The 72,089-nt window shown below is 38.5% G+C and overlaps 1 protein-coding gene and 1 pseudogene across 1 annotated transcript; both read left to right on the top strand.

The window, feature by feature from the left end:
* The first annotated feature begins 27,973 nt into the window (after positions 1-27,973).
* On the top strand, positions 27,974-35,211 carry LOC150018890 (rho GTPase-activating protein 20-like). Its single transcript, XM_090267882.1, has 4 exons — positions 27,974-28,065; positions 30,341-30,530; positions 31,797-31,911; positions 32,968-35,211. The coding sequence occupies exons 1-4, from the start codon at positions 28,022-28,024 to the stop codon at positions 34,836-34,838; spliced, it is 2,220 nt and encodes a 739-aa protein (XP_090124008.1). The 5' UTR covers positions 27,974-28,021; the 3' UTR covers positions 34,839-35,211.
* Positions 35,212-66,237: 31,026 nt separating this feature from the next.
* Positions 66,238-66,959, top strand: LOC150018889 (peptidyl-prolyl cis-trans isomerase A pseudogene; annotated as a pseudogene).
* Positions 66,960-72,089: the final 5,130 nt, after the last annotated feature.

Here is a 72,089-nt window from a genome sequence, read left to right as displayed (position 1 = left end):
TTTGTGTGTGGAAAAAATGTAATACGAACAGTTGTGTTTGGGCCAAATGCAGAAGTTATGCAAATGTTCTAACATGAGTGCCAGATGCTACTTCTTGAGGGAAATACTCATATTTTTGTGGTATAAAGACTACAGAGATCTCCTGTAGCAAAGTAGAAAAAAAAAAAAAAAACACCACTCTTTTTCTGCTGGCTTTGATTCAGTTGTTGTGGCAGTTGGTTAAATTCAGGATTTTCATAGAAAACCCCATGAACTTTTTAAAACACTTTTAGTGCATGGAAATTGCATACTTGAGAAAGGATTGGTCTTCCACTCTCATTTTGGAACAGAAGACAGGTGATATGGTTTGGTGCTGTGTTTTTATCACTAGTACCCTAGTTAAATCAACAATAATATGACAGTCTCCTTTGCTGTCTGAAGTTGCTTCATGGCAAGAGTCTCCTTTCAGGGTGCCCTGCTTCCAGAAAGAGTGATCCCCACCAAATAGGAGTGTATGTATGGGAAGCATTCTTTATCCTTAGCCTTTAGTTATATAACCTGTCAGTGAATTTTACTAATATAGAAAAAATTAGCCACATTTTCAGTTTTGTCTGTTTTATTTGTTTACTAGCCAAAGGGCACTGTCTGATGAAATTTATTTGTTTTGTTTACCAAAGAGGCATACATGGAAAAATACACATCCTATAATTACTGTTTTGAACATATGTGCCTAATATTAAGAAAAATTATTTTAGAAACCAGGAACTTTGGGAGTGATTATTAAGTATTACAGGATAGATTCCTCACTTCATGAGAGAATTTCTTTAAATAAAATGGATTTAGGAAATTTTTTATAAAGAATCAGAAGGCTTTCATGAAATTATATCTCAGGTTAAAGCCAAACATATACATAAAACATCTTTGCCACTCTGGTAAAAGACAAACACTGGTTTGGGTGCTCTAAACCCTCCCTGCTGGGTTCTGAAATACTTTTACATAAATCTTGGAGCTACATGCAGCACAATTTGAAATCAATAAACAAAGCAATCTTTAGAGGCAATTTGTTATGCCAAGTGGTTCAAAGAGGGAAAAAATACTGTAAGTAATGAATTATCAGTGGATTTCATTTAGTTTTATTTGTATATCATTTTTGATTTTATACCAATTTGTTTTCATTGATGTTACCTATTTGTGCCATTTAAGCCCTTTTAGAGAAACAGTCTTAATTCCTGATTTATCTGATAATTATAATAAATAAATTACATGTGCATAGTAAATACTTCTTTTTTGATAGCAGAGCACTGTCTTAAACAATGTCTTGGAAATTGATAGCTAGAGCTGTCTCAGAATCTTGTTATTCCATTGTTTGTTTCAAACTGTCTTTCTATTTTTTAGTAGTATTTTCTCAATGTAGTTTAGCATAGAGCTATTATAGATAACCCTATTCAAGGGTCAAGTTGGTAACAGAATTGAGCTTTCTAAAACTTTCAGTCCTCTTTGCTTAGACTCATTGATTTCAAGGCCTCTAAGATTTCAACAATGAAAATCTCCATAGCCCACCTCAGTGCCTTACATAGAGGAAGTAAGTGCTCAATAAATAGTGATTTTTTTTAATTCTAAGCTTTAAATGTTTTTAATAACCAGTTGTTATTCTGATTTTACCTAAACTGACTTTTTACCATGCAAAGAAATAAGAACCCACCCTGTGAAAACAGTATTCAGGAGAAAAGAGAAAGTGATCCAGCTCTCTCCCCCTTTCATTACACTTTGCATTATGGAAATACAATTATGAAAGTGATTCAGAGGGCTAACCTCACTGGCTTCTTTTAGAGTGTGAGGTTGGTCAATGTATTTTCTCTCAAATATAGTTACTCTGTCTCTTTCTTGCATACAATCTTAGATTTGTGAGCCACGTATTCTTTATTTTAAGAGAAATAGGTATTTTATTAAATAGTATAATACATAATGGAATGCAAGTAACATATCAAGGGTTTGTATTCTAAGTCATATGCTTTACTCTGTCAACATTTGAAATCAAGATTTTCCAATAGATAATGATTTGACAATAATTATTTGTTTACCTGTTTTAAAATCCTGTATTTATAGCTGTATTTCTTATTTCTTTTTTTCTGCAGTCTAAAACTATAACAATAACAAATTCAGATACAGTGAATGAAGTTATCAACATGTCTCTACCAATGCTAGGGATAACTGTAAGTTACTCTGCTAGATATTCTTAATTAACAAACTTTGGTACTTTTAATTCATGTAAATATTATCCCTTCCATCATAAGATGGCTGATTATTACAGATGCAAAAGTCATATTTTGTCCCCCAAAATATAGGAAACAAGGATAGTAAAGCCTTAATATTAGCTTAATATTGGGTGCTATTCTTCTACTGTCATTTCAAAACCTGTGCAAACTGAAAAGCATAAGATCAGACTCTAAATTTAGAGTGCTATAATAAAATAAAATGTGTCTATTGCATATGCTGTATACATATACAGTTGGGGAGTTTTTTTGGTATAAGATTCTTAATAAGGAAGTTTTAACCTCCTTCTCCTTTCCCACTCATCACTATATGACTGTTCTTTCCCCATACCCACTCCTGGTTCTTCTCCCTTGCCTAATTATTTTTATTATCCCAAGATGTTTTTTAAGTATATTTCATTGATTATATTGTTACAATAGTTTGAATTTTTTCCCCTTTGCTCCCCTCTGCCCAGACGCCCCTCCCCCAGAATCCCACCTCCCCCTCTACCCCCCAGTTCAAGTCCAGGGTCGTGCATACAAGCTCTCCGGCTTCACTCTTTCCCATATTATTCTTTTTTAAAAATTAATTAATTAATTAATTTTTATAACAATAAAAAATAACAATATCCCCCTCTCAGACTTAAGACCCTTTATAATCTTATAAAGGACTATGGGCAAAGGCCTCATGCTCCTCTAGCTGCTTCAAACTATGCATGGTCATTGTCCTACCTACCCTTGGGTCCATAAATCCCTAGTAAGAGTGGGGGTGTGGGAGGGAGGGTGGCCTTCCCACATAGGGAAGGATCTTGCAGACACCAGGTCAGTTGGCTGTCCCCAGACAACGGCATGCTTGGTTTAACAGGCTGGCATCCTTGTTGTATTCCAGCCACTTAATTCAGCCACACCATTGAGTCTCAGGAGGCAGCAGTGCACACAGGATTGGGTGAGGCCTGTATGTACAGACAATCACTCAAAAACAGTAAACACATGTTAATTTACGCAACATAACCCACAAACCAGTCTCTAAATCTGTAAGACTGTCTTATTGGAAAGACATCCAGTTGCAAGGCATTTGACACTCTTCTTGCCTGTAAATTAAGTATCTTTGATGATGCCATAGACCTAGTTTAATTTCAAATGAAAACAAACTTTAAATGAAGAGAAACTTTAAAGACAGTTAACTGCACTACTTTATAGTCTACCACTGAGCATTGTGACTTTCCTTGAATCACAATTTTTCTCCTTAAGATTACCCTCCTTGTCATTAAAGTGACGGGATTAAGTCTATTTTTAATTTATCCTGTTCATTTGCATAAAACTACAAGAGCAGCAAATGATCATATACGATCTTTAAGTATGTTTTGCTGGGACTTACAGAAGGAACCTTTCAGGTGACTTTCAGTTGGCCATTCAGGGAACAGGAGCTGAGCCACATACCTGCCATTCAGCCTTGCCTGTAAACACCTATCTTTTCCAAGTCCTTCTGGTTTTCCATTGTGCCTTAAGGTCCCTTCTAACTATCTTTCAGGAAAGCAACCTTTGTTCCTTCTCTAGAAACATTGCCATGGACCATACAACCAACCAATATACCAGGCCTTTTATCTCATGGGCTTTTATTACCTTTGAAAGTCAATCCCAGTTCCTCAGGGCTTTTTGGTAACAACCAGAGCCCAAGCGTGTCTCCTTTAGGCATGACATTCCAGTCAAAGTCATGGTGAACAAAACCTCTATTAACAACTGGTATTATTAGTTTTATGCAAAGAAACTTATGTCATTGCTTACTTCTTTAGAATGCCAAATTCTGGAGGGATCAGGTAGGGAGAAAAATATACAGTGTGAAGGAAAATCCTTGTCCTTCGAATATTCACTAAAATTACATTTCCATTCTTTATATTTTCTTTTTTTCTTCCACTAAAAATTTTTGTTTGCTTGTTTTTCTATTACAGTTGTCCCACTTTTCTCCCTATTGCTTCCCCACACCCGGCCCACCCCTTTTCCCACAGTCAGTCCCCACCCAGTTTTCCAAGTCCATGGGTCATTTATACATGTTCTTTGATTAGACCCTTCCCCTTCTTACCCCCTTCTCTCCCACCTTGTCACTGTTAGTCTACTCCTTGTTTACATACCTCTGGTTCAATTTTGCTCATTTGTTTGTGTTGTTCATTAGTCTCCTATAATAGTTGATAGCATAAGGTATTTTTCTTCCATTGCCTGGCTTATTTCACTAAGCATAATTCTCGCTAGTTCCATCCATGTTGTTGCAAATGGTAGAAGTTCCTTCTTTCTTTCTGCTACGTAGTACTCCATTATGTAAATGTACCACAGTTTTTTGATCCACTCATCTACAGATGGGCACCTAGGCTGTTTCCGGCACCTGACTATTGTAAACAGCGCTGCTAGAAACATAGGGGTGCATAGGTTCTTTTGAATTGGGGTTTCAGAATTCTTTGAGTATAGTCCTAGCAGTGGAATTGCTGGTTCAAAGGGCAGTTCCATTTTTAGTTTTTTGAGGTAATTCCTTACTGTTTTCCATAGTGGCTGCACCAGTCTTCATTCCCACCAGCAGTGCACCAGGGTTCCCTTTTCTCTGCATCCTCACCAACACATGTTGTTTGTTGATTTGTTGATGATTGCCACTCTGACTGGTGTAAAATGATATCTCATTGTGGTTTTTATTTGCATCCCTCTGATGGCTAATGATGTTGAACATTCTTTCATATGTCTATGGACCCTCTGTATGTCCTCTTTGTAGAAGTGTTTGTTCGGGTTCTTTGCCAATTTTTAATTTGGTTGTCTGTCTTCTTGGTGTTGAGTCCTATAAGTTCTTTACATATTTTGGAGATCAATCCCTTGTCTGAGATATCATTAGCAAATATATTTTCCCATATGGTTGGTTCCCTTTTCAGCTTGCTGATGCTTTCTTTTGCTGAGGAGAAACTCTTTAGTTTGATGTCCCATTTATTTATTCTTTTCTTTATTTCCCTTGCCTTAGGAGATATATCAGAGAAAATGTTGCTACGTGGGATACCTGAAATTCTCCTGCCTATGTTTTCCTCTAGAACTTTTATGGTGTCACGGCTTACATTTAAGTCTTTGATCCATCTTGAGTTTATTCTAGTGTATGGTGAAAGTTGGTGGTCTAGTTTTATTTTTTTGCATGTCCCTGTCCAGTTCTCCCAACACCATTTGTTGAAGAGGCTCTTTTCACTCCATTTTCTTTTTCTTCCCCCTTTGTCAAATATTAGTTGACCATGTAGACCTGGGTTTATTTCTGGGCTCTCTATTCTGTTCCATTCATCTATATGTCTGTTCTTATGCCAGTACCAGACTGTTTTGATCACCATGGCCTTGTAGTATAGTTTGATATCAGGTATTGTGATTCCTTATACTCTGTTCTTCTTCCTCAAGATTGCTGTGGGTATTCGGGCTCTTTTTTGGTTCCATATAAATTGTTGAAATATTTGTTCTAGGTCTGTGAAATATGTCATTGGTATTTTAATAGGGATTGTGTTGAGTCTATAAATTGCTTTGGGTAGTATTATTTTTTTATCAGTATGGACATTTTAATAATGTTGATTCTTCCCATCCATGAACATGGTATATGCTTCCACATATTTACATCTTCCTTAATTTTTTTCTTCAGTGTTATGTAGTTTTCTGAGAACAGATCTTTTACCTCCTTGGTTAAGTTTATTCCTAGGTACTTTATTTTTATTGTTGCTATAGTAAATGGGATTTTTTTTCTAGATTAAGTCTCTGATATTTTATTGTTGTTGTACAGAAATGCCTTAAATTTCTGTATATTTATTTTGGACCCTGCTATTTTGCCAAATTCACTTATTTCATTAAGTAGTTTTTTTTGTGGAGTCTATAGGGTTTTCTATGTACACTATCATGTCATCTGCAAATAATGACAATTTTACTTCCTCTTTTTCAATTTGGATGCCTTTTATTTCTCTTTCTTGTCTGATTGCTGTGGCTAGAACTTCCAAGACTATGTTGAAGAGGAGTGGAGAGAGTGGACATCCTTGTCTTGTTCCTGATCTCAGGGGGAATGCTCTCAGTTTTTGCCCATTGAGTATGATGTTGGCTTCAGGTTTCTCATATATGGCATTTATTATGTTGAGGTATACTCCCTCTCTTCCCATTTTGCTGAGAGTTTTCATCGTTAAATGGGTGTTGTACTTTATCAAATGCTTTTTCTGCATCTATTGATATGATCAAGTGATTTTTGTCTTTCATTTTGTTTATGTGATGTATTATGTTTATTGATTTGTTAATATTAAACCATCCTTGCACCCCTGGGATGAATCCCACTTGATCGTGGTGTATGATTTTTTCTAATGTGTTGCTGGATCCAGTTTGCCAATATTTTGTTGAGGATTTTAGCATCTATGTTCATCAGCGATATTGGCCTGTAGTTTTCTTTTTTTGTTGTGTCTTGACCTGTTTTTGGAATTAGGGTTATAGCAGCTTCATAGAAAGCGTTTGTGAGTCTTCTCTCTTCTTGGATTTTTTGGAATAATCTGAGAAGGATAGGAGTTAGTTCTTTCCTAAATGTTTTGTAAAATTCACCTGTGAAGCCATCCAATCCAGGGCTTTTGTGTGCTGGGAGTTTTTTGATTACTGCTTCAATTTCACTAGTTGTTATTGGTCTGTTCAGGCTTTCTGCTTCCTCTTGATTCAGTTTTGGAAGACTATATGTTTCTAGAAATTTGTCCATTTCATCTAGGTTGTCAAGTTTCTTGCCATATAGTTGTTTGTCGTAATTTCTTACAATCCTTGTATTTCTGTGATATCTGTTGTGATTTCTCCTTTTTCATTTCTGATTTTATTTATTTGGGTCCTCTCTCTTTTTTTCTTGATGAGCCTAGTTAAAGGCTTGTCGATTTTGTTTACCTTTTCAAGGAACCAGCTCCTAATTTTGTCGATCTTTTGAATTGTTTGTATATTCTCTATGTCATTTAATTCTGCTCTGATCTTGATGATTTCCTTCCTTCTGCTTGCTCTGGGCTTTGTTGTTTTTCCTCTAGTTCTTGTAGCTGTAGGGTTAGATTTTTTTATTAAAGATTCTTCTATCCTTTTTACATAGGCCTGTATTTCTATGAGTTTTCCTCTCAGGACTGCTTTCGCTGTATCCCATAGATTTGAGGTTGTTGTGTGTTCATTATCATTTGTTTCCAGAAACTTTTTGATTTCTTCCTTGATGTCATTGTTAACCCATTTGTTATTTACTAGCATGTTATTCATTCTCTATAAGTTTGGGTGTTTTTGAGTTTTTTCCTTGAGGTTTATTTCCAGTTTCAAGCCGTTGTCATCTGAGAAGATGCTTGATATAATTTCAATTTTCTTGAATTTATTGAGGTTTGTTTTGTGTCCTACCATGTGGTCTATCTTTGAAAATGTTCCACGTCCACTTGAAAAGGATGTATATATTGCTTCTTTGGGTTGAAAAGTTCTATATATATAAACTAAGTCCATTTTATCTAGAGTGTTGTTCAACGCCTTAATATCTTTGGTGTTTCTTTGCTTCAAAGATCTACCCATTGTTGACAATGCAGTGTTAAAGTCCCCTACTATGTGTGTATTGATGTGTATATTCTTCCTGAAGTCTTTCAAAATTTTCCTTACATATTTGGGTGCACCTAAGTTGGGTGCATATATGTTTACAAGGGCTATATCTTCTTCTTTTTTTTTTTATTTTGGTTTTTTCAATTACAGTTGTCCCCTTTTCCCCCAATTTCTCTCCCCCACCCAACCCACCCCCTCTCCCACAATCATATCCCTCCCCGTTGTCCATGTCCATGAGTCTTTCATACAGGCTCTTTAATTAAACCCTTCCCTTACTTATCAAGGCTATATCTTCTTGATGGATTTTTCTTTTAAGTATTATGAAACGTACTTCTTTTTCTCTTTTTATGGCCTTTGCTGTGAAATCTGTTTTGTCTGACAAAAGTATTGCTACTCCAGCTTTTTTTCATGTCCATTTGCTTGAAATACTTTTTTCCATTCATTCACTTTCAGTCTGTGCAGATCATTTTTTCTAAGGTGGGTCTCCTGTAGACAGCACATATGTGGGTGTTGCTTTCTAATTCATTCAGCTACCCTATGTCTTTTGATTGGTGCATTTAATCCATTTACATTTAAGGTTATTATCGATAGGTACTTATTTATTCTCATTTTCCCCATTTTGTACTTGTGTTCATCTCTGTTTCTGTTTCTTCATGTTTTTAAAGCAGACCCTTTAGCATCTCTTGCAATGCTGGTTTGGTGTAGATGTATTCTTTTAGCCTTCGTTTGCCTTGGGAACTCCTTATTTCACCTTCCATTTTGAATGAGAGCCTTGCTGGGTAGAGTATTCTTGGCTGTAGGCCTTTGTTTTTCATTGCTTGGAATATTTTTTGCCATTCCCTTCTGGCTTGTAGTGTTTCTGCTGAGAAATCAGATGATAGCCTCACTGGAGCTCCCTTGTATGTTATTAGCTGTTTCTCTCTTGCTGCTTTTAGGATTCTCTCTTTGTCTTTGAATGTTGCCATTTTAATTATGATGTGTCTTGAAGTTAGCCTATTGTGGTTCATCTTCATTGGGATCCTCTGGGCTTCCTGGACTTGCATGACTCTTTCATCAGGTTAGGGAAGTTTTCTGTCATTAGTTTTTCAAACAGGTTTCCTATCCCTTGCTCTTCTTCTCCTTCTGGAATTCCTATAATACAGATATTATTATGTTTCATGTTGTTCTGCAGCTGTCTTAGAACCTCTTCAGCCTTGTTCAGTCTTTTTTAATTTTGTTGCACTGTCTGGGAGGTTTTGTCTACATTGTCCTCCAGCTCACTGATCTGATCTTCTGCTCCCTCTAGCCTGCTTTTAATCCCTTCTATTGTGTTCTTCAATTCAGAAGTCATATTCTTCATTTCCGTCTGGCTCTTCTTGATAGCTTCTATGTCCTTTTTCATGCTGGCATAATTCTCAGTTAATTCCTTGTAGTTTCCCTGGAGTTCTTTGTAGTTTTATTTGAGCTCACTTAGCTCACTGAGCTTCCCTATAATCCATCTTTTGAATTCCATGTCTGATAGTTTGCTTTTCTCTATTTCATTTAGCATTATTTCTGGAGATTCTTCCTTTCCTTTCGATGGGGGGTTGTTTCTCTGTCTCCCCATTTTTGTGACTCTTCTTGTTTGTTATTGCTTCTTAGATTGTTCTTCACTTTCTGGATCTGCCTCTGATGGCATCAGATCATGTACGAGTCTTGGCCTAAGCAGCCTTTTGGAGACTACCAGAGATCTACTGCCTTTGTCTCCTTTAGTTGTTAATCTATTCAATCTGTTATCAGCCATCAGGTTTAAGGACCAAGGGCAGGGCCACTTAATTCCTGGAGGCAGTGCTTTTGCTTCCCCTCAGGCTGATGCCACTTAGAGGGAAATGGTCTGCCGGTCACGTTGTGATGAAGTGGCCTTTTATATCTCTCCATGGTTATAGGACTTCTCTCCAGCTAGTGTTCAGCTAGTTATTCTATATGATTTCTCCACAATTAAGTTGTAAGTACAGGCTGGTCCCACCCAGTGAAGGCAGCCCAGGATTCGAGGCTCAGCGCCCACTCCACCGCCAGCAGTCGACCCGGTGGTGCCGGGAACCGACAGACGCGTGTCCCAGATGGGACAGAGCAGTATGGGGATGAGCAGCTGGGTGAGAGAGTCAGCAAGTGGAAGACTCCTGAGCGAACACTCATGAGAAGGAGAGCACAGATAGTCTTTCTTATAGGACTGTCTCTAGATTTAATAAGTCTTAGAATGAAGAATGATAAAGAATTTTCTCTACAGTAGAATTATTACATAAAGAACACATAGCTAGAAACCATATTCACTGGCTGAAGATCCAGAAAATGGGATGGCTGGTACCCCTAATGCATTAGTAAATTAAAAAACAAGCTGTAAATTAGGTTATGGATTTAAAGAACTTTGTATGCACATTACATTTCTCCCTATTTTGCTTTCAGCTTCTTTCTGTTTTATTGCGCAAAAATAAGCTTTGAAATTTTATTAATAAAGAAGATTGGAATATTGGAGTATGAGGCAGGGGAAAGAGAATTGGAAAGTCCTCCTCATCTCCTCCCTGCCAGTATATAAACACCAAAGAGTGGGTACTTGTATTAAAGGGAGTGACTTTCAGAAGGATGAAAACTAAAGGAGGCACTTGACCAACACCATTTCTTGAGTGATATTCTCTATGAAAACACAATGTTACTACAAGGTGACATATGACATATTGTTAATATGTGCCAGAGTCTTATTAGTTGTATTTAGATTTGCTTTTACATAATGCCATTGTAAACCTTTAAAAATTCAAGGCAACCAAAACTTAGGGTTTTCTATTAATTACATTTAATAACATATTTAAAATGTAATTAAGTTTATATGCATTGAGTAAAGAAGGCACCTCTGCATTGATTTCTAAGCTTATATAATTATGTCTTGAAAGAGAGTGAGTACTTTTAAGGGGAAGGAAGGGAGATTAAGTAAGACATGATTCATTTTCTTATTTATGCTTTTCCTTTGGATAAAATGATCCATCTCCTCAGAAAAAAAAAATGTTTCCATTCAGTATAATATTTTTACTGTTCTAAGAAATTATTATAATGTTTTCAGACACTATTAGAAAAAGAAAGGACTTTTATTAGATTGCTCTTCCTATTTGTAATACAGTTTCTTGATTAGGGATAAGGAAAAAATGACTAATAGACTGGGGGAGGGGTGGGGAATGGTATTCTCCATAGCCACCATCCTTCATTATAAGGTCAGGGCTATGATTTTTAATCAGAAGATAGTCAAGAATATTTATATTGCCAATCTGTTTTGGCTTCATTTAAAACATTTTTGCTTTTTTCTCTCCTTGAGGATACAGTAGTTTGTAGAATTTAGTGTTATTTCCTTGAATAGGATTTTGAGTATTTCTGGGTATTACGTTCTGGAACCGCCCCCCCCCCCCGCCCCCCGCGATAGGTGAAAATCCGTGAAGTAGAAACCTTTCATTTATATTAGTATTTATATATATTTTAAGGCTTTATAAACCCTTCCCACACACTTATAAACCTTTCCCACTCCCTTATTAACCTTTTCCACACTTTTATAAACACTAATTATGTTCTCAAACATATTCTACACTCTTAAACCTATGTGACTTTAACAACATACGTATACAGTACCACAAAATCCCACAATATAGCAAAAAATCTGCGATAATTAAATATAATATTTTTTTAAATCCCGCGATACAGTGAGGCTGCAATAAGTGAACCACGATATAGAGATACTACTGTAACTCTGCTAGTAAACAGTTCCATTGATTTCCATCACTGGGCTTATTCTCTAGATAGAATTCTTGTCCTTTCTGCCCCTAGGACTGAACTTGCCCAAAATAGAGCCAATGTAGATGGTGCCAGCTACCTATGTCCTCAAAGTCTCTTGGTTATTCTGCTCAGAAGCAGCTGAGCAAATAGTCAGCCTTTGAGATTTTTAGTTTTTCATCACAGACACAACAGTATTTGTGGCTTCCTGGATAACAAGGTTGTCTTTGCAGGGGCACGTTGGAAGTAAAGTTCAGTATTCTCTGAGAAGCCTGCAGACATATTAGAAGTCACGACTTCACAGAAGACATTAGCCTTTTAGAAACCCAGAAAGTTTCTCTTCCTTTGTGATCGCACATTCTGTGGGCTAATAGTGAGGTTCTGATTCCGCTGCAGTACTGGGACTCCAGCCATAACTAGAAGAGGGCAGGATCCCTGAGTACTCTGTTAGGGGTTGGAGAGAGAGGAGAAGGGTTGTAGGAATCAACACTCTTATCTTTACAAACTATAAACACTCTTTTTAATCTCAAGGTATTTATATTGTTCCCATTTTATCTTTCTTGGCAAGACATAAAAGTGCCAAAAATATGTATTCATTTAATTAGTAAACATGAAAGAATTATTATTAATTCTTTTATTTCCTAGGGCTCTGAGAGAGATTACCAGTTATGGGTCAATTCTGGCAAAGAAGAGGCACCGTATCCACTTATTGGTAAGTTTCTGTGAAGATCTAAGATAGGTTTGATTGTGTTTTAATTATAATTCTAAATATCTCAGAGAACTGGTCATATTAAATCTCATGTAAGTTCATTTATTCACTCAATAAATACCTGCCAGGCATTTTCTATGTGCTAGACAAATAATACCTCTTCTCTCAAGCAGCTAATGGTACAGTTGGGAAGAGAAATGTAAATTTTCCTCTCTTCTCTCACACTTCACAGAGAGAGCACTGTCTTGCCAAATCCTGTTAAATGTGTTTCTGTAAGAAAGCAATATGTATTTGGTATACCTTTTCTCCTATACTTTTATTTGTCATATTGGGTTCTTTGATTTCCTGCTCCCTTTCCTACCTATTAAGTTGCCTCTTAATCTAGAATTCAGTCATGCCTCTTAATCCTGCAGAACTTTACTAGACGTCATAAAGAAAGTGAGATTAACCTATTTAGATTCCAAAGAATCTTCACTGACTTATCAACTAGCTAATACCTTTTACATTGCCATTTCTCTAGTCAAATTTTTCAGCATTTGTTTTGAGGAATTACTGGTAATTAGGTTAATCTCCCCTTATTTAAATCATTTAGATAAAAAATATTTTTGATCACTTAAGGTCATTCAGCGTGGTTAAAAAATTGAGCAATTAAAATGAGGGACAGTGTCTGTAGCAGATCTTAAGATGATTACAATGATGATGATGATGATGATGGATGATTTCTGTTAATTTTTATATGTTTACTTTCTACCAGACATTATTCAAAACATACCATTTGCATTATTTCATCTAGTCCTTTCATTTACCTGTGAGGTCAATATTGTGTAATTCAGAATGTTTCAAGTGATCTGAATACACTAAAACCAAACTTCTCTACTAAACCAAACTTTTTATAAATGTCTTGTTTTAGATTATTCTCAGACCCAAAGCAAGCCACCATGCACACAGCTGAAGACAAAACTCACTACATTTCTTGCTTCTTTAATTGTATCATTTTTGTAAAAGTCAGTAAGAAACCATTAAAGTTGTGCTTAAAAATTAAATAAACACTTAAAATAAATTTTAATAAATTAAATGAATTAAATCTATGTAGATGGTAACTTTCATATTTAAAACAGCTTCAAGATTTATCACTGTCACTACAAAACCATGGAACTTAGGACATGATTGTTACTTAACAAGAGTTCTTCATTGTATATTTTATTCTTCCTTGCAAACTTCTATTATGATTAACTACTTGCTCTTTTGATAAACTGAGTTTGTTTTATTGATGTTAAAGTAGTCCCTGTTTTTGTTTTCTTCTTTTTTTTAACCTTAATCCCTGGATTATGTGATATTAAAGGAATATTGATATTGTATGCCAATGCCAGATAATAAGGAAAAGGAAGAATTCACTAAATTACATTCAGTGATAAATCAGAAATAGAGGAACACTTACTCTCTATATTTAAAAAAAAAACAGTAAATCTGTAACACAATGGTACTCAAGAATTAAATTAAGAAAATGCAATTACTGAGAGTACTAAAGAGCAAAAAATCATATTTCAGTCAGATGTCCAGGGTTTAGTTTTTCTAGTTTACAGACTTCTTATTGCATCTTGTTTCTGTTTCTAATACTCTGCAATCTTTCTTCTGATTGTTGCCTATAACACCTATCCCAGAGAGCAGCAGTGGGAAGGTAGCATATATTGAACAAACCAGTCCTGATGCTCTTGTGTAACTCTGATTATATAATTAATAAAAAGTAACGAAATGTCTTTTTCACACAGATATCATGTGTTGAATAATAGTAATTGGTGATGCTTGAAATATATAGTATTTTGTCCTTATTAGTGAAGTTACATTAACCACTAACTTTTACTTATTTGATTCTTCTAATACTGTGTGATGGGTAAGACAAATATTTTAAGTCATGGATTTGAGGCAGAGAGACGTCAAGGATTTGCTAAAAATTTACTGATACAGTTACTATCAACAGAAAAACTGGAATGCCTTTAAATATTCTTAGATGAGAGCATAGGAAACATCAACATTGTGCAAACCAATTTGTGCATTCCAAATAAGATATTCTTAATAGATTGGCTTATTTCCCCTCTCCCCTACCCCCTCAAAACTACTCTGCTAGGGCCACCTGCATTATGCAGTGGTTTCCAGCTGTAAGAGTGTGCGTGGTGATCGTTCAGTCAACAAAAGGATTCTTTATACCAAAAGTCCCAGGAGCAAACTGCAGTACATTCTAGTACGTAGCACACATGCTCACAGTACCAGTCAGCCTAAAGTCTACATTTATATCTTTCTTTGTGTAGGACATGAATATCCCTATGGAATTAAAATGAGCCATCTTCGAGACACTGCACTCCTGACACAGGAATCAAAGGACTCCACCAGCCCTTCCAACCTCCAGGAGCCCTTCCTCATGGAACAGCTGCCCCGGGAGATGCAATGCCAGTTCACCCTGAAGCCCAGCCACCTGGCTGCAGCCCGACAGCTGAGTGGTGAGTTACTTCTCTTTCTAAATAGAGCCTTTTTTTTCTAGCGGAATCTTTTATTTCTGAAAAGAAAATTTGTACAGAGTCAAAGACTCAGCCTTCCACTCAGATTGAGGTTATTTTTTCATTTGAATTTGAGAAGTGTTTTGAAAGGAAAATTTTAGAAGATAGTTTTATAAATCAGCAGTAGGTGTGATAACTTATAATCAATAGTACAGTCTGTTCCTTCTTTCTTCACTATTCTTTCCCCTTTAACCTTATGCCCACTACAGAGTCAGAGGCACCAGGCAATGCTGCAGGTGCCTCAATGCCTTCTTTGTACTATAATACATTGCACTGTGTGTTCCCCCTAAATAGTCATATTATAAAAAGGAGGCTTTCAGTGATGGCTGTCAGGAGGCTGTGATGCCCTACGTGGATCCTGGTACAGATAAGTGTGTGAGACTAACATGATTTCCACAGAAATTTCTCCTTAGTCTACTAATCTAATCTGAATTCCCCATCACATAGCACTCTCTAACCCACCCCATAATAAAGAACAATAAAGTGATATTTAGCATAGAAGGATCATCATTAACCCTAACCCAAATCTGAGCTTTAAGCGCTCAATCTGAAAGTAAGATTATGTGAGAAATAGAAGGAAAGGAATATCAACAAATAGCAGAAAATCTATACTTAATTTCTATAGCTGCCTTTTGTACCAACTGGAGGACCCAGTAAATAGTGGCAACTAAATTTTATACACCTCCCCACACATGAACATCCCACTTTACCTTCCATTGAATTTTTGAGTCATCTTGCCACATCAGCTATAAAAACTTACCCTGTATTTGAACTAATCATCTTCTCTTCCATAATGGTAAATTGAGTTCTTGAAACCTAAGGTTTTATATTCACAATTCCGGACCATTTTGAAGGGGTATTATAGAGATGTTGTAGTTTTTTATCCACCACAATTCATGAAGGGACAGATTTTGGTCTGCTTTTTTCACTGCTGTATTCTCAGCACCCAGAACAGTGCCTGACATATGTAAATAAAAATTCAAATATTTTTGAATGAATGAATGTATTAATAAGTCTGTTGTTACTGCTGATTAAAGATACAAAGGGAACATTCCCTTTATAACTAAGCTGATAAGAATAATATTTTACTCTTTACCTTTATACTCATGTTTTTCAAACTATTTCTCTGAGTCTTTTATCAATTTTATTTTAATTAATTTTACCAATATGGTAAGAATCCAAAGAGCCACAACTAGAATGAAGGCATAACTTTAAATCTCCATTTTTGAGGAAAGCTTTCTCTAGTTAGCCTAAGGAAAATATCTCAGTTATCCAAAATAACCATACGTGAACATAGTCATCCCTAATCTGTTTTTCAAATTTCTGCCTCAGTGTGGGAGAAAAAAATCTACAAATACTGTAATATACTGAAAACAGAGTAACAACAGATCTCTCAGAAGGCTACCCCTGTGAGTCAGATTGCTATAACTCAGCCTTTGGGTGGCTGGTCCCCAGTGAAACAGCTCTGGTGTTAATTTGGGTTTCAGGATATAAATATTAAAGATCTGACTTCAAGACCAAACTCAAATATCACTTCCAGGAGATCTTTATTCCTTCAGACAGGTAGTTGCCCCCTTCTCTGTGTCTCTAGAACAGTTCTTACATCTCTAATGTAACACATAAAAAATTACGATAGTTTGTTTACATGTCTCATTTAGACTGTGAGCTTGCTTAAGGCCTGGGAACTCATAGCAGGGCTTATTCCAATAGATAGAACAGAAAAGTTAAATGGAAGATTAAGTTGCTTAGTCACACCTATTATGGGAAAACTTGAGTGGAGCAGAATTCTGGGGTTGAAATGGGAGCTTTCCAGGAATGATCTGAAGTAGCTTCTGAAGTTCTAGCCCAAAATGAACTACCAGTTCTGCACCCACTGCAGGCTCACCTTTCACATTTGTCTCAACTCAGGGCTAATGGAGTCGACTTTTTATGGTAGATGGTAAATATTGGATGCAACTTTTTTTTTTCTACCTGTTGGCTGTATCATTCTAGTAGTCTCTGATACATATTTCCTACTCTGGTGGAGTAGGGGCAAGAGGGGGTATTTTTAATTATTTGGCTAGAATTGAATTTTTGATTAAGGCTTTGGTGGTGTTGTTATTCTATGAGCACAAACTTTTAAGAATTATAATTTTTAATATTCAGTTCCTTAATCATGAAGAAATACTATCTGAATCTTGCCAGGATTCTTTAGGAAAGTTAGATTTACATGAATTTAGTTTGCGCTACATTTATCTCACCCTTATGTTTTTAATAGCAATAGCATGATTTTCATCAAGCTTTGGACATTTAGAAAGTAAGAGCTAGCATTGAAAGCTCTTCAAGAAAGTAAACTTTAATGAAATTTTTTCCCTCTCAGTCCCAGAGGCAATATGAACTCTAAAATTGAATATTGTACATAACAAAAGGCATGGCTGCAGCTGAAACTATTTATAATACAGCACAGAACTCAATTTCTACTTTATGTTCTATATCTATACTCACAGGATAGTTGGGTATATAAATTTATGATAAAGCATTCTTCCTAAGTGTCTCAAAGCAAAAAAGTCAAATAAATCTGATGGTTTTAGAAATAAGAAAGCAAGGTTAAATGTGAGGAAACTAGACCAAGTACAACTACTCAACATATATAGACATACAAATTAAATAAATACTTGCACAAATTAACATTGCCAGGCATCCTGGAACTCCCTCCCGAATTTAAGAATGGGTTTAGTTTCCTTTTCTGGTTTTTCAAAGTGGGATAGTTTGGGAGTGTCAAATCAAGAAGAAAGCACTCTAGTTAAGAAGAGTCTGGTATTTCTTCCTGTCTGCATACTTCCAAAGGCTGTTACCCCAAATGGAAATGGATGTGGGGAGGAGCTCCTCTTTGTAGGAAGGAGATTGTTATCTTAGCAACTTTAATTTTAATCAAGATCACTGTGACCCATGCCCTGGGCGAAGTAGTACTTTTCATGCATTATCCTACTTAATTCTTCCAGTAAGCCTCTGACACGTAGGTTATATCATTCTTATTTTACAGTCGAGTGAAGAGGTTAAGTAAGTTACCCATGCAAGTGTCAGAGCCAAGAGTATAACCTGGGCTCCTGACTCTATAACCAAAGACTTTTACACCTGGGTGTGTGCACACTGATGATGCACTTATGCATCCTGAGGAAGCCAAGGGTAGATGGTGGTCTGAAGGACATTTGGTAAAATGTTACTTATTTATCCTCCCACAACGTGGCTTTTTAAAGTATTCGAAATGAGCATTTGACACTGCTGACCATGTCCTCCCTAAAAAGTATATATCCTTCAGCATTCCATTGTCAGGGAATGTTGAGTAGTTCAACATGACCACTGGTGGTTTAATTAGCTATCTGCCACGCAGCCACCATTTATTGGCCAACCGCCATACTCTCTCACTGGAGAAAATGGAGTCAAACCCTATGTGGGTGCCACTGAGGATGATGGCCCTCAAATCTCAGCTCGTTAGCCTTAACTACAAGCTGTTTTGAATCTGCCTTACTCATGGGTGCTTCAGGGTCTGCAGAGATTTGGGCAAATTATACGCAGCATCTGGGTCTCCCACTAGTTTACTTTTCTCCTTTTAAAATTTTCCCTCCTCGCTTTACAGCTGCTGTGGTTACCTCCATCTTCATTCTCTAGTTTACCAAGCCAGTGGGAGTGCAGGTTTCTCTCCAAATTTTAATCACCCCACCACCCTAGGGCCTGTCCTTAGACTAAAAGCTGTAAGAATAGAAAACTTATTCAGTGCCATGCCATTCCTTTTTTCCAAGTGTCAAACTTTTATCTCAAGTATTTCCCTTCTATTGGCTCCTCTTTAGTGCCTTCAGATAATCTTTTTAAAAATTTGTTATCCGTGTATAGGTGGTGGGGCTCTGGGGCAGGAGACGATGATAGAGAGATCCAAAAGGATCCTTAAAGAACTGTCTTTTTAAATATCAAATCCTGTGCACTGGACCTTTCAGTCAAGATGGTGGCATACTTGGCTGCTGTGACTCAGTGGATTGAGCATCGGCCTGTGAGCCAAGTGTTGCTGGTTTGATTCCCAGTCAGGGCACATGACTAGGTTGCACATCAGGTCCCCAGCTGGGGGCGCGAGTGAGAGGCAACCACACAGTGACGTTTCTCTCCTTTTCTCCTTTCCCCTCTCTCTAAAATTAAATAAATAAATAAACAAACAAATAATTTTAAAAAAGATGGTGGCATAGGTAAACACAGCTCACCTCCTCACACAAACACATCAAAATTACAATGAAATTATAAAACAACCATTACTCAGAACTGTCAGAAATTCAGTTGAATGGAAGTCTGACAACACAGTTAAAGAAACCACATCCATGCAGACTGGTAGGAGGGCCAGAGACATGGAATGGGCTGGTCCCACATCCATGTGTGGTGGATAAATATTCAGAAGGGATATCTTGGGAGCAAGGAGTCCCAGCCACATACCAGGCCCCCCAGCCCAGGGTTCTGGTGCCAGAAAGATAAGTTCCCATAACTTCTGGCTGCACAAACCAGTGAGGACTGAGTGGATAGAAGAAACTTCTGGAGTCCCAGCCTGTTCTTCTTAAAGAATCCACACATGGACTAACTCAGACTCACTCCCTCTGAGCTCCAGCACTGGAGTAGCAGCTTCAAAGGCACCAGTGGCATACAGACAGGAACTGAAGTGTCTGTCATCAAAGTGAGAGCTGGAGCACAGCTTTTCCCTGACAGAATGGTGGGCAGGGGCCATTGCCCCTTCTCTGAGCTCTCCCACAACAGAGCCACAGAGTCAGCAGGCAGATACCATCCCTGAGACTCCCTTGACCTGACTAACACTGTTTGCCCCTCCTTGGAGATCCCCTAAGATTCTGTTCCACCCAAATTATGAGCCCACCAGGCTGTTAATAGAGGCTTTTCCATATGAATGGCTGGTCTTGGCTCACGCTTCACAACTTCCTAAGTCCTCTCAAACAAGCAACAGCCAGCCTCAGTGAGCCCTTAGCCCCCGTACCTCTCGCTAAGTAGCCTCAGGCCATACACTGAAAACAGACAGCCTAGATTCATAGCTTGGCTTCACCTGGGGATCTCCAAGCCAAGAACAAACAGCATCCATCTCAGATTGTTTTATAGCTCAGGCAGGGTGGCCCCTCGCAAAACACAGGTGGGGCCTAACATTGGCCTGCACCACCCAGGAAACCACAGAGCCTGCACACCCAGTGGACAGCTACAGATCACATCACAGCACCACAACCCTGCCCTCACACAGCTGATCCTCCACAGAGGATGAAGGTTGGTGGTCAGTGGTCACAGCCAGTCCTTGCAACTGACTGGCCTGGGTAAATCCTTCCCATTCACCTGCCAACAGCAACCAAGGTTCAACTACAAGAGAAGAGTATACTCAGCCCACATAAAGGGTGCACCTTGAGTACCCAGCTTGGGTGATAGGAGAGGCTGTGCCACTGGACCCTAGAGGACACCCATGACATTAGGCCGTGCTACCAGAACAGTCATAGAAGCTCTACCTAAGACATAGAAACAAACGCAGGGAGGCTACCAAAATGAGGAGACCAAAAAACATGGTCCAAATGAAAGAACAAATCAAAATTCCAGAAAAAGAATTAAACAAAAGGGAGATAAGCAATCTATCAGATGCCAAGTTCAAAACATTGGTTATAAGGATGCTCAAGGAACTTAGTGAGGACCTCAACAGCATAAAAAAGATCCAGTCAGAACTGAAGGAGTCACTAATTGAAATAAAGAACAATTTACAGGAAACAACAATAGAGTATATGAAACCAAGAATCAAATCAATGACTTGGAACATAAAGAAGAAAAGAAAACAACCAATCAGAACAACAAGAAGTAAAAAGAATCCAAAAAATGAGGATAGTACAAGCGGCCTCTGGGACAACTTCAAGTGTTCCAACATTCGCAGCATAGGGATGCCAGAAGTAGAAGAGAAAGAACAAGATATTGGAAATCTATTTAAAAAAATAATGAACAAAAACTTCTCTAATTTGGTGAAAGAAAGAGACATGCAAGTCCAAGAAGCACAGAGAGTCCCAAATAATATGGATGCAAAGAGGTCCACTCCAAGACACATCATAATTAAAATGCCAAAGGTTAAAGATAAAAAGAGAATCTTAAAAGCAGCTAGAGAAAAGCAGACAGTTACCTACAAAGGAGTTTCCATAAAACTAAAGGAATTCATTATCACTAAACCATTATTATATGAAATTTTAAAGTAACTTGTTTAAGAAGAAGAAGAAAATCAAAACTATGAACAATAAAATGGCAGTAAATATGTATCTATCAACAATTGAATATAAAAAATAAACTAAACAAACAAGAAGAACAGAAACAGGATCATGAATACAAAGAGGATTTTGATGATTGCCAGATGGGAGGGGTTGTGGGGAATGGGTGAGGAGATGAGGGGTTAAGAAGTACAAATAGGTAGTCACAGGATAGCCAGGGGGATGTAAGGTACAGTATAGGAGATGGAGTAGCCAAAGAACTCATACACATGACACACGGACATGAACAATGGTGTAGAGACTGCCTGAGGGTGTGGGGGTTGATGGGTAGAAGGGGGTAAAGGGGTAAAAATCAGAACATCTATAATAGCATAATCAATATAATATAATGAAATAAATATCAAATCCTGTGCATATCCATCTGTTTTTATGTTAAAATTAGAGACAAATGACATCAAAAATGTTTTAGCACTATGATATCACAAAACCATGATTCATGGTTGATCTCTCTTTTGCCTTTTTTGTTAATGTTGTCTTTTTATCTTTTTCCTCCTAAATCTCTCCTTAATTCAGTTATTTTTCAAGAATGATCGAGTCCTTACTCATTAAATCGAGAAACGATGCTAGCTAGATGCTCTGTTGAAATCTTATTCTTTTGAAATCCACATAAAATGCAAATGCCTCCAAGATCACACCCTCCCACCCAATGGGTAGATGTGTTTCTCATTGTTCTGAATGCTGTTGGTCCTTTGTTCCTCCCTTATGACGTTTTCTTTATTAATATCCTTGCTGCTTCTCCCCACCCACCAGTCTCATTCCCCTCTTAGATTATAACTTTCAGCATGGCAAGGGCAAGTCTCATTCATATTTGCAATCACCCATGTCGCCTTTAGGGTTTTTTAAGTTGGCATCTGAAGAGATACATGAAAGTCTTTGCAGCTGGAAAGAAAGGCGGAGAAATGTAGGACATTAGCTTCCTGTCTCAGTAGCAGAGTGGAACATCAGGCACTGAAGCATTCTTTGTTTCAAGAGAACAATTTAAGAGACAACTCTCCTTCTCCTATTCCTCCCCCTGCTACCCCCTCGCTTTGCCTCCCTCCCCCTTTTACTCTTCCCCTTTTTCCTTTCTTTACTATGTAATTGTAGTCTAATTTAATCTTCAACTTTTTGTGTGCCTAGTCTCATCTTTTAAACGGGATAATATATATGTTGGTATGAAACACTTTTGCTTTGTTACACCTTTGAAAATTCAGTGTCAAAACTCATGTAAACAAACCAGTGATGTTCCAAAAATGGATAGGAGAATAACCCAAACATTTAAGTCTTTCTTAACTTATAAAATATTACAATGAAATTTCACAGATTGAATTAATGGTAACAAAGGACATCTATAAGCACCTTTTCTTTATTAGCCATAGTAATGAACATAATTTAAAATGGAAACTGTGGAAATAAGGTTAAGTGAATTAAACTAGTTTTTCTACTTCTTCCTTAGATTCAGGTCAGAAGACATTTAAAAGGAGAAGATCTATCATAAATTGGGCCTTTTGGCGGGGTTCTAGCACTCACCTAGATAACTTGCCCATGTCACCAACATCTCCTATGGCAGGACAGCTCTTTGGAGTGCCTCTGCCAAATATTTGTGAGAGCGACAATCTACCCAAACCTGTCTTGGTAAGTCTCTCTGGTCTGTAACACCAATGGGAAAAGAAAGGGCTCTGGGAGATAAATCTACCCCCAAATGGAAATACAGACATCCATGACATTGGCTGAGAATCTTTATTATTACTATTTCAAATAATAAAAATCTGATTAAGATATTACAGAATCATAAGTTAGACATAATTTGAAGAGATCCTCTAGTATATTCATCTCCGGAAAGAGCACATAAGCTTTCTCAGATAGTTTAGAATGTGCTTGGTAGACAGAATTCACATTATCCTCACATTTCTCTCACTTTCTTTCTTGAATTCTACATTGTTCTGAAAGTCTCTTTTATTCACTTTAGCAGCAGAGGTTACACAATCATATGCTTTTGAAAAATATTACATGTGTTTTATTTGTATTTCAAGTGTTTATGCATGAAAATACATCCTCTGGGATTTAGTTATCTTGTATAGAATGGGTCAGATGAAAACCACTGTGTTTGTCTTGTCTCCAAATGATAGAGTAAATGATCATTGCTAAGCAACATTTATTGAGTATCCAGTTTCTTCTAAGTAGTGTACTAGATGTATGGCATTTTATGTTATATTGTGCGTCTGTAAGTGTGAGACACTAGCCCAGCCACTTTATTGCTACCCCTGTACAGCAGAGTTAGGGAGTAGTTATCATCATCATCATCATCCCTACTTTTAAAAAATTTTTTAGAGCTTCAAGTTTGTCCAAGATCACACAGTAAATATGTGCTTCAACTAGGTTTTAAATCCCATGGGTTGCTTGTCTCCAACACTCATTTCCTACACTGAAAGCAGAGGACGTGCAGCTTAAAAGAAGGCAAAATGTAAGATTGACCAGAACGGACTGGAGTGGGATGGAGAGAGCTTCCTGGAGGACAGACATATTTTTAGCCTGATTTTAAAAGAAGGAAGTAAATACGGGAAGTAGAATGACATATGAAGATGCATTAAAAGGAAGACCAGCAAGTGGAGAATGAGTTTGACTATAATATTTCCATGTTTGGGTGAAAGGGTATGTGTTGCAGAATAATGGAAGAGAGGGGTGAGACAGAAGAGAGACGAGTTAACAGAGACCGTGAAGCAGTCAGAGCAATTTTATTTTAAAGTGGCTCTTAGTTCATTGAAACAAGACAGTCTCATTAAAGCAAGTGTTTGAAGTAAAAAGGTTTTTTAGATATTGAGTAAATTGAAGGAAGGATATTTAGAGATACCAACAAATAAAAAGACTTTAGTCCTTCTAGCAGTCCGTCCAACCCCATCCTTCAGGTCTTTCCCCAGGTACCCCAGCTGAGAGTGCCTGTATGTGTAAAGTGCCGTTGTTTTTTCTCTGCTTCCCCATAGGATATGCTTTATTTCCTTAATACCAAAGGACCCCTCACAAAAGGAATTTTCAGGCAATCGGCCAATATGAAATCTTGCAGAGAGCTGAAAGAGAAACTGAATTCTGGAGTTGAAGTAAACCTAGACTGTGAATCTATTTTTGTGATAGCATCTGTTTTAAAGGTAGGAAAAGTTCTCCCTTCTTCCACCCCATGGTGAAGCTCTGGAGAAAGACAAAGGGTTTCTTTCATTATGACATTATTCCCATCTACAAAAAACTCTAATAGATTTAGAATCTAAAAAGTGTTAAAAACACTTCACAAAGTCAAGATTTTCCTTTAAAAACCACTGCCAATGATAATGGTATGTCAGACCTACTACTTTAAATTTTTTATTCCAAACCACTCTTCATCTTCACTTCTGCTACCCCATGCTAAAAAATAATAAGTTAAATTAAAAATTATCAAAACACATACAACATTGTTTACCAAATCAAATATCCTGATTATGATGACTTTCTCACAATCTCACTACCTTCTAAATAAAAACAAATTTTTCAAAAATAAACTTCATTAAACTTTGAAAAAGAAGTTTACCATAACAAACATTCGCCTAACAACTGAAACAAAAAATTGCTTTCTGGGACCACTAAAAATTCAATTCATTTATATAATTCCTTGTCCCCTAATGCCTTTTTAAAGTAAAAGTGGAATGTGAGTGACTCCTATTATCCTATTACTCCTATTATAAAAACCTGTACCACATTTGGCGTTCTTATGGTTCTTACCTTCACCTCACAGTTACTTAAGTCACATCCCTAGCTGGATTAGAGCTCTTCTAAAATGTTTTCCTCCCACAATCTTGAAAATTCACTTTTTTTTTTTTTTAGGAAAACAGAGTCAAACCAGCTTTTAGCAGAGCTTTCGACCCTAGCAATAGCTTCTGCAGGCCTGCCTCAGTCTCCCATGTCCCAGCAGGGCGGGAATGCACCATGCTATGGGTACAGACAAGGCCACAGCCTGCATCCCAGGGCATGGAGCATAAAAACCAAATTAAGGAAAACATGGTGAAGAACATGCTTGCATACCCTTTCTCCAGCTAGGTGGTCAACTACTTACAGAATCTTAACCTCATGACTTAATGCACAATCAGAGGTTTCTTGGTAAATGGGCTATGTCTTCTCTTAAACAACCCCTGCTCTATGTAGTAGGCTTGTGCATTGAAGATTCACTCAAGAGAACCAGAGAGCTGAAAAAAGGGTCATCTAATCTATTTCGCACAGGGTTGTGATTACTCTTCAACCCTGGAATACAATAAAGATATGTATGATATGCTCAGCCAGATATATGTCAGGGATATATATATTCACAATGAATTTTTCTCTTTTTATCATATAATTAGGCTTTTTCCCATCTCAATTTAAGAAGTTAAAGTGTATATTTTAGAAAATTTTCTTTAGTATGCTGTTCTTCACAGCACCACACTTCTTAAAATTTTGTGCTAAATTATTGAGACTATTACAAAGTACAATCAAGAAGAGTTTGATTGTATTTCAAATTGCAGAAATATTACTTGTACAAAAATAAGCAAAAGGCAAAATCTAATCCAAATGATTGGAAAGTCTGGTTAAATGGGTTACAAGTAGTTGAAGGTTTGTAATTATGTGACTGTGTTTTACTCTCATTCCTTCCAAGTGGTTGCAGGAAAAGAGATATTTTTGCCAAATTTTTATGAGCTTTTGTTTCTTGTTTTTAAGACTATTTGAAAGTGGTACTTTAGTTTTCCTTTAATTTTTTACTTATGCTGGTTTTGCTTAAATATAAGTTGAACTCTTTAAACTACAATTGAAAGAAAATTTCTTAAGACACTGTAACGGTGATCTATCAAACCTTTGAGAGAAAGTTTATTTTAACCCAGCAGGAATCTTATCTCAGATGAACTTGGTAGTTCTGCCGATGACTTGGGCCCTGGGTTCGGAGGCGAGGAGGCTTTCTGTTGAGTGCTGTGAGCTGGTGATTGTAATTCAGAACCAGCTTTCATATTCTTTCTCAACTGTGATGGTGGTTGCAGTTTGTAACTTGTTATTCCAGCTGTGGAGAGTTCATTGAGATGTTATGACCTATTATCTTTCAAGTGTAGGTTCAAGATATAATGATGTTTTTCTTCAAGACAGATCATAAGTATGTTTTCCACTGAGATTTAAAAAGAGAGCTATTGTCACTGCCCCACTTTGAAATAAGATTTTTGCCTCTTCTAAATCTGACTTTTAAAGTAGGTGCAGCAACTAAAATTAGTTAGGAATTATGAAAATTCAATAGCTTTCCCCCAAAAGAGGTAACTTTTGTAAAGACACATCTGAATCACAAGTATCCAGTTGTATTTCTACTGGAAGATATAATAGAACAGAGAAAGATATAACTGAACAGAAAGACTCAATCATATTCCTACTTGTTAACCACTCTTTAAAAAATTGTATCATGACAGAGGACATGACTACAAAGAGGTTTTTTATATTATCTTAAGACTCTCATAGTTACTTGTCCTTCCCTTGTCCCTCACTACTATTTGTCCATATGACAAATAGCAACAATTCAGTAATGTCCACTACTGTGTCTGGGACTGTGTGTGGCGCTGAAGTGTACAACGAGAGAGTGAGGGGCTGCCCCTGTCCTGGAGGAGCTCAGAAGCTTTTGGGGGAGATACATGTGTGATCAGCTAACTATAACAATAAGGTATCCCCACTTTCATATTAGTGTTATAAACATGACATATAAGTAACAACTTGTGTGTCACCTTTTGTAAAACACACAGGTAAATTTGCTGGTTTGGTTTTCCAGCTATATTTAAATTGCTCAATTGCAACTTGCACCTATCTCCAGGTTGTAGGCAGAAACTTGCAAAATAGTAGCTACCCATGGGTATAGTGTTTAGACATGAAATTTTTTCTCTAAAGGCATGAAATTGTTTTCTCTGCCTAAAGTTGACTGAGGTAGAGAGCAGACTTTGCAAGTTTAGCCTTGCTAATACCATGCCAAAAACAACAGAGAATTGGCTTAGAACAGAAGTGAACATAAGACCCGAACCAAATTTAGTTTATTTTTAAGCATTATATAAACAAAGATTGGACAACAAACACCCTTGGCCATATACTGCTTGCATTATAGTCTGGTTTCACCACACCCAGCCCCATTGGGAGTTTCAGCAGAATAGGGGCTGGAATGCCAGAAAGGATGATGTGCTGGGGACATGTTATTTAGTGAACATCAGGCAAGGGGGTGCTGGCCCAGGCTCCCAGAACCCAGCCATTCTGTAATGCTCCCCCTGCCCCACAGATAGTGAGAACCCTTCTCTGGGGAAACTCTTAAGTATCTCTAGTTGGAATTGTTCACAGATACCCCTGGAATATGAAGTTTGAAAGTAACAGAGACTTTGTTTTATTCATTGCTCTGTCCTTAGCACGTCAAGCAGTGCCTGGCACATATGAGTAAATATGTATAGCATAATTGGATAAGTGATTCTGACATTATGAACCACACAAATGTCTCCATGTATTTCTTTGACCTAGTGATTTGACGGTGGGGGAGGATTTAGGATGATTTGCCAGGCCCTGTCACAGAGTACTAGTATGTTAAAATGTACACAGCCAGGGCTTTCACTCCAGACAGGTTGTCCTGTATCTTCCCCGCTATAATCCAGACTCCAGTTTCGTTTTGTTTGTTTCTACAAGTGCACATTAGTGGAGAGCTGGCACAGAGATCTGTGTATTCCAAAGAAGGGAAGACTTAACTAACCTTTTCAACAAAATGTATTATAATTTCTCCAAAACATATTTAACATGAGAATAATGATTTAAAATTTTTTTCTTCTCTGTAAGGACTTTTTACGAAATATTCCTGGAAGTATTTTCTCATCAGATCTCTATGATCACTGGGTCTGTGTAATGGATCAAGGAGATGATGAAGACAAAATAAATACGATTCAAAGGTAATTATTCTAATTTGGTCATATATCAAAAATACTTTTTAAATACTTATATTTTATAAGTTTGTCTATTAAAGTAATGATGACTATAAAAATCATATTTATGGGGACTGGTTTAAAAATAGATCTATGATAACTACTGTCATTATTATTGTTTTCTCCTTAATCTTATTAACATGGCATACTTAATCATTATAAACCTCTTGTATATCTAAATCTGAGAGGAGCTGAAACCCATTAGACTAATAGCTAATACTGTAAAACTAAACTAAAATTTATTATCCTAATTTTTGTAAATATTTTACCAGACAACTCCTCATATATCTCATGCAGCAACTGAATTCATACAGAAAAAGTTTCCTCTCTCCAGGAACTCTCAGTCTGGTAGAGTACATAGAGAAAGCAAGAATTACAATTATTGTGCAGTATAATCAGTGCTATCTATAAAAGAAGTAACAGGACAGGGCATTGTGGGAGCACCACAGAGAAGCAGGTTAAGTCTTAAAAGTATCAAGGAGAAAGGGAGTTGCAGAGTTACTGCCTCATCACAGGAATGCATTGTCTATGCTCATGCAAAGGGAAGTTGCTGGCAGAACTCACCCCTCACCCCCATTCATCAATACTTCCTCCATTATAAGAGAGTGGGAAAGAAGTGTCCATTTCTCTTTTTTTTTAAGCAATATTTCCAGTTATTTGAAAACCCAAGAATCCCGATATCATTTTTTGCATATAGTTGATTGATACAGTTTTTTCTTGAGCAACTTTAAAATATGAATTTTTATCTACACACTGCTATTGATAGACATCTCTTATCCATAGTAGAACATAGTACAACTGTTGAAGACATCAGAAATCAAAGCCTTGTAACAAAATACTACTATCTCTGCTCTTATATGGTTTGATAGAAACCATTCAGAGATAGTTAAAATCAGATTCTATACTTGTGGCTCACTGTGTAAAATTTTATGTCCTACTGTGAAAGGATGATTTTTTTTTAAAGGGGTAAAATTATGATTCTCATACAAATACAAAATGAACACATGTGAAAGATTCAATTTAAACCATTAATGAGAGAACGAATAAGATGTTGCAACCAATTCAAAGGAGATTCTAAACTACCACAATTTATGTAGTTGAGTCAGAGGTGCTGAAATAAATTTACAAAAAGACAAAAAACTGGCTTTCTCTACCGGGGCATTGAGGGGTAAGGGGGAAGGCACAAATAAATCATTTGTCTCTTAACCAAACAGAATTTTCAGTTCTATGGAAAAGTATTAAGTGTACTGCTGTCAGTTTTCTGTAACTTAGAGTTTGTAAAATTAGATCAAGGCTTAAGGCCTCCATAAAATGAGGTAACCCAAATCAGTGTGTGCTAGACAACGTCTTACTTGCCATTGAATACACTCAGTCATCTTTTGGTCCATATCAATGTCTTTCATAATCTGTCCCTACAAAATTACACTCATTGTAAGTTTACTATACTGAAGAAATGCCTCTATAATTTTTGCAACAGGAGTCAGACTACCTAATTTTCTCCTCTTGGTTGCAGAGTCTTGTTTTTAATAAAAGCAACAACCATGAATATCAATATATACATTTTCTGGATGGTAATTAAAATCATTTTCAGTGAATGATAATTTAGAGATCCTTTATCAATTACAGAATAGGAGCAATAGGAAATAGACTATGATGAGCTTAACTAATATGTGGAAGTGACACCAGCGAGATGAGATTTGGGACGCATCGACTTTGGACGCTAGTGGCGTGGAGCACGAGCTCTCAGACCGGACCTGGCAGTCTTCAGAGCTAAAGATTGGTTCCCCCAGGAGATACAATTCCTGTGTTGCTACTTGGAAATAAAGGAGCATTTTAAGTTTAATGGTTGCTGAATTTTCATCAGAAAGTCTTTGGGTGGGTTTGGTTGAGAATATTCTGAAATGTTACAGGATTTACCTAAGTTAAAATGCATTATACTAGTTTCAGGTAAATATGTCAGGTAGCATATTTTTATAAGCCACTTTTCTGCATTCTTTTCCATTTTTATTGAATTTGAAGACTGTGTTCAAAATAAAAAACTAAATCCCCAGTGCTTATTTTCTCTCGTTCTATTTAGGCAGTCAGACCCCACTTGCATGGAACTGTATTAACTGAAACTCGTGCACATCTGGACTGAGTTCTTGTTTTGCATGGGAAACCCATGGAAAGTGAGGGTTGCCTGACTATACAAATTTTTTAATGAAATGTCTTGCTTAAAGAGTACATTTTTTTCTGTCTTTAGGCTGTTAAATCAGCTTCCAAGAGCCAATGTTGTTCTTCTAAGGTACCTTTTTGGGGTATTGCACAACATTGAGCAACACTCCTCATCCAATCAGATGACTGCATTTAACTTAGCAGTGTGCATTGCTCCAAGCATTCTTTGGCCTTCTTCTTCCTCCAGCCCAGAACTAGAAAACGAATTTACAAAAAAGGTAATACAGTTTTTCATTTTTATGCCCTATGGTGATTATCTCTATTTTGAACCTAAAATTCAGGGTATTTATTCTCAAAGGCATTTTCTTAAATAACATAAATTTAAGTTTATTAATCCTATCCTGGTAGACTATTAAGAAGTGATTTCTCAAGCAAAAGAGTGCTACCATTTGGGTTATTTCTCTTTTCCCTTTAAAGAGGCAAAAAACTATGACTGACTTAAACCATAGGGTAGTAAGAAAGCAGTTGATATGATTTTAAAAAGAAACAAGGACTTTAAAGTTAGACAAGTCAAGGTTCAATTCTCAGCCCCACCTCTTGCCAGATGTACAATCTTGGGCAAAAACAGTTACATTGATCCAGTTTCTCAACTGAAAAATGGAGATGGTGATACCTAGCTCATCATAGTCTTGTAGTGCCTCGTGCTTAATACAAGGTTTGGAGATACTAATTCCCTTTTCTTCCACCATCTGCCTGCTCCTTTGCCTCAGAGGGAAACTAGTACATTTCAGTGGAGGCTCAAAGCTCCCTAGTGAATTCTTAACTCTTCCCCAAGCACCTCCAGTTAGGGAGCTGAAGGGAAGGAAATGCATAATTAGAGGAGCAGTCATACAGAATGCAAGTGTTTTCTCTAGCTGTCTCTCTCCTTTACAGTAAGCCCACAGAGGATGCCCTCTTCCCAAGCTTATGACCTCTGCCTTTTATATAAGAAACACATTTCATAAGTTTTTCTAATGATGTATTGTGGATTTTAATAACAAAGTATATTTCTTCAACCCAAACACTTTGTAGAGAATACTGGAAACTACCCTGATTTTAAAGACAGAGCTATTGGTATAGCATCAGACAAAGGCCATAAACAATAACTTTAGTCCATTGATTAAAATGAATTTCTATACCTAAATTATTCTTGACAGTATCATAGTTTTTTAGAGGAAACTATTTTGTATACTTTTTTTAAAGGTTCTTTTTTAATTTAGTTTTTATTTTTTTATTTTATTACAGTTGTCCCAATTGTTCCCCCTTTGCCCTCCTCTGCCCATCCCTGTCCCTGCTCCCACAATCATTCCCACATTGCTGTCCATGTCCATGGGTCATTCATACATGTTTGTTGTCTAGTCCCTTCCCTATACTTTTAAAACAGACATGAATTTTTCTCAGGATTCTTTTACATTTTTTGTTGAAATCAGGATTCACGTATGAAACACCACTAATAGACATGCTATATGACAAGCAGCACTTCATTTTAATCCCTTTTTGTGCAGGTCACTCTGGTGATTCAGTTTCTGATTGAAAATTGCTGTGGAGTATTTGGAAAAGAAATCACTTCCCTCTTTGGAGATGTTTCAGTGAGCTGTGATACTAGAGAGAATGCCTCAGGTATTGTGAACAATTGGATAGTTTTTATGAAAAATAGGCACATGTCTGTGAAGATGGAACAGTGGCTCTCCTGGTTCCCACAGCAGCTCAGGTGAAGGGAGCTGCTCATCTGGGTCAGTGGGCCTGGGGCTCCTTCATTAGACAGCCTGCTAATGCTAACTCTCTGGTGGGTTTAGACATGTATAAGACAAGATCTTAAACTTAAGAACTTTTTAGTAGTAGCATTTATGGTATGATGGTTTTAATCCTTAAAAAAAAACTTCAAGGAATGCTAATATATATAATAGCATGACTGTAGTTGAAACTGGAGTAGAAGACTCAAGGGCAAGAGAGGCAGACCTAGGCTTTCTCTCTCTCTCCTCTCTCAGTGGTCCCTGAGTCATCCCCGAAGCTGGGTGTGCTAGAAAACAGTTCAAAAACAACCAGCATCATGGGTGGGGGTAGGAGCAGACTTGAACACATTCAGCCTTCCAGAATATGAATTCCTGCACCAACAATTACTAGTTATGTTATCTTTGGCCAATTATATTGTGCCACTGAACATCTATTCTGTTTCTATAAAATATGGATAACTATAATATCTAACTTTTATGGTTATTTTAAAGATTAAATAAATAATGGATATTAAAGAACTTGGTCAAAGAGAAATGGATAGGGTTAGTAAATGGCTTCCTTGATACTAGAGTTAATTATATGTACTCACCAGCAATCCACATTGGAAAGCAGTCTTATACTTGGCATTGATGCCTTTAATTTTATTTTTTTACCATTTCTTGAGATGATGACATGTCTCCTTGCTTTGAAGAAATCTTAGTTAAGGAAAGAACAGTTCTTCAGGACTGAGATAAATCTAGTACACCCAAACAACTTCATTTTATATTTTGCACTAACAATTAAAAAGATTGTGAAAGACCTCTTTTTCTTTTTAGAGTAGAAATTTGAAAAATCTACATGAAAAGAGAAACTAAGTACCATATGTTTGTTTTGTCTTTTTTGTAAGGCAGCATGTATTTGGAGTAAAAAATAATGTTAATCATGGTTTGATTTTTTTCACAGATATCTCTTGCTTACAAATGACTGACTCTTCCTATGACAGCTTGGAAAATGAGCTGAATGAGGATGTTGATGCTCCGTGTAGTGACTTGGTAAAGAACCTTGGCCAGGGGAGCAGAAGCATGGACTCTGTCTTAACACTTAGTGACTATGACCTTGACCAGCCTGAGGTGGAAGGTCCTTTAACCCTGAGCGGCTTTGACTTAGACCGTTCTAAACATGAAGACATCCAAATGGAACGGCCTCTTGAATCCACACCAGTGACCATCACAGTACTGTACAGAAAGGTCCCACTGCAGGATCATGCCGGAGCCCCCTCTGGCATGACCACCCCCAGCTATCTGTCCACAGCTGCAGCAGATGCTCCAAAGAGCTCAAGGCGACATCGCCGCTGTTCAGAGCCCAACATGGACTATGTAGATGCGAAGCTTTCCTCTCTCAGGGAGTTTTACCAGAAAAAGGTACGCAAGTCCAGCTGTGATGCAATTCTCTCACAAAAGGATGAGGACCATCTGAAGCAGAATCAACCCCTGCAAGAAGAGGCTAAAACATATTTTAAACAGAGTTTAGTTACAGGCACTGACATCAAGAAAAATGCCACTAATATAAATGCTAAGAAAAAAAACTTCTTTGGTAATGAAGGAAATCATACAAAGCTTCTCCCTAAATCGAAGCCAGTGTCCATTTCTGTGGCATCTTACAGTCACATGTCCTCACATGCTCATCCCAGGCACCAGCCCTTTGATGCAGATACATCTGGACACCCCTCACCGCACCCAGCAGATGCCCTCAAGAGTTCAAGTAGGCACCGGCGCTGCTCAGAGCCCAGCATTGATGACCAGCCTTCCAAACTGAGTTATCTCAGGGGGATTTTTTCAAAGAAGCAAAATAAAAGTAGCTATGAAGCTGGTCAATTGCACAGAGAGGAGGATTATCTCCAGCAGCACAAGTCTTTGCAAAAGGAGGGGCAAAAGCTTATTAATCAGAGTTTGGTCATGGGGATCGAGGTGGGCAAGAGCAGTGCCACAAACCAAAACTCTGATAAGTTTTTACCCTCAAGAGTAAACATTTGCCCAAGGACTAGCTATTCTAGCTTGTCCTCCCCAGGCACTTCCCCATCTGGTTCATCAGTGAGCTCCCAAGACAGCGCTTTTTCTCAGATTTCAGAGCATTCAGTGTTTACACCCACTGAAACTTCCTCTCCGATAGATTGCACTTTTCAGGCTCCAAGAAAGCATGAAGAACTTTCTTCTGACTTTTGCAGTTCCAGTCTCATTTCTGGAGTGCCTGGGCCTGGTACCTCCTCGGAGCAGGCCAGCAGTCACCTGACTTATACAAAAAAGGACACTATAGAGCGACATTTGCAAATGCATTCTGTAACTCTTCATCCCAGCACGTGGCTAAGAAATGGTATGGCCAGTTTCAAAAACTGGTCCCTCAAAAACAAAGTAAAGGCAACCAGATCAGAGGAAAAGAAAATAACTTCTCTACAAGAACCTACTGAGCCACCTCCACATGCTTCTGATATTTCAGACACTAACTCACTGCAAGAGAAACAGAAGGACATGACCATATGGGCAACGGAAGGACTTGGAGCTGGGCAGATAGTCCAGCGGTATAATGCTGATTCCAGCCAAGTCTCAGAAAAACACACAAGCTCTTCATTCAGCCTAGTGGAAGGCAGACTTGAGCTCTGTCTGAAGTCACATGAGGAAGGAGAGAATAGTGGGCAGTGCTCTCCTGGGTCTCTGCTTTGTGCCAGTTCCTCACCCAGCCCCTTGACTGTGGATGATGTGTCCAGCCCAGACTTAGGGCCTACAGTAGTTTGTGATGTTGGGGACAAACCTTCAACCAAAGACATTTTACCACAATAAGAACAGAGACTGGGCTAATAATGACAACAAGACAATAATTATTATGACCCTTTGTATAATATACATGGGATAGGTAGCATAAAGATAACTATTGCTAATACTTAAGATAACAAAATGATTCTCTTTATTGAAACCATTGGACAAAAAATTTAGGCTAAAAAAACATGCATCTCCTAAGTGAGAGGCTTTTCCTTATTAGAGCATGGGATTGGTCCTGGCATGTGATTTTAGAGATACTAGCAGAGAGTTAGAGAGAGCATCTTCTGTAGAGAAAACATGCCTTATGTTATATAAGAGTAGTCGTCTGAGAAGGCCAGGGTATCATAAGTGAAGGATGGGGATGGTGGGAAAAGGGGCAGGGAGCAGAGAAATCATCCCCCACTTCATGAAATGTCTTTAATAAATAGACAAGAAAAAGCAACTAATCAAAGCATTGGGAAGAAAAGCATGCCTAGTGAAGGAAATCATGTCAAGCATTTACCTGAATCCAAGCCAGTGGCCATTTCTGTGACATGTTATAGTCACATGCCCTCACAGGATTAGTCCAGAAATAGCCCGTTGATGTAGCTGACTGGAAAAAAGTAGAGTGGTTCAAGAGCCATGAGTATCATAGTATATTTTTTCTGTTTTTCTGTGTTGCTTGATTCTTTTTGCTATTAGTGTTGCATTGCTCTGCAAAGGCTCCAGGAAACAGCTATGAAGAGAAAGAAGGACAGGCTGGCTCAGCTTAGTGTCCTTTCCAAAGGTACTTGTGCTGGGAACATTTTCCCAAAATGCAACTTTTCTGTTAGAAGGCGACCTGAAAGCATTCGTTGTCTGAACGTGGAGGAACACTGCAACAACGGTCCTTTTCTCTGTGTCACGGATGCCGTTGCCAACATGTGATCAAAATCTGGCTCCTTCTCACCGAAATATTTTTCTGCAGCCCTGCCTCTTAGAGTACGCAGCCAGAAAAATTTACTGATAAATCATCCTTTTTCTGATTATCATTTGGCAGTAGAGAGAGAAATTTAGAGGTTGCCAGGTTATGAAGTGTTGCAGAATAGAATACCCACCAAAGTGGCTGTCAGGCCTTCTTAATCACTGGATTTGGATTTTCTTACCTCTACAAGTTTTTACATATTTTTGTCCAAAATGATTCATGGTTTACAGATAGTGTATACCCCATTGGTTTATTTTATATCCATGGACATTTCTCTTTTCTCTTGCCTTAAAATTATACTGATATACATCTCCTGGATTCTCTCCATTGATTATTATGCCTGGTCAGCCAGTATGAAGGGATAGAGTCAGGGAAGGATGTATGCATCTTTTTTCATTTGAAGTTGTTACTCAGAAGATGTTGCTTAAAACCCATTGGGTCTCTTTAGTCTACCATCAGATGTACGTTTCTCCCACAAATTAGCTTATCCTGTATTATCTTTCTGAGCCACCAGGAAACTTCCATGTCAAATGTTCTTTCCCTGTTGCCCTAAATGTTGCATTTTTCAGTTATAGGGGGAAAAGTATTTTCTCTAAGTTACAAAAAGTCCTTTCAGTATTAGCTATTGGTGCTACCTACCTCTAGGGTACATGGCCCTGTTTGTCCTAAGCATTATAATTAGCTTGTAGGAACTCTGGGTCCAAAGAACTCCTTCATGACACTGGCCAGCTCAGTCACAGATGTGAAGTAGATGTCACCTTGTAACCAACCACTCCTATATTTAGATTCCTAAGTGTCCATATGCATTTTCTGTGGTATATAAAGGTAACAGGGGTGTCCCTTACCCTTAGGGCAAAACTACTGTCAGAACTGCAAGATGTGAATGAAACTCTTCCAGCTTAGAGTGTCTTTCTGGAAGAAATTTCTTCTCTACTTTACAAAATAATAGTTCTAGCATATATATTTATATATATGTGTGTGTGAGTGCGTGTGTGTGTGTGTGTGTGTGTGTAAAGATGAATAGAAAATCACCTACCCAATTTGAAGCATAGAAGAAAGTAGATGTTGAGGCTCTTAAATAACCATTCCTACTCTCTGTGTTCCCTTAGTATACTCCTGTATACTTAATGTGAATAGTTTAATATTACTGTAAAGTATTATATGATTTGAAGAACACGTCATTTTATTATACTCTGTTAATCTATAATATATTAGACTGATGCTTTATCTAAAATGCTTTGAGTTTGTATAATATATCGACAAATTTTACTATCATGTTATGTAATAAATGTGTATTTTTGTACTTGCAGAAACTGCTGCTAACTTTTAAAGTTGTTTGATTTTCAAGGCACTGATAATGGAGATGTATGAAGTCCATGCTGTCTATTAAATAAAATATTCTCCAGAGTTAACAGTCTCACCAGAACAATACTGCCTTTGTAGAATTGTTTTTAGTTAATGAGCCCAATTTCTCCTTAACATTGGAAATTTTATAAAATGTAATTAATGTGGAATTGGAACTTTAAGCTTTTAGTCATATGCCATGGTCAGTCTTCCTAGGAAAAAAAGTTTTTTTTTTTTTATATTTTTCTAATCTTGACATCTACCAAACAAGTCTTGTTTTAGACACAGTCATCATTTTTAAGGCATTGTGTTTTCATTGTGCTCCTAGAATCAGATACAGTCCATATTCTCATATCAAAAGAACCATCAACTCACTTTAATTGATTGTATAAAATTTTCTTACCTAAATTTGAACCATTCTGACCAAATTGACTCTTTGACCCCAGACATCAGTACTTCTCAGGTCATATCAACTTAATGAATATTACTGGTTTCTCATGACTGCTGCATCTTCACTTCTCAGAGTTCGTTGAGGTCACACTTTGTATCTTTAAACACCATTTCAAAGAGACTCAAGAAAATATAATACCTTAGTGCAGAAGAACTGTTTGCTCTATCAGCAGTGAAGACCACAACCCCACAGTCAAACATGTCGCTGATTAGATGGGCAGTGTACACATACGCTGATGTTAATTTCTCCCTAAATTTTACAAAATACAAAGATTACTATTTAAGAAGAGTGTTAATCTACTAAAATCATTGGATTCTAGAAATCATCTCACATTGTGTTTTTCTACTCTTCATGACATGACATTGAATTGAAAAGATGTAATATTTCCTGGAACCAATGGCATATTTTGTTTGTTGAAAAGAAACTAGAAATATTATTTATCTTAAGCCAAATTATGGTAGTAAGTGTTTAATTTATCTTTTCCTACCTGGTCAGTTTTTAATGACTTGAGAGAAAATCTTTGCAAACTGTTTATTTCAATACAAAGAAAAAACTAAATAATAAAAGTTGAGTAAAATGTTAACTTTAGTATCTCTCCTGGTTATGAGGATATCTTAAAAACTAAGTTTTCTGCTGAAAGAAAGAATACCACTGAGTTATGTGTGCTATCTACTCCAAGTATAAATCCTACTGTGTTTCTAAGCTGCCTATGAATATAAATCCTTTGAGTATTGTTTTGTTTTTTAAACAGAGTGACCTCCTTGAGCTTCAGTTCTGCATGATGTCATGTTCGTGGTAGAATTAGCAGAAGACTTTTGATGTAGTTTGGAAATTTTTGTTTTGAAGTCCCACAGAAATAATACACAGATGCTGATATTGGATGTATATTGTTACTCAATCTGCACAGTGTGTTATTGTGCAGTGCCAGGGCACACATTTTTAAATAACTTAAAGTGTTTTTCTAACCTAATTAATTTGTTAAGGCAAAGTACATACATTTTCTGGAGTTCGATTTTACATGGCAATATGTGGTGCAGATTTGGGAGACATGAAGATTTAAATGCTGATTGTACTTATCTAGGTTTTATTTGACATTACAAACTTGGAATTAAATTTAGAACATCTTGCAGCCCCTTGATCTGCTATGAGGAGTGAATAAATTGGCTAAAAACCTGTATTTGTGAGGTAGGCCTATTACTCTGAGCAAGTAAAATGGATGCCATAAAGAAATACTCCTTCTCTGCCAGGTCAAGGGCTGTGATTGTCACTGCCTAAAACTCAGGAAGAAAATAGCTGTTTTATATATTTGCCCAAGAATGGGAAGATTGAGAAACAGAGACTCATCAAAATATATGAGCACAGAGAAGCTTATTGCTTGAGGCAGAGCAAATGAACAGAAGGGACAAAAGCTAAAAATGAGTTAATTCAAGCAAGAAATTGAATCACAAGGAGGTCACAGAAATTTGAAAAGATGGAAATAGCATGGCTGGGAGGAGACAGAAGTATTAGAAATTATATGATTAGTATTCAGGAAGTTTAATTTTTATTGCCAGGTACTAGTCTAGACTTTAGGGATACAAGGTACAAAAAGATTGTTTCTGTCCTCTGGGGCTTTAAACAACTAAGGAGGGAAAATGGACTGTGTAGAAGAAAGGGAACATTAACATTTATTGGATACTTATGATTGCCTGCATGCACTGGGGATGAATGCATATATGTATTTTTCTCATTAAATGATCACAGGAGCCCTACATAGTGGGTACATTCATCTGGAACCTCATTCTGACCTTGACTCTTTTTTTTTTAACCCTTGCACCTTAAAATAAGAATTAAAATAATACTTCCTCCATAATAAACCAGGTATAATTTATATATGGGAAGTCAACCAAAAGAGAACCTTAAAAGGTAATAATAGAAAGGCAAATTGGTCCAAACCCTAGGACCACAGAAACACAGTAGCAGAGCATCTTATATCCCCTCAACCAAGAAAAAGGCAACTCAGGCCTGACCTTTCCCAATCTAGCAACAGAAGACAACCAAGATATGCTCATTCCTCCCCTGATCAATTGAAGTCCCTCTGACACCATTGGGTAAGCCAGGCACCACCCACAGAGGGACAGATGAGTGCCCCACTAACATTAAGTAGCAAGGGGCAGAACTACTCTTTCCTGCTAAGCCTGAGACTCCACGCACTGGAAGATAAAGTAATTGGGCAACAACAGAAAGAAGGACTTAGCCCAAGAAGCAGCTCAGCCTGAGGAGCATCTTTGCCCCAGCAGGCCTAACACTTCCCTAACCCCACCCAAGCACACTGGGATGCCTAGATAAGATAGATCGGAAGAATTTCACCACAGAAAGCACCCAGCCAGGGGAATCTGAGGCCATGGGACAAAGAGGCTTCTCTGGCAGAAAACAGATCAAAATTTCACCACAAAGCCTCTGAAAATTAAACTTTGGGCCCACACCCCCAAATATAGACCAGACAAAACGAGATGATGGCCCCCTAAAATAAATAATTTAAATCGGATGTAGAGTTTTCTAACATAACATACAAATGTCTATAACACAAGAAAATCACCGGTCACACCAAGAACCAAAAAAAATCACAATGAGAGGAGACAACTGACACCAAGATCAAGATGATTTTAAAACAGGCATCTTAAAAATGTGCGAACAACCAAGCAAATTTTCTTGAAACAAAAAATAGAAAATTTTAGCAAAGAAGGAGTTCTATGAAAGAGCCAAGTGAAAATTATAGGATTCAAAAATACAGTAACAAATTTTAAAAATGCATTGTGTAGATTTAATAGTAGAGTGGAAATGACAGAGGATAGAATCAGTGAACTTGAGGACAAATTGAATTTACACTGTCTGAACACAAAAAAATTGCCTGAAAAAAAAGAATGAACAGAGTCTCAGAGACCTGTGGTACAATAACAGAAGTTCCAAATTTCATATCATCAGTGTTCTAGGAGAGTTCTATAAGGCTGAAACAGTTTTCAGAGAAACAATGGCTGAAAATTTCCCAAATTTGATGAAAGAGACAAACCTACATATCTAACAAGCTGAGAGCACACAGAAATGGCACCTTACTTATAAGGGAACCAATTTAAATAATAGGATTTATTATCTGCAAAGATGGAGGCCAGTAGAAAGAGGCACATTTTGCAAGTGCTAAAACTGTCAATCAAGAATCCTATGTTCAGTGAAACTATTCTTCATAAGTGAAGGAAAAATAAGGACATCCTCAGATGAAGACAAACTTTAAAGAATTTGTCACTAGTAGACATACTCTTGAAGACTGGCTAAAGAAATTTCTTTAAACAAAAAGTAAATACTAACAGAAGGAAATTTGGAGCATCAGGAAGGAAGAAAGGACAACTGAACATAGAAGAGTACATAATAATAGACCATACTTCTCATGAGTTTCACAAGTCATATTTGATGCTTCAAGCAAAAATTATAACACCATTTTGACACTAAGGACAATGATATTTAAAAGTGTGAAAAGCAAAAGGTTCTAAATAATGTGGGATTTTCATACTTCATTTGAAGTGACAAAATGTTGATACCAGTAGAATGTAATATGCTATATATATAGTAATACTCAGAGCAACTATAAACAGTATATATTGGAGAGTACATCTCTCCAAAACACTATAAGTAAATCAAGATGGACTCCTAAAAAAATGTTTAACCCACAAGCAGGTAAAAAAAAAAAGAGAGAGAAAGGGGATAAAAACAGAGGAAAGAAATAATAAAATGACATACTTAAGCTCTAACATATCAAGAATTACCTTCAATATGAATGACATATATATGACAATCAAAATACAAAGATTGACAGAGTTAATTTAAAGAAAACCTATCTAAATTATATCCTGCCTAAAAGAAACTCACTTAAATTTGATGACATATGTAGTTGAAAGTAAAGAGATGGAAAAAGATACACCACAAAAAATTAATAGAAAGCAGAAGTGGTTATATTACAAGGGAGGGCTCCCCACAAAATGAAATTATCTTCTGGAGGGCAGGCCCCTTGTAATACAGGATTCCCCTACTAGGTGAGTGTTCTAGGAAACCATCTGCATCAGTGCACCAGCTGGCATTGTTGTGAGGGGCTATGTTTGGCTTCAGTGAGTTTTGTTTGAAGACTCAACACATCTGCCTGATTCATGATGAATGATTTACAAGTGAACCTGCCTGCACCATGCTGAGGGTTCAGCAATTTTTTGACCAAAAACAGCATAATCTTCATACCCCACCCTCCTTATCCACCTGATCTCACCTTGAGAGACGTTTTTGTTTCCCTGGGTAAAAGAAGTTCTCAGAGGGAAACACTTTGTCGATGTGGAAGAGGTGAAACAAAAAATGGCAGAAGCACTAAAAGGCATCAAAATTGATGAGTTCAAAAACTGTTTTGAGCAAAGGAAAAAATGTCTTGATAGGTGTATTGCATCAAATGGAGAGTATTTTGAATGTAATTGAAGTTTAAACATGTAAGAATAAATACATAACTTTTTATAAAAACAAATTCTGGGTTTCTTTGGGTCCCCCTTTGTAAAATTGAATAAAGTGAACTTCAGAGGAAAGAAAATTACCAGAGATAGAAGGGACATTGTATACTACTAAAAACCTCAGTCCAAGAAGAAACTCTGAATGTATGCAAAAACAACAACGTTTCAAAATATGTAAAATAAAAAAAATGACATAACTAAAAGGAGAAATAAGTAAAATCATAATTTTAGTTGAAGACTTTAACACCAACTGATAGAACTAGACAAAGACCCAGCAATTATATAGAACTTACCACCATGAACCAAAAGGATATAGTTGGCATTTATGGAACACTCCATCCAACAATGGAAAAATACATATTCCTTTCAACTGCCCATGGAACATAAACCAACATGTACCATATCCTGGACCACAAAACGAACACCAACATTTTTTTAATAATTGAAATCATACAGAATATGATTTCTGACCACAATGTAATCAAACTAGAAATCAATAACAGATAGAAAAATCTTAAAACACACTTTTAAATAATACGTTGGTCAAAGAGGAAGTTTCAAATGAATTCTTTTTAATTATAGTACTAAATGAAAATACAACATATCAAAATACGTGGGATACTGCTAAAGCAGTTTTGAGAGGAAATTTTATAACACTAAATGCTTACACTTTGAAAGAACTCAGATCAATACACTAACTGTCTACACCAAGAAACTAGAAAAAGAAGAGCAAAATAAACCCAAAGCAGGCATAAGAAAGAATAAAAGATTAGAGCAGAAATCTATAGGGTGAGGCAAAGGTAGGTTTACAGTTATGAGTATGCGAAAGTTTATTCTTATATTATTATTTATTAATTGTTGCATTATTTTCATATGAATAACTCTAACCTAACTCTACCCTGCTCTGTATAAACTTAAACATAGGGAAATAGTAGATAAAATAATTAAAAGTTCATTTTTTAATTTTTAAAAATAATTTGTTTATTTATTTATTTTATTTTTAAAAAGAGGGGAAAGGAGAGAGAGAGGGAGAGAAACATCACTGTGTGGTTGCCTCTCACTCACGCCCCCAACTGGGGACCTGATGTGCAACCTAGTCTTGTGCCCTGACTGGGAATCAAACCAGCGACACTTAGCTCAATCCACTGAGCCACAGCAGTCAGGGCATTTTTAAAAATTAATTAAAATTAATTAACCCGAACCCTAACCCTAACCCACAAACCTACTTGGATCACTTACCCTGAGCTCCATCTCTGGGGATGCAGCTTGAAAGACACCAGGAACATATGAGAAGGAACTGATGTCTGGCATCAGAGCAAGGGCTAGAGGGGCACCTTTCTCCAAGACAGAAGTGCTGGCAAAGGCCATTATTCCTTTGCTGAGCACTTCCCAAACAGAGCTGGCAGATGGGCATCGTATCTGAGACTCCACCAACCTGGTTAGCAGTGGTCTCACCCCCCCCCTTGTGATTCCCTGAGACCCTATTACACCCAAATTTGTGAGTCCACTCTGACTATTTACCATGGCTTGGCCATACAGATGGCCTGTCTTGGTTCATTCTTTGAGCTCTTCTAAAATCTCTCAAACAAGCAGCATCTGGCTTCAGCATGCCCTGTACCTCCTGCTAAGTGACCCCAGGCCCAGCATAGTGATAGCTAGAGTCAGTCCACAACATGGACTCCCTGGTGCACCTTCAGCTCAACATAACTAACAGTCATCTGTAGATTGCTCTGTAGATCACACCAGGTGGCCCCAGGCAGGAAATAGGCAATGTTTGAGGTTGGCCTGAACATCTCAGGAGGCACCAAAGTTAGCACAGCTGGTGGACAGCTTCAGACCCAACTATCCAACTACCAGATCACCACCCAATTACTTCCAAAGGGACACATGCAAGGGCACCAGAGTCCTGCTGAAGCAAGTCCTACTCTGTGGGGATGGCCCCTGCACAACAGATATTCAGCTGTAGTTGCAGTTGACCTTGCAGCTAATCAACCTAGGGGTCAATCTCTCCCATTGACATGCCAACAGCAATCAAGTCTCAACTACAACAGGAGGGTGCACACAGTCCATACAGGGGCCATACCTGGAGCACCAAGCCTGGATGATTGGGGAGACTATACCACTGGGCCCTACAGAACACCTACTACATAAGGCCACTCTACCAAGACCAGGAGACATAGCAAATCTACCTAATGTGTAGAAACAAACACAGACAGCTGAAATGAGTAGACAAAGAACCATATCCCAGATAAAAGAACAGAACAAAACCCCAGAAAAAAGAACTAAACAAATGGAGACAAGCAATCTACCAGATTCAGAGTTCAAAATACTGCTTCTAAAGATACTCAATGAACTTAGTGAAAAAGTGGATGAACTTAGTGAAAATTTCAACAAAAAAGATAAGAAACATAATGATGGAGATAGAAAACATAAAAAATACCAGTCCAAAATGAAGAATATAGTAACTGAAATAAAGAATACATTACATGGAATCAACATTACAGTAGATGAAGCAGAGCATCAAATCAGTGGTTTGGAAGATAAGAAGAAAACATCTAATCAGAACAACACAAGTTTAAGGAGCATCTGGGTCAACTACAAGTATACCAACATTCACTTTATGGAAATGCCAAAGGAAAAGAGAGACAGCAAGAAATTTAAAATGTATTTGAAAAAATAATGATGGAAAACTTCCCTAACATGATGAAGAAAATATGCATACAAGACCAGAAGTGCATAGAATCCCATACAAAATGAACCCAAAGAGGCCCACACCAAGACACGTCAGTTAAAATGCAAAAAGTTAAAGACAAGAGAGATAATCTTAGAAACAGCAAGAGAAAAGCACTTTGTTACCTACAAGAGAGCTTCCTTAAGACTTTCAGCTGATTCCTCAACAGAAATTTTGCAAGCCAGAAGGCAAGAAATATTCAAAATGATGAAAAGCAAATACCTAAAACCAAGACTCCAGCAAAGCTATTATTTAGAATGAAAGGGCATATAAAGAGAGTCCCAGACAAGAAAAAGCTAAAGGAGTTCATCACCACCAAACCAGTATAATATGAAATGTTAAAGAGTCCTCTTAAGAAGAAGGGAAAAAATAAAAAATTATGAATAATAAAATGCTAATAAATACATGTCTATCAATAATTACTTTAAATGCAAATGGATTAAATGCTCCAATCAAAAGACATGTGCTGGCTGAATGACTAACAAAACAAGTTTCTTACATACACTGTCTACAAGAAACTCACTTCAGATCACAGACTAAAAGCAAAGGAATGGAGAAAGATATTTCATGAAAATGAAAACAAACAGAAAAAGCCAAGGTAGCAATATTTACACCAGAAAAATATATATATATCAAAACGGAATCTATAACAAGAGACAAAGAAAGATCAGCAATTCCACTTTTGGGTATTTATATGAAGAAATCCAAAATACTAAACCCAAGACATATACATCCATATATTTATTGCCCCATATTTACAATAGTCAAAATATGGAAGCAACCTAAGAGTCCATCAATAGATGACTGGATAAAGAAGTGCTGCACATACTATACAATGGATTATGACTCAGCCATAAAAAGGAATCAAATCTTGCCATCTGCAATAACCTGGATGAACCTAGAGGGTATTGTGCTGAGTGAAATAAGTCAGACAGAGAAAGACAAATGCCATATGATATTACTTATATGTGAATCTCAAAAACAAACAAGCTGAACAGAAACAGACTCATAGGTAACAGATAACATTTTGACAGTTGCCGGAGGGGAAGGGTTTGGTGGAAATGGGTGTAAAAGTGAAGTGATTAAGAAGTACAAACTTGTACTTACAGAATAGTCATGGGGATGTAAAGTACGGAATAGGAAGTATAGTCAATAATATTGTAATAGCTATGTATGGTGTCAGGTGGGTAGTAGATTTATCAGGGTGATCGCTTTGTAAGTTATAAAAATGTTTAATCACTGAGTTGTACACCTGAAACTAATGTAATATTACACATCCACTGTAACTGAAAAGTAAAATTTTTTAAAATAAAAAAATAAAGGGTGGCAGTTCCAAGATGGCTACAAAGTAGCTGGAAGCTCCATTGACTTATTCCCAGTCCCAGAGTGGTCTTGCAGCTAAACTACAGAGTAATCAACTTGAAAATCCAGTTGAATGTGAGTGAAAGCATGTGTGAGTGAACGTGTATGTGGGTGAGTATGCAGTCATGCATGTGAGTGTGCAAGGGCCTGTCCGCCTGTGAGGGCACCTGGGGGTTCGCAGGCCAGGTTCTCCTAGGAGAGCCACTATCACTGCCACCATCCATCTCAGCTCTTCTGGATGTGCAGATTTGGAGCAGTAGCCATTTTGTGGAATTTACAAAATCCCCCTTGGGAAGAAGCCACCAGAGTGGCCACACCTTGGCACCCAGGCTTGCACCCATGCCCTCTGCACCCAGCCAAGCCTCACACCCCACCACCACTGAGAGCTGGTATCTAGGGACTGCAATACTTGTCAGAGAGGGGGCAGTCACCTCCCCAGCTCCAAAGCACCACTAGAACCACAAACCAGACACAGTCTGAGGAGGTTGTAGATTGGTGGAAGAGCCAGGAGTATCAGGGGTGGTGAGAGGCACCTGAGGCATCTGGCTGCAGAGGCCATGGTGGAAGCCCAGAGGTGTGAACCCAAGACTGAGGCTCACTGGAGATAGTGGTGCAAGCACCCTGACAGAAAACATAGGCAGTAAAATGTCAGATATCCCATGTAGCAATATTTTTGCTAATATATCTCTTAGGACAAAGGAAGCAAAAAATAAATAGGACTACATCGAACTAAAAAGTTTCTGTACAGCTAAAGAAAGCATCATCAGAATGAAAAGGGAACTGACTGTATGGGAGAACACAATTGCCAATGATACATAGGACAATGGTTTGAGCTCCAAAATACATAAAGGACACATACAACCAAACACCATAAAGACAAACAATCCAACTAAAAAATGGGCAAGGGACCTGAATAGACACTTCTCCAAGGACATACAGAGGGCTCATAGACATATGAAAAGATGCTCAACATCACTAGCCATCAGAAGAATGCATATTAACACCATAGTGAGATACCACCTCAAACCGTCAGAATGGCCATCATTAATAAATCAACAAACTACAAGTGCTGGTGAGGATGTGTAGAAAAGGGAACCCTAGTGCATTTTTGGAAGGAATGCAGACTAATGCAGCCACTGTGCAAAACAGAATGGAATTTCTTTAAAAATTTTAAAATGGAACTGACTTTTGACCCAAGCAATTCTGCTGCTTGGGAATATACCAAAAGAATTTCAAAACACCAATTTAAAATAACCTATGCACCCCTATGTTCATAGCAGTGCTATATATAATAGCCCAGTGTTGGAAACAATCTAAGTGCCCATCAGAAAATTAGTGGATTAAAAACCTGTGCTACATTCACACAATGGAATATGACATGGCAGAAAGAAAAAAGGGCTTCCTACTCTTTGCGACAGCACGGATGGAACTGGAGAATATTATGCCAAGTGAAATAAGCCAGTTGGTAAAAGACAAATGCCATATGATCTCACATGTAAGAAGAATCTAATGAACAAAATAGAACCAGAGATATGGAAACATGGAACACACTGAAGTTATCAGAGGGGAGGTGGGAAAGGGATAATAATGGAAAGAAGGGGAAGAAACTAGTCAAAGAACATGTATGAATGCCCTGGACATGGACAAGAGTATGGGAGTTGCCTGTGGCAGCAGGGGCTGGGATGGGTGAAAGAAGGCAAAGGTTGGAAAATTAGGACAACTGTTAATAGAATAACAATAAAATATAAAAAAAATAATTTGCTAATTGAAAAAAAGAATCCCTTGGAAAACTAAAATAAAAAAGTATTATATCCCATAATAAAAAACATTAAAATTTAAATTTAAAATATATAAAAAATAAACGAGGATAATAAATGAATACTGCAAATAATTTTACACTCATAATTTGACAACTTAAAAGAGATGGTACAGTTTCTCAAAAACTACTAATTACCAACCTTCAACCAAGATTAAATAGATAATCAAAACAGGATTATAAATCAATGAATTCACAATTTAAAAACTCCTGGAAAGTTCCAACAAACATTTAAAGAAACTACACTGATTTTACACAATATCTTCCATAAAATAGAAAAGATGGAAATATTTTCAACTCATTTTATGAGGCCAATACTACTTTTATAAGAAAATCAAACAAAAACAGAAAAGAGAAAATTACAGAACAATGTCTCTTATCAACTCAGATGCCAAAATTCTCAAAAAAAAAAAAAAAAGAATAAAGAATAAAAAAGGTAGTACACTGAATCCAACAATTTATAAAAAGAATTATACATTATGACCAAGTGGAATTATTTTCCAGGTATGCAAGGAGGTTCAACATTTCAGATGACATGACTGATATGATTGCTTACATAGAAAATCTGAGAAATCTACCAAAAAAATTTACTCCAAGAACAAACTACTGAATTTAGCAGGATTTCAGGACACAAGATCCACACATAGAAATCATTTGTACATTTGTATGCTATAATGCAGGAAATAAAATTTGAAACAATACCATTTATAACTCCAAAGAAAATTAAATGCTTAGATATAAACCTAACATAAGGTGTATAAAATATGTGTTCTGAAAATTACAAAATGTTGATAAAGTTCTGATTAAAGGATTTAGAGATATGCAATGTTCATGGCTGGAAAGACTCAGCACAGTAAAGATGTTAAATCTTCCCAAATTGCTAATAGGTTTAATGTAATTCCCACCAAGATCTCAGGATTTTTGTAGCCATAGACAAGCTTCTTCTAAAAATATATGGAAAAGCAGAAGCCATAGAATAGTTTTTGTTTTTAATCCTAACCCAAAGAAGTGTCCATTGATTTTAGAGAGAGGGAAAGGGAGGGAGAGAGATAGAGAAACATTGATGTGGGACAGAAACACCAATTGGTTGCCTCTCATACATGCCTAGACCAAACTCGCAACCCAGGCATGTGCCATGACTGGGTATCAAACCCATGACCTTTCTATTTACAGGATGACACTCCAACCAACTGAGTCACACAGGCCATGGCAGGAGTCATAGAACAGTTTAAATAATCTCGACAAAAAAAAAAAAAGAATAAAGTGAGAGGGTTAACTCTACCCAATATTAAAACTTACTATATAATTACAACAATGAAAACAAGGTGGTATTGGTGGAGAGACAGACACACAGGTCAATGGAACAGAATAGAAAACCCAAAAATAGGCCCATACAAATATGATCAACTGATTTTTAACAATGGTACAAATGGGAGTCAATGGAGGGGTGGGCAGCCATTTCTACAAATAGTGCTGGGGCATCTGGATATCTAAAGGCACAAAGGAGACTTCTGGCCACAACTAAGAAGGAATACAACTACCACAAAGCCAGAAATAACCAGAAGTTCCAGAAAATAAATGGAAGTCTAACATATGAAGTTATAAAGAAGTGGTGCTCATCCAGACAGGTAGGAGGGGCGAAGCTTGGGCAGAGAAGTCAAGCTGTGCTGGTGGTGGCAGCAGCAGCAGCGTCGGCGCGGGACAGCGGTAAACACAGACACCCATATTTAGGGGGAGGCGAGAAGCACCTGGGGAGCATCCCCAGCTGCAGACCAGACCTGTCAGCTTGCAATTCCAACACCAGGGAAGGCAGACCCCCATTGCCTTCGACTGTGAGGCCTGGAGGGGGTGGGGATGGAGGAGGAGGCTCCCAGTCTCTCAGTGGAGAGTGAATGTCAGGAATCCATTTTGGACCCCCACCCCCACAGAAAACACCACAGCGTGGTGAGAAGGGTTGCCCCGTTGTGACGAGTGCATGGGGCTCCACCCTCTGTAGCATAGGAGGTGTGACAGCCCTACCCAGGAAGCAAAGGCAAACACAAAACTGTCAGGATCACACAGATTATGATCATGATCTTGGTGACGCAGCTGACCAGACAGCAAATATCTAATCTAACAAAGCAGTGGATAGGAAATCTTTCTGAGACACAGTTCAGAGCTTTGGTTATAAGAATGCTTACAGACCTAACAGCAAATATTAAACAAGACAGGGAAGAAATGAAGGCTAGTCCTGCTAAATGAACAAAACCACATACAAAACTAGTGGTAAGGGAAAGAAAACCAGGGATCAAATCAACAACTCAGAGCATATGTAAGGAACAAACCGTCAACCAGTGCAAAAAGAGGAAACAAAAAGTGAGGAAAATGAGGAGAGGCTCAGAAACCTATGTGACAGCTATAAGTGAGCCAACATTCAAATCATAGAGTTGCCAGAAGGTGAAGAAGAAGAACTAGAAATTGAAAAATTATGTGAAAAAATAATGAATCATAACTTCTGTAATTTGGGGAAGGAAATAGACTTACAGGTCCAGAAAGCACAGAGAGTTCCAAAAAAACGACCCAGCGAGAACCACACCAAGACACATTTTAATCAAAATGTAAAAAATTAAGGATAAAGAGAGAATCCTAAAGTCAGCAAGAGAGAAGAATAGAATTACATACAAAGGAGTCCCAATAAGACTGTCAGCTGATTTCTCAAAAGAAACTCTACAGGCAAGAAGGAACTGGCAAGAAATATTCAAAGTAATGAAAAGCAAAAAACCTACAACCACAATTACTCTATCCAGCAAAGCTGTCATTCAGAATAAAAGGGCAGAAAAAGTGCTTCCAGGACAAAATAAAACTGAAGGAGTTCATCAGATCCAAAACACTGTTATATGAGATGTTAAAGGGACTTGTTTAGGAAAAAGAGGATCAAAACTATGAACCCTAAAATGAAAACTGTATCACAACAACCAATAACAGAAGCTAGGGAACTGAAACAAAGGCAAACTAAGTAGGCAACGAGAGTGGAAAAAGAATGACAGGTATGGGGTACATTATGGGGGGGAGGTCAGCAGGGATGGAGGAGGGGGGAAAAGGAGGGAGATGGTACAGGAATTAAGAAGCATAGTAGGAGGGAGTGGAGTAGACAGGAAGATGATGAGAAGAACCATATGCACAACCAATGGGCATGGACTTAGAAGGGGACAACTGGAGGGAGGGGGTCACTGGGTGGAGAGGAATAAAGGGAAAAGAAATCGGGGCAACTGTAACAGCATAATCAATAAAGCATATTAAAAAAAAAGGAACTCAACCTAAACCCCATACCTTATAAGAAAATGGATTCAAAATGGATCATGAGCTTAAATATAAATGGTAAACTATAATGTAAAATGCAAATTATGTTTAAAATGTTAAACTATAATGTTAAAATGTAAATTTTAAACTATAAAAACTGTTTTTTAAAAAAAAAGCAGGTGAAGATCTTCAAGATCTAGGGCTAGGCATAAAGTTTTTAGATTTGATATTAAAAGCATAATCTATATAAGAAAAAACTGATAAACTGGACTTCATTGGAAACTTTTGCTCTGTGAAGGAATGTGTGAAGAGAAGATGAAGCTACAGACTGGGAAAAAATATTTGCAAGCCTCCTATTTGACAAAGGACTACTGCCTAGAATGTAAGTGTCTGTATATATATGTATATATAAAATCTCATAATTCAACAGTAAAAGTTTTTTATATAGTCTGGCTGGTCTGACATGTAATGTAGTTGGAAGTCATCACTTTTATCCTCACAACAAGAAAAGAGCTAAACAAACAAAATCAAAAACTCAGATCCACTAAAGAATGGAGGTCACAGAGGAACTTGCCACCCCAAATATTATAGACAAGTAGATACAGAGAATCACAGCTTACCAGAGCAGAACCCAGAAGCAAAAACATCTGTTAGACCCAGTCCTGGAGAGAAAAGCTTAAACTGTAATTGATGGATTGCTGGAAGCCCAGTGTAGACAACTTTGAGAGTCAAGAGCTCCAATGGGCACAGTCTTTCCAGGGCCACCACACTTTTATGAGTTTTACCTCCAGAAGCCCCACCAGGTTCTCACAGTGAAGACCAGAAAAAGATCCCCTCATTGTCCCAGGAGAGGAGAAAGTAGCCATTTTGAACTATGCCCTGAGCATTCTATTTTTAACAAGGCCTGCCCTCAAGGAAAACTATTTTACCTGAGCCTAACCATCCTGAGGGAAAGGTTATGCGCCACTCCAGACCCCGCAGCTGCAGACCATTTCCTATCACACCTGAGGGAGAAAAGAAAAAAAAAAAAAAACCTAGTCATTGGAAACATTTTTGTTTTTGCTTTTGTTTTCTTCAAAATGCTGAAGTCAGGAGCATAGAAACTGCCTTAAATACCCATTTACACACTGAAGATATCTGCTCTACTGAAAGGATAGGAAATAATTACTAACTCATTCAACAAATACATATTGAGATGAGCCAGGTGCTGTCGTGGCTGGTTACAACAGTGAACAAGCAGTGCACAAGAAAAATTTCCCTGCCCTTGTAGCGTTTACATTCTAGAGAGAAAGGCAGACAATAAATAGGACAGGTAACATATTTATTGTACAGGCAGACCTCTTTTTATTGCATGTCACTTTATTGCACTTCACAGATGCTTCATTTTTTACAAATTGAAGGCAAGACACTCCACCAGCAAAAAGGTCCCAACTTGCTTTACTGCAGTGGTCTGGGACCAAACTGTAATGTCTCCAAGGTGTGCTTGTATCAAATGATGATGAGTGTGGAGAAAAATAAAGCATGAAGGTGGCAGGAGCAGAAGAGTCAGGGTAAAATTTTAGAGCAGGTGTCTAGGAAAGTCTCCCAGAAAAGGTACATTTGAGTAAAGAGTTGAAGAAGTGAGGAAAACAGGCAGTGAGCTTAGTGGACATCTAGGGCAAGAGCATTCCTAGCAATGTGATGAATGAGAAAAACTGTCAAAAGTTTAAAACGCTGTTACGTGTGTGTGAGTGAGGGAAAATTAATTTTATGTCTTTGATATCTTGTGGTCTTTTTTTCCTCCTGTTGTTTCTAGGTTTTGTCAAAAGATTAAGAATATTATCAAGAATCAGAGCCATTTGACAGAACCTAACAAATCAACAAGCCAACATCAGATGGCCCTCAGAGAAGCCACATCAAGCACAGGTTCCACAGCTGGGAAATGACAGGGTGTCTCCCAGAGCTGTTTCCATGGGCTACCTGCACCCTGGCATTTGCTTACCTGAGAAGCTTGTCCCTCAAGGCTCACTTAGCACCTGTAACTGAGTTAAGCCAAGTCCAGGTTGTGACCCAGACTAGCCTCCATAAGACATTTCTCAGATGGCCAACACGTTCTTAGCTGAGGATTTTTCTGTCCAGCTATGGTTTCTAATCCCGCATTTTCAAGCTCAGGGTGGTAGTCCTTCAGCTTGCTTCCCTCTGCAACACTCTCCATTCAGGGCCTCCCACTGATGCCATACATATACTCAGAGCTGTGGCAGTGGACAAAACAACACTTGTTTCCTTGTTTCTTTAAGAGTGGGCATGCAACAACAGTTCCCAGTCTCAGTCGGGGCAGTTATGTTTGACTCCATCTGGGTCTGAGGAGTTCTCTCACTTAAGGCTCTACCTTCCCTTTGCAAGGTGTCAAATACAGGCTACAGCTGCTCCCAGTGTCAGAGTAGCTTCTTTCAGTCAAAATAACTCTTGGTGCCATGTGGCATCGATGTAAATAAGTGGTTGGTTAGGTGTCATGTAGACAAAACAACTGTTTAAAGGACCGGGTTTTCACTTTCCAACCAGCTCAAGTTGGCATGAGTCTACAGTGGTGCCTGCCAAGTATGTGGGCAGGTTGGGGCCCTGCACACACTGCTGTTTGTGGGGCAGGCAGCAGCCCCATCTTCCCACTGTCTTAGTAGCTTGAGATGCTTGGTTTGGAGGCCAGGGCAATAGAAGGGAGCTAAGTTTGAACTAGGATAGGGGCTAAATGTGTCAGTTCCCTAACCTGAAAAAGTCTCAGATCTTTCCCAAGTTCATCCTCTTATCCAGAGTGGGATTTTCTAAGACTTGACATGCACCACAGTCTGTGCCTTTGTGTGACTGACCAGGCTACAACAAAGGCTTTCTTGGAATCTGAGGTTGGGAAAGATGAAGGGCCAGTGCCGCCTGTCTGTCGGCAATGGGCATATTGCATAATAATAGCTCTCTCTGATCTTTTGCAAGTTCTGGGTTTCTCCACATCTTCCTTTCAGCTTTGTAATGTGACACCCAGCTGCTGGTTTCTTATCTTTGCTGCCTCTTCCCACCTCCCAACTCTCCTCTCTCAGATCCACACAGAGAACAGAGACCTCTCCTGCTTAGACAACTTAAGGATCATGTCATTTGCTTTACCACCCTCCTCCCATCTGCTGGGCTCATTGTTTAATGATGGTGCAGCCAGGCAAGGACCATAAACTGTCCCCTCACCCCTCTGCCTGTATCCTGCCTTCATTTCCTCCCTCCCCGATTATAAGGTGCCTCACTCAGGCAGTCCACCAAGCCCTCATCTCAGAGAGTGTAACAGGGCCTAGATATGAATATTTGGTCTGGAGTCTTTCAGCTCCTCCATAAACTCGACGGATATGAAAAACAAGACTGTTGACAGTCTTAGACGGTTTTTATATTTTGTAAGCTTCTTCTGGAGGAGAATAACAAGGAGTCCTGTACAGAGCACAGAAGAGGAAACATTTTCCATCTGCGGGGAAGCTTCAGGAGTTACCACAGTCTGGTGGCCCCCCAGGTTGGCCGGTGGGTGGCTGCCCGATGAGCTACGGCATGTATGGTCCAGTTTGACACTCCCGGGTTTAAGGAACCCTAAGCTACCAGTTCAGCAGGAGCACAATGAGAGTAGGTGTTTTTTCCCAACTATCCAAAACTTCCCAAGTGTCCTGCTTTCACTTTGGTCCTTCCAAGAAGGAAGACTGTGCTTTGAAGGAAGAGAAAAAAATTGCTACATAGTTCTTCTCAAAGACATTGACTACAATGAGCAGACTCTCCTCATCAGGGGTCCCCAATTGCTTAGACCTCTCAGAGGTAGAAATGGAGATACCCACATAATTTTCAACTTAAAAAAAAGCCAGTTATAAAACTACACTGGCTAATGGCAATATCAGCACCATTCTTTACTTATGATTGTAATCAATGAATTTAGTATAATACATTAACTTGTAGGAAAATAAGGGCTGTCACCTGACCAAAAAAAAAAAAAAAAAACTACTTACAATTGAATGAGTATTTTGAGGTTTAATTTTTTATATAAAATTATATCTTAGAAATTGCAATAAGCAGGGGGAGAATAATGAAAGAAGCCATTAGAGGTGAAAAGACAAGACACCTTTGGCAACTTGCTCAGGGATTTGTGTGGAAATCCCCATCAGTTGTCAACCCCTCAGGCTCTCACGTAGCCCTCCCACTGCAGAGAGCTCACGACAGGCACCACGCACAGCCCCCTGGTACTAATACACTACACATACTTCTCCTGGAAATACAAGCAAGTGATATAATGGATTTGAGTTTACAATCATTTCTTTCTGCCTGTCCCTCAAAAAGATGCTCTTGAGCAGTGGGATGCTCAGGAGTAAGGGCTGGGGGAGGAGGATGGATAAGATAACACAAGCAGGATAATGAAAATCTGTAGGCCTAATGATAATAATAGTGGTAGCTATTCACATAATACTCATAATCACTTGTTGAGTATCTTATGGCTTTCAGAGTTCATTCAAATCCCATTATTCAAAGTTCATTATGATGTCAAGAGCAAGCATGATTACCCCCATTTTGCAGATGAATATATTGGTTACTCAATTAGTAAATGGCTGAGCCAAGGCTTGACTCTGATCTTCTGATTACTCCTCACTAACCTTGTGCCTTTTCAAAGCTCCAAGCTGCAGAGTTACTGTTTACTTAAAGGGCAAAGGTCTTCTACTCCCACCTGACTCCCAATTATTCCAGATTCGTTTTGGGTTTCTAGACTTTATCTCATGGCTGAAAACGACCACTCAGATGAAAAATAAACCACCCAGCACTAACAATAAAAGGAAAAAATTGATGTCATCAAAATGAAACATTTCTCTTCGTCAAAACATACCTTTAAGAAAATGGATAGATGTACACTACAGAACAACCACCTTCAGAACCACCTGAAATCTAGCTGTATGAAGTCCTACAACAATGGAATTAAAGAAGAAGCAACATCAAGACGGGAGGAGGGGCAGAGACACAGAACAGGCTAGTCTTGCACCCATATGTGGTGTATAAAAATCAGGAGGGTTATCTTGGCGGCAGAGGTACCCCTCTAAAAAGCAAGGGGTCCCAGTCCCATGCCCGATGTCCCAGCTCAGTTTTCCAGTGCAAGGAAGAGATGTTCCCTTAACTTCTGGCTGTAAAAACCAGCAGGGATTGTAGCTGAGGGAGACAGAGGACCTTTGAAGTCCTAGGCAGTTCCTCTTAAAGGGCCCATGCATGGACTTACACAGACTCACTCCCTCTAAGATCTGGTGCTGGGGCAGCAACTTGAAAGGAACAAGGGACATACAGGGAGGAACTGAACTGTCTGGCATTGGGACAAGACCTGCGTAGCAGCTTTCTACAGAGGCCATTGTCCATTTCTGAAACTATCCCCCATGCACACATACACGCAGAGCCAGCAGGCAGGTGCCATATCTGAGTCTCCATCAACCTGGTCCCCAAAATTCCCCCTGCCTGATGATTCCCTGAGACACTGCCCCATCGAACTTGTGGGCCCACTTAAGTTATTTCCAGTGCCTATACTATATGAATGGTCTGTCTTGGTTCATGCTTCAGACTTTCCTAAAATCTGTCAAATAAGCAGTGTCTGGCCTCTGCATGTCCCATATCTCTTGCTAATTGGCCCCAGGGATGGCACTAGCAGTAGCCAGCCCTTGTTTACAGCTTGGTCTAGCCAGAATACCTCCAAGCCTAGCACAGGTAGCAGCCATCTGCAAATCACTTTGTAGCTCACTCTGGTTGGCCCCAGGCAAAAAAAAAAGACAGCATCTGACCTTGGCCTTTACCTCCTATGAGGCCCCAGAGCCAGCACACCAGGTGGACAGCTTCAGACCACATCAAAGCACCACCCAACCACCTCCACAAGCAACACACTCAAGGGGTAGACTCAGCAGGCTCCAGAACCCTCACAAAGTCAGTCCTCTGTGGAGTGAGCCCCTGCACAGCTGATCCTCCAGGGTGATTGGTGATTGCAGCCAGTGCTTGCAGCTAATTGGCTTGGGGGTTAATCTCTCCCATTGTTGTGCCAATAGCAATCAAAGCTCAGTTACAACAGGAGGGTAATGGAAATGTTCTCTTACTTTGAGCAATGCACACACCAGGATGGATGTCTCAAACTATCAAAACTCTTTTAGCTGAACTCTTAAAATATATGTATGTTATTGTATGTTAATTATATCTCAATAAATTATTTTTAAAAGAGACCCTGCCAGGTTAACTACAGGGATTATGGCTTTGCCCCTTGGAGGACAGTTTCTTCTCTCCTGACAGAAACCTGAGATCTGAGCTAATTAAATCCTTGAATAGCCGGGACCTAAGGGGTGAAGACAATGAAGAGTTCCTGCAAAACAACTTTAACCAAAAGGCCTTTTTGCATCTCGGTGCTGGAAAAGCTCCTTCTCTCTACCTTCACCCCAGAGCAAACTGACCTATTATTTATTACGTTCATCTGTTAAAACTCAGAGGACAAATATCAGAGGTGCTTGGCAGTCATTCCACACTGTCCTCCAAAAAGGAATAAGGTACAACTGTGGAGTGCAGCTGGTTTAACAGGCCCAAGGTCACCTGTCATGCTGGACAGGGAGGCACTTTATTGTTGGTATAGAAGTCAGCTCTAATGACACCCTCACTCATAATTTTAGGAGTCACTGGACCTTGCACAGAAATTGACTTAAAAACTTTAGGCAGGGGTTCCGGCAATACCTGTATGTTCCTAGATCAAGAACACATAGGTTCCCTGGGGAGGCATAGTCTGATGATATCTAAACAACCCCTGAGGGCCAGGTAGTTCCCATCCCAGAGACAACAGGATGTCAGGGGGCTTGGAAACCAGTCAAGTGAGGGACAATCACAAGAATCATGTGCCTTTACTGAGGAAAAAGTGTGGGGAGACACCACAATCATTAAAATACTTGAAGGGGTATAGAAAGGAAGAAGAAACAGGCTTTATTTATTTCAAACTATGAAACTTTAACTAATGTATAGAAGTCACAAGAAACTGGATTTTAATGCAACATAAAGAGGCCCTTTGTTAACAACCAAAGCTGCTTAACATTTCAGTCACATATCCATTAATTCAGTCAATAATTTGTGAATACCCACAATGCTGTACACACACCAGGATGTAGACTTGGCCCTGAAGAATGTTCACTGAAAATGGGAGACAAGATGTGACTATAACTCAGATGCAAGGTAACAATAGACAAGTGCAGGTAAGAGAGGGAGAGATTACTTCCAGCCTCAGCTAGGTCCTCCATGATGCTCACCAGTCATTTTGTTTCTCTTCCCATTTAGTCTTTCATCCATTCAATAAATATTGAGTCCTACTATGTGTCAAGAATTGTTCTAAATGCCAGGGATATAGAGTAAATAAAAAATAACCCCTTGTACGCATGGAATTTATGGACATGTCCTAAAGAGGAAAGACAGCTAAACGGCAAACAGATATTGACTATAATATCTGTCAGTTGGTGACTGGTATTACAGAGAAATAGAGTTGCTCTGGCTCTTTATAATTCTCCTCAAGTAAGCCTACAGCTCCTCTTCTCTTGCTTTCAACTACAATGACCTCCCACATCAAGGAGAAAATTGTGGCCTCAGTCCCCCTCCCCTGCACATCCTAATCTCCATCATCTTTCCCCATTCTTACCGAGTTAGTTTCTGATTCTTCCTTAAAGACTGACCTCTCCACTTATGCTAACCCCACTTCTGGGGCCTTGCTCCATAAGCTCGGCCAGCCCATATGCTCCCCACTTTTTCTCTCCTCATTCATTAGCTTGTCCTCAACTCACAGACTTGTTCATTTCTCATAGTCCTAAAGCAACAATTCTTCGTTACTGCCAAGATAGCAAGTAGGTATTAGTCAAGTGATAGTTGGGATCAATTGATAGCAGCTTCCTGAGCACAGCAGCTCACAGAAAAGATATACCCAATGGATTATTACGTCTGCCCACAGTCACAGAGAGCACCACACAATGTGGGGCTCTGGGTGGGTACCTGCAGTTCCTGTTCTGCCCTGTTTCATTCTCTCTCTCTCTCTCTCTCTCTCTCTCTCTCTCTGTCTTTGTTGTCAGAGTTCTTAAAAGCTCACATTATACTCTTTGCCTCCACTTCTTCACCTCTCCTTTATTACCTTGCCCACTCCACCATGCTTCGGTACACTGGCTTATTCCTGCAAAGATCAAACATTGATCACCTAATGGCCAGCACAGTGGCTTCCTCCTTATTGTGTTCAGTATCTTGGTTGGTGTTTCACAAGGCTATGTCCTCAGTCTCTGCTCAACTTTCTGTCACCCCTTGGACAATCTCATCAATCTCCTAGATGCAAATATAACTTGCACTCTGGTTGCTTCTCCATTTAGTCTTCTGCCTAGTTACAAAATATAAAAAATGAAGGGGTGGGAGGAGATCCAAGATGGCAGAGGAGTAAGTGGAAGCTACACTAACCTCCTCCCAGGACCAGTCTGGACTTACAACTTAATTGTGGAGAAATCATCTGAAATAACCAACTGAACACTAGCTGGAGAGAAGTCTTATAACCACAGAGAGACAAAAAAGGCTGCTTCATCACAACGTGACCGGTAGGAAATACAGAAATGTGAAAAGGCTGGCTAGGCTCCCACGGGTGGCAGTTGAAGGGACAGAGAAACAGCTCAGCAGCTCAGAGTCCCCCCTGAGAAGGGCAGGGTCAAAACCCCCAACTGGACTTCCCAACCTACAGCATCAGAGTGGAAAGTAAAATAGTATCCAGTTGTGAAAAGTGAAAAGCCACAGGGTTTCTTGCTACTGGAGCGAAACAGCTAGAAAAAAAGAGCTCTTAACTGGATCACGTATAAAAATATTTTGGACCCACTTACCCTGGACACAAGCAGAGGGAGGGCAGAGAGGACTAGATACACTTGGGGAGAATGTGAGGCATTGACTTTGAGGGGAGAACTGAGGCAGCAGCTGAACGGGTCCTGGTGCTGACTCATTCCGCATACTGCAGTTAGATAACTCCCTCCAAGTGGCATCAGCCTGAAGGGAAGCAAAAGCCCTGCCTACAGGGATTAAGCTGCCCCACCTACAGTCCTTAAGCCTGATGGCTGATCACAGATTGAATAGATTAACAACTAAAGGAGACAGATAAAGGCAGTAAATTTCTGGTAGTCTTCAACAGGCTACCTACCCCAGACTGGTACACAATCTGATGCCACCAGGGACAGATCCAGGAAGTGCAGGTCAATCTAAGAAGCAGCAACAAACAAGAAGAGTCACAAAAAATGGGGAGACAGAGAAACAACCCCCCATTGAAAGGAAAGGAAGAATCCCCAGAACGAATGCTAAATGAAATAGAGGAAAGCAAACTATTAGACATAGAATTCAAAAGATAAATTACAGGGAAGCTCAATCAGCTCAGTGAGCTCAAAGAAAACTACAAAGAACTCCAGGGAAATTACAAGGAACTCCAGGAAAACTACAAGGAAATTACTGAGAATTACACTAGCATGAAAAAGGACGTAGAAGTTATCAAGAAGAGCCAGGAGGAAATGAAGAATACAATTTCTGAATTGAAGAACACAGTAGAAGGAATTAAAAGTAGGCTAGAGGAAGCAGAATATCGGATCAGTGAGCTGGAGGACAACTTAGAGAAAAATCCCCAGACAGTGCAGCAAAATGAAAAAAGACTGAAAAAGAATGAAGAGATTCTAAGACAGCTGAAGGAAAACATGAAACGTAATAATATCCATATCATAGGAATTCCAGAAGGAGAAGAAGAGGAGCAAGGGATAGAAAACCTGTTCGAAAAACTGATGACGGAAAACTTCCCTAACTTTATAAGAGAAAGAGTCACGCAAGTGCAGGAAGCACAGAGGGTCCCAATGAAGATGAACCCCCAAAAGCCCACTTCAAGACACATCATAATTAAAATGGCAACATTCAAAGACAAAGAGAGAATCCTAAAAGCAGCAAGAGAGAAATAGCTAATAACATACAAGGGAGCTCCAATAAGGCTATCATCAGATTTCTCAGCAGAAACACTACAGGACAGAAGGGAATACAAAAAAATATTCCAAGAAATAAGAAACAAAGGCCTACAACCAAGAATACTCTACCCAGCAAGGCTCTCATTCAAAATGGAAGGTGAAATAAGGAGTTTCCCGGACAAAAGATGGCTAAAAGTATACATCTCCACTAAACCAGCATTGTAAGAGATGCTAAAGGGTCTGATTTAAGAAGATAAAGAAACAGAGAGACAGAGAAGAACACAAGTACAAAGGGGGAAAATGAAAATGAATAAGTACCTTAGATAATCTTAAGTATAAATGGATTAAATGCACCAATCAAAAGACATAGGGTAGCTGAATGGATTAGAAAGCATGACCCACATATATGCTGTCTACAAGAGACCCACCTCAGAACAAAAGATCTACACAGGTTGAAAGTGAAGGGATGAAAAAAAGTATTTCAAGCAAATGGACATGAAAAAAAGCTGGAGTAGCAATACTTTTATCAGACAAAACAGATTTCACAGCAAAGGCCATAAAAAAAGAAAAAGAAGGACATTTCATAATACTTAAAAGAGAAATCCATCAAGAAGATATAACCCTTGTAAACATATATGTACCCAACATAGGAGCACCCAAATACCCAAATATGTAAGGAAAAATTTGAAAGACTTCAGGAAGGATATACACAACAATACATTCATAGTAGGAAACTTTAACACCCCATTGTCAACAATGGTCAGATCTTTGAAGCAAAGAAACACCAAAGATATTGAGGCATTAATCAACACTCTAGATCAAATGGACTTAGTTTATATATATAGAACTTTTCAACCCAAAGAAGCAATATATACATTCTTTTCAAGTGGACGTGGAACATTTTCAAAGATAGACCACATTGTAAGACACAAAGCAATCCTCAACAAATTTAAGAGAATTGAAATTATATCAAACATCTCCTCAGATCACAATGGCTTAAAATTGGAAATTAACCTTAAGGAAAAAACTCAAAAACATTCAAACTCATGGAGAACGAATAACATGCTATTAAATAATGAATGGGTTAACAATGACATCAAAGAAGAAATCAAGAAGTTTCTGAAAATGAATGATAATGAACACACAACAACCCCAAACCTATGGGATACAGTGAAAGCAGTCCTGAGATGAAAGCTCATAGCAATACTGGCCTACATAAAAAGAATAGGAGAATCTCTAATAAAAAAATCTAACCCTACAGCTACAAGAACTAGAAGAACAACAACAAACAAAGCCCAGAGCAAGCAGAAGGAAGAAAATCATCAACATCAGAGCAGAATTAAATGACATAGAGACTATAAAAACAATTCAAAAGATCAATAAAAGTAGGAGCTGGTTCTTTGAAAAAATAAACAAAATCGACAAACCTTTAACCAGGCTCATCAAGAAAAAAACAGAGAGGGCTCAAATAAGCAAAATCAGGAACGAAAGAGGAGAAATCACAACCGATACCACAGAAATACAAAGGATTGTAAGAAATTATTATGAAAAACTCTCTGACAAGAAATTCAACAACTTGGATGAAATGGACAAATTTCTGGAAACATATAATTTTCCAAAACTGAATCAAGAAGAAGCAGAAAGCCTGAACAGACCAATAATAACTAATGAAATTGAAGCAGTAATCAAAAAATTTCGGGCACACAAAAGCCCTGGATTGGATGGCTTCACAGGTGAATTTTACAAAACATTTAGGAAAGAACTACCTCCTATCCTTCTCAGACTATTCCAAAAAATCCAAGAAGAGGGAAGACTCACAAACGCTTTCTATGAAGCCAGTATTACCCTAATTCCAAAACCAGGTCAAGACACAACGAAGAAAGGAAACTACAGGCCAATATCACTGATGAACATAGAAGCTAAATTCCACAACAAAATATTGGCAAACAGGATCCAGCAAAACATTAGAAAGATCATACACCACGATCAAGTGGGATTCATCCCAGGGATGCAAGGGTGCTTTAATATTAGCAAATCAATAAATGTAATACACCACATAAACAAAATGAAAGACAAAAACCACATGATCGTATCAATAGATACAGAAAAAGCATTTGATAAAGTATAACACCCATTTAATGATGAAAACTCTCAGCAATGTGGGAATAGAGGAATAATACCTCAACATAATAAAGGTCATATATGTGAAACCTGAAGTCAACATCACACTCAATGGGCAAAAACTGAGAGCATTCCCCCCGAAATCAGGAACAAGACAAGGATGTCCACTCTCTCCACTCCTTGGAGTTTCTAGCCACAGCAATCAGACAAGAAAGAGAAATAAAAGGCATCCAAATTGGAAAAGAGGAAGTAAAACTGTCATTATTTGCAGATGACATGATAGTGTACATAGAAAACCCTATAAACTCCACTAAAAACTACTTGACATAATAAGTGATTTTGACAGAATAGCAGAATGCAAAGTCAATATTCAGAAATCAAAGGCATTTCTTTACATGAACAAAAAAATATCAGAGACAGAACATGAAAAAAAATCCTATTTACCATAGCAACGAGAAAAATAAAGCACCTAGGAATAAACTTAACCAAGAAGGTAAAAGACCTGTACTCAGAAAACTATGTAATACTGAAGATAGAAATTAAGGAAGATACAAATAAATGGAAGCATATACCATGTTCATGAATGGGAAGATCAACATTATTAAAATGTCCATGCTACCCAAAGCAATTTATAGATTCACTGCAATCCCTATTAAAATACCAATAATATATTTCACAGACCTAAAATAAATATTTCAAAAATTTATATGGAACCAAAATAAAAACCAAATAGCCACAGCAATATTGAGACAGAAGAACGCAGCAGTAGGAATCACAATACCTGACATCAAACTATACTACAAAGCCACTGTGATCAAAACAGTCTGGTATTGGCATAAGAACAGACATATATATAGATGAATGGAACAGAATAGAGAGCCCAGAAATAAACCCAGGTCTATATGGTCAACTAATATTTGACAAAGGGGGAAGGAACATAAAATGAAGTGAAAAGAGCCTCTTCAACAAATGATGTTGGGAGAACTGGACAGGGACATGCAAAAAAATGAAACTAGATCACTAACTTACACCATACACCAGAATAAACTCAAGATGGATCAAAGACTTTAATGTAAGCCGTGGCACCATAAAATCATAGAGGAAACATAGGCAGGAATATTTCAGATATCCTGTGTAGGAACATTTTCACTGATATATCTCCTAAAGAGAAATGAAGGAAAGAATAAACAAATAGGACTACATCAAACTAAAGAGTTTCAGCGCAGAAAAAGAAAACATCAGGAAAATGAAAAGGGAACCAACCATATGAGAAAATATATTTGCCAATAATACTTCAGACAAGGGATTGATCTCCAAAATATATAAAGAACATATATAACTCAACACCAAGAAGACAGACAACCAAATTAAAAAATGGGCAAAGGACCCGAACAAACACTTCTACAAAGAGGACATACAGAGGGTTCATAGACATATGAAAGAATGCTCAACATCACTAGCCATCAGAGGGTTGCAAATAAAAACCACAATGTGATACCACCTCACACCAGTCAGAATGGCAATCATCAACAAATCAACAAACAACATGTGCTGGTGAGGATGCGGAGAAAAGGGAACCCTGGTGCACTGCTGGTGGGAATGCAGACTGGTGCAGCCACTATGGAAAACAGTATGGAATTTCCTTGAAAAACTAAAAATGGAACTGCCTTTTGAACCAGCAATTCCACTGCTAGGACTATACCCTAAGAATTCTGAAACCCCAATTCAAAAAAACCTATGCACCCCTATGTTCATAGCACCGGTGTTTACAATAGCCAGGTGCTGGAAACAGCCTAGGTGCCCATCTGTAGATGAGTGGATCAAAAAACTATGGTACATTTACACAATGGAGTACTATGTAGCAGAAAGAAAGAAGAAACTTCTACCATTTGCAACAACATGGATGGAACTAGAGAGGATTATGCTTAGCAAAATAAGCCAGGCAATGAAAGAAAAATACCTTATGCTATCACCTATTACAGGAGACTAATGAACAACACAAACAAATGAGCAAAATTGAACCAGAGGCATGTAAACAAGGAGTAGACTAACAGTAACAAGGGGGGAGGGGGGAGGGAGAGAAGGGGGTAAGAATGGGAAGGGTCTAGTCAAAAAACATGCATGAATGACCCATGGACATGGACAACTGGGTGGGGACTGACTCTGGGAGAAGGGGTGGGCAAGGTGTGGGGAAGAAATAGGGAAAAAAGTGGGACAACTGTAATAGCAAAACAAACAAACTAAAAAAACCTCACATGTAAGACAGTGAACAGAAGAAAATGTAAAGTATGGAAATGTAATTTTAGTGAATATTAGAAAGACAAGGATTCTTCTTCACACTGTATATTTTTCTCCCTACCTGATCCCTCCAAAAATTGGCATTCTGAAGAAGTAAGTAATGACATAAGGTTCTTTGCATAAAACTAATAAGACCAGTTGTTAATAGAGCTTTTGTTCACCATGACTTTGATTGCAATGTCATACCTAAAGGAGACATGTTTGGGCTATGGTTGTTACCATAAAGCCCTGAGGAACTGGGATTGACTTTCAAAGGTAATAAAAGCCCATGAGAAAAAAGACCTGGTACATTGGTTGGTTGTGCAGTCCATGGTAATCTTTCCAGAGAAGGTACGAAGGTTGCTTTCCTGAAAGATGGCTAGAAGGGACCTTAAAGCACAATTGAAAACCAGAAGGACTTGGGAAAGACAGGTGTTTACAGGCAAGGCTGAATGGCAGGTATGTAGCTCAGCTCCTGTGCCCTGAAGGGCAGACTGAAAGTCACCCTAAAGGTTCCTTGTGTAAGTTCCAGCAAAGCAGACATAAAAATTATATGTGGGCCTTGCAGACACCGCCGCCGCCGCCCCGGATATTCCCGCATCCAGCCATGGTCAACCCCACCGTGCTCTTCGACATCACTGCCGACGGTGAGCCCTTGGGCCGCGTCTCCTTCGAGCTGTTTGCAGACAAAGTCCCAAAGACGGCAGAAAACTTTCATGTTCTGAGCACCGGGGAGAAAGAATTTGGTTATAAAGGTTCCTGCTTTCACAGAATTATTCCGGGATTTATGTGCCAGGGTGGGGACTTCACACGCCACAATGGCACAGGCGGCAAGTCCATCTACGGGGAGAAATTCGATGATGAGAATTTCATCCTGAAGCACACAGGTCCTGGCATCTTGTCCATGGCAAATGCTGGACCCAACACAAACGGTTCCCAGTTCTTCATCTGCACGGCCAAGACCGAGTGGCTGGATGGCAAGCATGTGGTCTTTGGCCAGGTGAAAGATGGCATGGGTGTTGTGACAGCCATGGAGCGCTACGGGTCCAGGAATGGCAAGACCAGCAAGAAGATTACCATTACTGACTGTGGACAACTCTAATACATTTGACGTGGGTTTTATTTTAACCACCAGACCATTCCTTCTGTAGCTCAGGAGAGCACCCCTTCACCCCTCTCTGCTTGGAAATGTTCTGTAATCTTCGTGCTCTCGCCGCAGTTCATTGGGTTCCATATTTTCCTTACCCCTTCCAAGTCTAGCTGGATTGCAGAGTTAAGTTTATGATTATGAAATAAAAACTAATCAACAAAAAAAAAATTATATGTGATCATTTGCTGCTTTCATTGTGTTTATGCAAACGAGCAGGATAAATTAAAACTTGACTTAATGCGGTCCCTTTAATAGCAAGGAGGGTAATAGTAAGGAGAAAAATTGCGACTCAGGGAAAACCACAATGCTCAGTGGCAGACTATAAAGTAGTGAAGGTAACTTTCTGTAAAGTTTATTTTCATTTAAAGGTTGTTTTCATTTGAAAGTTAAACTAGGTCTGTGTCATCATCAAAGATGCTTAATTTACAGGCAAGAAGAATGTGAAATGCCTTGCAACTGAATGTCTTTCCAATAAGAGAGTCTTGCAGACATAGAGACTGGTTTGTGGGTTATGTTGCATAAATTAACAGGTGTGTTCTGTTTTCATAGGGCATAAGCCTATGATCTCATTACCTGAGTGACTGTTTGTACATATAGGCCTCACTTAATCCTGTCTGTATTGTTGCATCCTGAGACTCAACAGTTTGGCTGAACTAAGTGGCTGGGTTGGTGAAGCATAAGGTGGTCTGTGGGCTTCAGTTTAAAACTGGTTTCTCTTTTCTATCCTAATGGCTTGGACAGAAAGGGCCCAGAGGTCTGAGAGATGGAAAACCTAAAATATTTCCCTCAGTCCAAACTAAGTATAGTGGGCAAAAGGGTTTTGAATAGGTGTGCCATGCCTTGCACACCTTCTTCCAAAGATCCTTTTTTTTTTCTTTCCCCCTAATATGGGACATTGAAAAATTAATCCCTACCTTTTGTCATCGAGTGGTTATTGATTGAATGATGCCTTTTAAACCTGTTGCCAAATATGTTGCCCCCAGAATACAGCAAGGATGCCAGCCTGTTAAACCAAGCATGCCATGGTCTGGGGACAGCCAACTGACCTGGAGTCTGCAAGATCCTTCCCCATGTGGGAAGGCCACCCTCCCCTCCACGCCCCCACATTTTTAGGGATTTCTGGACCCAAGGGAAGGTAGGATGATGACCATGTCCAGTTTGAAGCAGCTAGAGGAGCATGAGACCCTCACCCATTATCCTTTATAAGATTATAAAGGGTCTTAAGCCTAAGAGGGGGGAAATGTTATTTTTTATTGTTATAAACTATTTATTTATTTATTTATTTTTAAAAGAAGAAGAAGAAGAATATAGGAAAGGGTGAAGCCAAAGAACTTGTGTGCATGACCCATGGACATGAACTAAGGGGGGTGGGATTGCTGGGGGAAGGGGGTTACTGGGCAGAGGGGAGAAAAAGGGAAAAATATTTGGAACTATAGTAACAACATAATTAATAATATATACACAAAAAGCTTACAATATAACTCTGAGAAAAAAATAAAACAAGATATAAAAATTATTTAAAAAAAAAGAAATGAGGGAGTGGGTGTGAATATAAAGAGGTGATACAAGGGAGTCTTGGGGTGATGACACAATTGAGTATCTTGATTGTGATGGTGGTTATGCAAAGCTACATGTGTGATAAAATAGCTATCACACACACACAGATTAGCACATATAAACTGATGAAATTTGAGCAAGCTTTATTGTACCAATGTTGATTTCTTGGTTTTGCTATTGTAGTGTGATTAAATATCTTACATGACCTTGGTTATATTGAAAGAAGCTAGGGGAAGGGTGTGCATGACTTCCCTGTACCCTTATTTGCAACCTTCTGAGAATCTATAATTATTTCAAAATTAAAAGTTAAAACCTAAATAGATAAATTACTTAAAAATAATTAAAAACAAAGAAATAAAGAACAAAAACAAAAGTTAAAAACGCAACAAGATAAAATGCCCAAGGCTCCCCATTTTTTATAGAACAAAATACAAACTCCTTTGCTTAACATCCAAAGCGCTTAACAATGCCTCATACCCCATTGTTCTTCCTTCAGACCCTTCATTATTCATTCAATAATCATTGGGTATTGGGAACCCACGATGGGCTAAAACACTGAAAATACAGAGGTGAACAAGATAAATAGGGCCTCTGCCCTCAGAAACTTACAATCTTTGGGGGAAACAGCGAAGTAGGTGAGCAATTCCAATGAAGTAAACCAAATGCCACAACTGGGAAGTACATAGGCTGTCTAACCAGTCTCGTCATCATTCCTTTTCACTTGCACTAGTTCTTCTGCCCAAAATGCTCTTCCCTCCACTAGTGAACTTTCACCGTCAAACCTTCCATGCAATCTATGCCTTCATCCACTCAAAAAACCTTTTACTGAATGCCAATTCTGTGCCAGACCTTGTTCCAGTCCTTGGGGCTGTGCTGTGGACAATATGGCAAATAAAACTAAGAGCTACTGGAGTGGGTTGGAGAGGGAGAAGGTGCTGGAGAACAGAGGGTGGTTTTCAAGGTAATAAGAGTTATCTTGACCAACCTTTGTTCTTCTCCCCCTGAAGCAATGGGTTATCTCTGAAATGTCTCACATACTTATAAAGTATGACTTTATAAGGTCATCACAGTTTATGTGTTCCCTGAAAACACAGGTAGGGTAAGTGAAGATTGATTCCAGGGGAGCATGGGCCATTCTATCCCATTAGATTCCAGACTGAAACCTGAATAAAGCTGAAGAGGGTTCATAAAGATGTAACCTAAAAGGTATGGAACCAGGGACTGGGAAGGCCTTGTGGGGCAAGACAGATATCTGGGCACAAGCTAGCTCAGTCCTAATCTGGGGTTTTGCTTTTCCACTTGCATTTTCTTCCAAGAGTACAAATGTTTTCTTCTCTCAGTCTCCAGTTTGCCACGCTTTCCAGCTCATTCAACTGGATTGGGTTACCCACTGGGTTGGGTTGTTTTTCTCTGAATGCTTCCAGCTGTTTCACTCCCTGCCTTCTGCTTATGTGCACTTTCTCAGGCATGGGGTTCTTCTCTCCCATGATGCCACTCCCAGCACCAGTTGTGAATGAAACAACTGTGACCAGCTTCCTCCCTGCCCTCTCACCTACATTTGCTGCTATTACCTGTTTCTACTTACATTTCACTAGCCTGAGCAAGAAGAAAGGAACCAGAATTTAGTATTTGTTCAGCACTTATTACTGTGCTAAACAATTTATATACATATTATCTGATCCTCATTGCTGTAAGTCTGTAAAATAGGTATGATTTTTGTTCCCATTTACTAGATGAAGAAACTGATTTTCAGGGAATTTCTACAACTCATCTCTGGTTGTGAAACTCAAAGCCAGGGTTTCACCCAGGTCAGTGGGGCTCCAAAGGTCATGTGAAGCACCAAGTACTTTAATAACTGCAGTATTTTTCTTTCTTTTTTAAAACTCTTATGAATGTCTTCATATCAGAAGCACTCTTTTACAACTTGCTTCTTTTCATTCAATATTATACATTTGAGATTTATCCATGTTGATAAATTTTATGGGCTTGTTTTAATAACAATATTTCATTCTATAGACACTCTACATCGAGGTATGTTTAAGTTATTTCCAGTGTTGTGCTATTATAATGTGAGGTACTTAGCTCTATTGCATGTGAGACTCTATTTCGGGTACATGCCTAGAAATGAGATTTCTCAGTTGAAGGGTATGAGTGGCGTCTCAATCTTTAACTCCGTTTGAATTGCTTACAGTCTCTCCCCAAAGTGGTGGCATCAGTTTATATTCCCACCAGCATCCTACATTCTCACCATCACTTGACATTTATTGAATTCAAAAGCAAATATGGCACAATCTGGATGGCAAGTATGTGGATGTGATTGGTTATATTTTTATATTTCTCCATACATTTGAAATATTCCATAACTAAAATTAAAATGTCATTATGATTGCCCACTTTATTAGTGAATTGTATAAAGACTTAGAATTCTTACTAGTGGTATCTGCACATGTTCCTGAGCTGTCATCCAAAAGACCCTAACGTTTTCTAATACATAAGCTATGTCATGAGCTATGCTTGCTTACAGGAACGGAAAAGGATCCCAAAGTGCGAAGACTAGGGTGCTGAGTGCAAAAATTAAGATGGTGATGAGGCGGCATTTGCAAAAAGGACCATGCCCAGAAGGGCTGAGTGCAATAGAAGAATGACTGCAGATGCCTAAAAGAATGTAATCACTCCAGTCTGCAGCCTATAACTACAGAAGGCTCCTCTCCAGTTGGGGAGAAGGTGCCTTTAGAGCATGAGCTCATCTTTCTTGATTCCTTGATCAAAGGATAGAGTTTCTGCTGTGCTTTACCAAATTCAGTCTCATTCTATGACGCAAACAGCATTGGACAGAAGACCTCAGTTTGGGTCCCTGACCCAAAAGAGTTGGTAAAAATCACAAATGATTAAAAACATTCTTAAACATTCCTTAGAACAGCACCGAGTTGCAGACCACATATCTTGGGAAGTCCAGTAGAGCCACTGTTTCCTCCATGATTACAATAGATCTGTTTCTTCAGTTGAGTATAAAATGGAGTAGATGGATCATGTTAAAAACAAAAACAAAAGCCTTTAAACACAAAAATGACAAAACATTTCCTCTCTGTGAGGTTAAAAAAAAAAAAACTGAGTCCAACCGAAAAAGGTCATGTTCTGTTTTCCCATCTATGCTCACTAGGTCTGTAACCACTGAAAGGATTGCCAGCTAGAATGGCCCGAATCATTAAACAGTGAGTATGTGTGCATGTGTGTGTACACAAACACCCTGGCATCTTTCCCTCTTTCTCTTTCATATAGCAAATTGTTGAACTGTCATATATTAAATATGTGTTTGATGAAATTTCATTGTTTTTGGATTTTTAAAAAATCATTCACTCATTAAGCCAATTAATTGTTTTTTTTTAACTCCCTAGACAAATTACTTCTTAATATCTGTTTTTTCATAGGTACCCAGTAGCTATATTTTTTAAGATGACTTCCCACTCCTAGGCCCTGGGCTGAGGGCCCTGTAGCTAAGATGCTGGCCACAACGGTGAGCTGGGAAGGGGCCAAGTTTCCCTTCCAGGGAGGTAATCAGAAAGGTGAGTATGACCACAACACAAAATAGCACCAGGAAAAGCAATTCCCATGATTAGATCTAAGGTGTACATTTTAAGCCTTGCCGGGTACATGGAGAAAGGAGCAAGGAGAGCTGAGAACCCCAAGAATGGACCATGAAAGGGCCTTATTGTGGGAAGAGGGAACAGGAGGGTC

Source organism: Furipterus horrens, unplaced genomic scaffold (genome assembly GCF_987537825.1).
Source record: "Furipterus horrens unplaced genomic scaffold, mFurHor1.1.pri manual_scaffold_2, whole genome shotgun sequence".
NCBI classification, from domain to species: domain Eukaryota; kingdom Metazoa; phylum Chordata; class Mammalia; order Chiroptera; family Furipteridae; genus Furipterus; species Furipterus horrens.
The sequence above is the reverse complement of the archived record's forward strand: the minus strand, read 5'-3'. Positions and strand labels throughout refer to the sequence as shown.

Bases quoted from the DNA above. Each gene is read 5' to 3' on its own strand.
- LOC150018890 (XM_090267882.1), top strand. From the start codon at position 28,022: ATGGATCAAGGAGATGATGAAGACAAAATAAATACGATTCAAAG. The intron at 28,066-30,340 runs GTAATTATTCTA...TTCTGTCTTTAG, and splicing joins AAAATAAATACGATTCAAAG to GCTGTTAAATCAGCTTCCAA. The intron at 30,531-31,796 runs GTAATACAGTTT...CTTTTTGTGCAG, and splicing joins AAAACGAATTTACAAAAAAG to GTCACTCTGGTGATTCAGTT.